The sequence below is a fragment of the Schistocerca nitens genome, chromosome 3 (genome assembly GCF_023898315.1).
Source record: "Schistocerca nitens isolate TAMUIC-IGC-003100 chromosome 3, iqSchNite1.1, whole genome shotgun sequence".
Lineage (NCBI taxonomy): Eukaryota > Metazoa > Arthropoda > Insecta > Orthoptera > Acrididae > Schistocerca > Schistocerca nitens.
The window spans coordinates 61,313,993-61,386,081 of record NC_064616.1 but is presented as its reverse complement, the minus strand read 5'-3'; the positions used below and the strand labels follow the sequence as shown (position 1 = coordinate 61,386,081).

Sequence of the window (72,089 nt, the reverse complement as noted above, 5' to 3'; positions counted from 1 at the left end):
ATTAAGGATGTACATTTCTGTTTTCAGAATGCTATTTTTCTCAGGTTCAGTAATTATAACAGTCTTATCTTCCCAAGAGAAGCTTACACCCACTTTTAAGACCCAATCCATGCCAAAAATGATATTTTCTTCTAATCTTGGGACCACAAGGCAACCCTGCTCAAATTCCACATTTTCAATTTCAAACGTTAACAATACTTGACTCTTAACTACCTTACTCTGCCTACCAGTGGCACCTCTGATTTTTACCCCTACAACCGGCATTTCTACAAAGCTCTTACCATCTCTAATTTTATCTCTAAATTTTTCTGATATTGCACATATGGGGCTTCCTGTATCAATAAGACAGTGCCCTTCCCACTGATTTACTCTTATTTTAATGTATGGACAGCCTAATTCCTTTTCATCTGCCTTCCCCTCGGGGACTTCATATAATAAATCTTTTTCAATTTCTTTATAATTTTCATCTACTTCCTCCCTTTCAGTCTTCATCAGGTTTACCTGATTTTCAGATTCTAAGTTACTAGTGTCAAGTTTACACTTTGGCTGCACACAAAATATCTCCCTACTGTTTATGTACCTTTCACTCAGACTCTTTCTTTTACTCTCCCACCAGCGTGGGCATAAAACTCTACTAATTATACTTAGACGATACCAAAACACTTTGCTACTACAACTCTCATTATACTGGTTCCACAGGATTTCTAAGAATTGGCTTCCTTTACTTTCAATAATATCACGCAAATCTAATTCTTTCACAATATTTTCACTTTTGTTATCACCACTTTGATTAACCATGAACTCATCAGGACAGACATGTAGCAATTGATTTTCAGCTGTCACTTCATTATTCTTATCATATTCCTGTGCTTCGTCACCACAACTATCATCAAGTTCCAACACTTCATTATTTATTTCAATAAAAACATTGTACTCACTTACTGGTTCGCTTACCATACTTTTCACATCAAAAATACTAACATCATTACTACTATGGTATACTTTACAGCCAGTTTCATTTATTTCTCTCTGTTTTTCACTCTCTATGGTTGATTCTTTTTCCTGTTGCTTAGGTTTATCATCAGCTGATTCACTATTACCTTCTTGTGTGAACAACCCCCCCAATTCTGAACTAAAACATTTATTACCCTCTTCATTATTAGCTTGCTCTCCCCTTTTTGCCCAGCTGTAAAAATCATTTAACATCTCCTCATCCAGAATTGAGTCAGAAGTTTGATCTTTCCTATTTTTATTTTGTGGTGGTCTACTGTGCCACATAGCATCCCAAAATTTTTTATCAAAATTTATATAATTCACTTGGTATTCCTGGTTTTTAACCTGTTTGTTAATGGTACAGTTATTTACAGTATTGGGTTTTGTGTGAAAGTTAGTGGTCCTATTATGTTTAAATCTGTTCGCCCCAAAGCTGTGGACCCTCATTGAGGCGGTCCGGAGTTTTCCGGATGTCTACCTCTATTGTCACTCCTCCAATTTGTATTCATTCTGTTGTTACCTTCCCATCTGTTGTTCCTAGTTACACCATTGCTTTCCCAGTTACTCCCTCTCCAATTAACATTGTACTCTCTTGTTCTATCATATTGGTGTTCATTCCGAAAATCTCTATCGTCCCTTCTAGGGTTCTCCCCACGGTAATCAGAATTCCACCTCCCACTGTAATGGTTTCCGTTACCAAACTGTTGCACATTTCTCTCCATTGCCCTGTCTAATTTGTCTATATATTTTAGAAACTGGTCTAAACAGTCGTCAGGTCCATGCACTAATTCCCACTGTATTCTTTCAGGTAACCTCCTTTTAAGGGCATCAATTTGCGTCATTTCGTCAAAGGGTTTATCTAGATGCACCAATTTCCTAAGTTGATCCCTGCAAAAGTCTTTCATTGAGTGGTTTCTGCCCCTGAAGCTAGGCCCATTTAAAAATTCACTTTTTATTCTACCCTGTTCAGTCTCAGACCAAAACTTTTTTAAGAAACTTTTCTTAAAATCAGCAAACGTTTTCCACTCATCAAAATGTTGGTTTGCCCAAGACAAAGCTTCTCCCTCAAGAAATTTTTTGACAAATTTAATCTTTAGATTATCAGACATGCCAGGAACAAGGTTGTCAGAGCAGTGTTGTAAAAAATCTACAGGGTGTAAATTATCACAAGGAAAACTTTTTACAGGTGAATTACTCCACACACTTCCACCATTCATACATAAATTTCTAGACACAAAATTATCTTGCATTTCAGTGAATCTCTTGTCTATTACACTTAAATTACATGTTACAGACTCTTGTATCTTATTTAATTCAGCATCTAAGGAGTTAACTTTTGATTCTGTATCTAGACTTAATTTGTCTACCCTCTCCTCCACAGTTCTTTGAGCTGCAGTTAACATTTCAATCTCTTTCCCTTGACTTGAGCTAACTGTGGCTAACTTATTTTCTAAGGTCACAAACTTATTTTCTATAGCTTCAATTTTGGAGTTCACGCCCTTCAAACTTTCTCCTAATTGGAGTTTTAAATTTGAGATCTCTTCTTTCAGTACATCCCCGTTGCTTTTCATTTTTGCTTCCAGCGATTCACTGGATGCATTTATTTTTGATTCTAGGAATTCACTATTTGAGTTCATTGCCCTTGTTAATTCGGACTGCATTTGTCCCATTCTGGCAAAAAGTAAACTTACCCAGTCCTGTTGATCCGGTTTTCTTTCGGTTTGTGAGTCATCTGGATCGTCACTTACACCACACACGTTCGAGTCTAACATTTCTCCAACTTCTTTTTTAATTTCTTCTGATAGCGTCATGATGACACCACGTGTTTGGACACAGTTTTGACGAAAAGTTTAAAACAAAGCAGAATTGTGATTATCTTTTCACACGACACCGTCGATCACAGGTCCACCTCTCCGATAAGCAAGCACTTTGTTGGTTCTCACACTACTTTTTCTGGTCCAGGAAACTTGTACAATGTTATTCACGTTTTACTAATTATAAAGTTTGTAATGTTCCGCAAACGAAACACAAATAGTCCCATCGCGTTTAACTGTAATATCCCGGACGAGCCCCCAAGTTTAACAGACCTCTTCCTTAGATTTCCACAGTTCTTTGAGTTGTCCTACTCCTTTGTCCACATGGTGACTTCAGGCACTACAGGAGATTCAAATTTATAGTCCGAGGTTGTTAACAAGTACGAACAGTTTGGTACTTAACTCATATCGATGGCTGCGTTGTTGTCTTCGTGAAGTCTAGAGGTGATTCCACTGCGATGTTCCCGCGGTTTTTCTTTGTGTTTGGATGAGACTAACTGGTTTGTAGGGCGACGTGGTATTTTGATTTTTAGAGAGCAAACGTTACATTAGTTTTGCACATCAGTATTTAATTCATTTATTCACATTTAACACTTCTACAAAAATATCAAATACGACATTGTTTTACACCACATCTGTATCATCACCTTCTCCAGCCCACGCTTCCTATAAAAGCCACTCAACCAACCTGCGTCTCGCGACCCGCTGGTCGCGATGCTGATTGGCTAACAGTTAAATTCATGACGTCATATACAGTAGCGAATCGGAAGCGCAGCATTGCGACCAGCGGGTCGCAAGACTCTTGTCGAGACGCAAGTAAATAACAGCCGCCATCTTAATTTCAAGGTTTCCGAAGTTGTTGACCTATTCTGTGTTTCCGTATTGAAGCCTGCAATTTTGCGTATTACGAAAGTAATGATCCACCGTATTAAAGATCTCTCCAAACAGTGCCATTTTTAATTCGGTCTTTCATTTGTGCATGAGGAAGCTAGTATTATTGAGTGATTACTGATAGATAAATTGTAGTTGCACATTCTACAAATGATTAAATTAATGCAGTGCTGGCGTTATATTCATATTCTCGTACTGCCACCTTCAGAGATCTTAAAAACAAAACACTTGCCAAGTGGTTTTCCGAAACGAAGTAACGAGGTTTCTAGTAACAGTATAATTCCAGTCTGACTGTATCCCTTAATAAAAGAGATCGAATATATTACAATGTCTTATAGTGTATTTGTACGAAACATAACTCCAATATCTGTAATTGAGTAACATTAACATTAAAGATCTCACACAACTTCACATTTTAAAAAACCAAGCCGTATTACGTTGGTTGTATTGATAGAGAACGGTATTATTGTTTTACGTGACAGTTTGTCATATAATTTCCGAACACAGATTGTATATGCGAGATTACTGCGTTATTAATAGATGAACCCCAGGCACATGTAACACAAACAAATACGATGTTTGATAAACCAACAAGAATAACGTTTACGTTTACATCTCCTTAGATCATCTGCATGATGCCAGGTATGACAGCTTGAAACAAGCAAGAAAAACAGAGTTTTACGTTACAGGACTGATAAGAATCGTACATATTTTTGGATACACATTATCAACATAATTTTCCCAGTTGTATCACCACACCCAAATACTTAAATATAACTACTTTTCTGTTGTATGTCTGTGTTCGCTGAATTGGGACTGCAAGTACATTGTGTGTGCACCAATTATGAACAAACTTACTACTGAAATACTGGTTTGCATTTTCTATGTTCAGAGCAAGTTTTTTCTCCATGTCATTGTAAGTGCTATCACTAGCTACAAAATATGTGTTATCTGGATTACAGAAGCGTCCGATTCCACTCGTCTGCTTTGACTCTCACTAATATGGTGGAAACGGCCATTCTCAATATCTCCAATATAGCGCCTATAACATCATTACATAAACACAAAAATAGATATAAAACCAACAAACACATCTATCTCCAAAAATATAATCAAACTAACGAGACGAGTGCGGGAAATTGAGGGTTTATGGGTGGGAACAAACTAAATATAAACACATACAGGCACACACCACGACCCAAACCACACAAAACGACTACATAAAAACACCACAAAATCACAAATTCCGGTACACTCACAATATCGACAGGCATCGGTTGCTTCCCTTCACCTACATAGCTCAACCGCAATTGTCGATGTTACTTAAAATCCGTCTTTATTGCAATTTTTTTTATTACTGACTTTTTTATCACTGATTGCTGTTATCCCATAAGACATTATGTCTGTTTTTGCAATTGTCGATACCACAAAATAAAAACCAACTACTCCAAAAATTATAATCACACCGCAACTATTAATACCACAAAACCAACACAAGAAACAACGGGAATCGCACACTTTCCTTGACCTATATAGGTCAACAGCAGCTTACGATACCAAAACAGCTATGACGACACATTGGAATCGGACACTTCGCTTGACCTATATAAGTCAACAGCTCACAATAGCAAAACTCACATAGCTATGATGACAAATTGGAATCGGACACTTCCCATGATCTATATGGCTCAAATACAACAGACGATACCAAAAAAATTGGAATTGAGTTCTTCCCCTAAGATACATAAATCAACCACGAGTGCCAATACCAAAACATCAACTACCAACACATGCAGTAAATAACACCAACCGAAGAACATATAAAAACTCCACCAAACATCATAACACGTGAACAATAGACCCAAAACAATGACTATTTACCCCAAAAAAGTTCCGGCACTACACACTAGGTCAGCCATCCCAATCTCTCTCTCTCTCTCTCTCACACAAAAAAAAAAAAAAAAAACCCACAAGCAAAATCAACTCCCAACTCACCTACAACCTACCAATGCTCCTCACCCAACCTTCACCCTCCCCCAAAAAACAAAAACCCACCAACAGTCCCTGGTCTGAGAAGCCAGAACTCTGGATAATCACATATTCAGCTTGCATACGCCACATTTCACTATCTCCACCACAAGCCCAAAAAGTTGCAGAATCTTAATAAAGGACAATATGTCGTCCCCCATTTTAGGCCGCAGACGCACACTATTAAACCTAGAAGTCATATCCATACCTAACAATAGAAGCCACAAATAATCATAAACACAACAGAAACTTAATTCTTAACTCACTGAAATCAATTTTCGTTCTTCTATAGAAGTCACGACTGATAAAAGCACACTTCTAGCACCGAGTCCCAAATGAACCCAGTGTACACCACATGACATGCGGACCATACACACACCACCAACCGCAACAAGACAGCATCTACAAACAAAACACACTCATAAACTAAACTCTGCACCATAATACATCACACACCACAACACCTTTACGTCATGGGCCACAGCTGACGGGTGGGATTGGCCACCTCCATTGACCCATGTCATCAGCATATATAATGACATTTGTACCCTTTATTGTACTCATATCGTTTATATAGAGAATGAAAAGCAGTTGACCCAATACTGTGTTGGCTTTGAGGCTCAGGGATTCTTCCCTACACTTGTTTATGAGAAACGTCAGTGGCTCGACTGGAAACTCTGAACAATAATTAACTGCTCTTGTACATATGCCATCGGGCCCTATAGCATTTTTTTCTTTATTTTCATTTTGCAGATTATTTTTTATATTTACAGATCACTTGTGAGAAACAGAAATAAACACTGTTACATTTACAATGCTTAAAGAAATATATTATTCTTTTTGTTTTGTTTTGTGGGATTTTGTCATATGAGATTGTCTACCACAGTTACAATTGTGTTCATAGAAAATGGAATCGATGAAATGTGGGTCCAAAAATTCATTTCCTTCTTTTTTTTGGGTATTATGTTTTCATTATTGTTGGCACGTATTTCTTTTCTGTCTGTGCTAATCAAAGCCCAGACAGTCTTTGCCATATTAAGTGGGTAATTGATTTCTTGAAGAACATTGTCTTTATTTCCTTTAGTGGTAATCTCTCTCTCTCTCTCTCTCTCTCTCTCTCTCTGTTCGTGCAGTCTTCGTTACTGGTTTGATTTTTAATATTTTTTGTGCCTCTCAGATGGATGTTTCAGGTCCCCTCCTACCCATGGAATGACTGGTGTGATCCATTTCTTTCTCATTATATTTTTGCTTTTCTTACAGCATGCAATATTTTTGCAGTAGCTTAGAGATGAATAGAAAGTTTCTCAATGTTTATCCATGGATTTTCTATAACCATGTTACTGTTATGCTATATTCTGGACTGTACTAAACTGGTAAATCAGAAGTGTATAAAGAATTGTATGGTAGAGATAAGTGTAAGTATAAGCAGGCAATCAATGAAGCAAAGAAACTACATGATATACTAAACATTGAAAAGTAAAAAAAATAAAAAAATAAATAAAATAATAACAGAAAAAAATGCAAAGAAGTCGGAAGTGAAATTAACTCTATTGTCTACCCTAACCAAAAAGATGATATTGCCATAACCCCAGACAAATGTAAGAAATTTTGTATCCAATCCATTGAAGAAATTGTTGTTGTGGTCTTCAGTCCAGAGACTGGTTTGATGCAGCTCTTCCTGATACTCTATCCTGTGCAAACTTCTTCATGTCCAAGTAACTACAGCAACCTACATCCTTCTGAATCTGCTCAGTGTATTCATGCCTTGGTCTCTCTCTGATTTTTACCCTCCACGCTGTCCTCCAATACGAAATTGGTGATCCCTTGATGCCTCAGAACATGTTCTACAAACCAATCCATTCTTCCAGTCAAGTTGTGCCACAAATTCCTCTTTCCCCCAATTCTATTCAGTACCTCCTGATTAGTTACATGATCTATGCAACTAATCTTCAGCATTCTTCTGTAGCACCACTTTTTGAAACTTTGTATTCTCATCTTGTCTAAACTATTTATCGTCCATGTTTCACATCCATACATGACTGCACTCCATACAAATACTTTCAGGAAAGACTTCATGACACTTAAACCTATACTCAATGTTAACAAATTTCTCTTCTTCAGAAACGTTTTCCTTGCTATAGCCAGTCTACATTTTATATTCTATCTACTTCAACCATCATCATTTATTTTGCTCCCCAAATAGCAAAACTCATCTACTACTTTAAGTGTCTATTTCCTAATCCAATTCCCTCAGCATCACCTGATTTAATTAGACTACATTCCATTATCCTCATTTTGCTATTGTAGATGTTCATCTTATATCCTCCATTCAAGACACTGTCCATTCAGTTCAATAGCTCTTCCAAGTCCTTTGCTGTCTCTGATAGAATTATAATGTCAACAGCATATGTCAAAGTTTTTATTTCTTCTCCATTGATTTTAATACCTACTCCAAATCTTACTGCTTGCTCAATATACAGATTTAGTAACATTGGGGAGAGGTTACAACCCTGTCTCACTCCCTTCCCAACCACTGCTTCCCTTTCATGTCCCTCGACTCTTATAACTACCATCTGGTTTCTGTACAAATTGTAAATAGCCTTTTGCTCCCTGTATTTTACCCCTGCCACCTTCAGAATTTGAAAGAGAGTATTCCAGTCAACATTGTCAAATGCTTTCTCTAAGTCTACCAATGCTAGAAACATAGTTTATCTTTCCTTAATCTAACTTCTAAGATAAGTCGTAGGCTCAGTATTGCCTCATGTGTTCCTTCATTTCTACGGAATCCAAACTGATCTCCCCCAAGGCTGGGTTCTTCCAGTTTTGCCATTCATCTGTAAATATTTCGTGTGAGTATTTTAGAGCCATGACTTATTAAACTGTTAGTTCAGTAATTGTCACACGTGTCAACACCTGCTTTCTTTGGGATTGGAATTACTATATTCTTCCTGAAATCTGAGGGTATTTCGTCTGTCTCGTACATCTTGCTCACCAGATGGTAGAGTTTTGTCCTGGCTGGCTCTTCCTAGGCTACCAGTAGTCCTAATGGAATGTTGTCTACTTCTGGGGCCTTTCACTGCTGTGTCAAATTCTTCACGCAGTATCATATCTCCCTTTCATTTTCATCTATATCCTCTTCCATTTCCATAATATTGCCCACAAGTACATCACCCTAGTATAGACCCTCTATATGCCCCTTCCACCTTTCTGCTTTCCCTTCTTTGCTTAGCTCTGGTTTTCTATCTGAGCACTTGATAATCATACAGGTCGTTCTCTTTTATCCAAAGGTCTCTCCAATTTTCCTGTAGGCAGTATCTGTCTTATCCCTGGTGATATAAGCCTCTACATCCTTACATTTGTCCTCTAGCCATCTATGCGTAGCCATTTTACACTTCCTGTCAATCTCATTTTTGAGACGTTTGTATTCCTGCTTCATTTACCGCATTTTTATATTTTCTCCTTTCATCAATTAAATTCAGTATCTTTTCTGTTACCCAAGGATTTCTACTAGCCCTTGTTTTTTTACCTACTTGATCCTCTGCTGCCTTCAGTATTTCATCTCTCAAACCCACCCATTCTTCTTCTACCATATTTCTTTCACCCATTCTTGTCAATTGTTCCCTAATGCTTTCTCGGAAACTCTCTACAACCTCAGGTTGTTTCAGTTTATCCAGGTCCCACCTTCTTACATTCCCACCTTTTTGCAGTTTCTTCAGTTTTAGTCTACAGTTCATGACCAAGAAGTTGTCGTCAGAGTCCACATTTGTCCCTGTAAATGTCTTACAATGTAAAACCTGACTCCTAAATCTCTGTCTTACCACTGTATAACATATCTGAAATCTTCCAGTGTCTTGACGCCTCTCCCACATATACAACCTTCTTTCATGGTTCTTAAACCAATTGTTAGCTATGATTAAGCTATGCTCCATGCATAATTCTACCGGGCAGCTTCCTCTCTCATTCCTTACCCCCATTCCATATTTACCTACTACTTTTCTTTCTCTTTATTTTCCTACTATCAAATTCCAGTCCCCCATGACTATAAAATTTTCAGCTCCCTTCACTATGTGAATAATTTTTTTAACAACATACATTTCTTCAATCTCTTCGTCATCTGTGGAGCTAGTTGGCATATAAACTTGTAATACTGTGGTAGGCCTGGGCTTCATGTCTACCTTGGCTACAATAATGCGTTCACTATGCTATTCGTAGTAGCTTATCTGTGCTCCTGTTTTTTATTCATTATTAAACCTACTCCTGCATTACCCCTGCTTGATTTTCTATTTATAATGCTGTGTTCACCTGACCAGAAGTCTTGTTTCCCGCTGCTACGGAACCTCACCAATTCCACTATATCTAGCTTTAACCTGACCATTTCCCTTTTTAAATTTTCTAACCTACCTGCCAATTTGACATTCCAAGCTCCAACCCATAGAACGCTAGTTTTCTTGAAGAAATTAGTAGTTAATAAACGACCTCCCGAAAGTGCAGTTAGTATCAGCGACAACTGCTTTGAAAAGCCCTTCCAAAGCACTTTCACAGGAGTGTGTCCAAGTACGATCCTGAAAATATGTAAAAATTTCAAACCTTCAGCTAGTGTTGATTACTATGATTTGTCATGTAATTTGTTTAAAGATGCTATTGACTGTGTAATTTATCCTTTAACTTATTGTGTAAATAAATCTCTAGATGAAAATAAGTTCAATGAGAAACTAAAAATTTCTAGAGTTGTGCCCATATATAAAAAAGTTGAAAAGAACTGTCCCACTAGCTATAGGCTCATATCCATAACTCCTTTTTTTTCTAAAATTTTTAAACAATAATGTATAAAAAAGTTAGTGTTTATTTGGACAAATCAATGATAAACAGTTTGGGTTCAGGGAAGGTAAATGTACAACTGACTCAGTGAATTCACAAGTAAAATTTGTCCTAGTTGTGTTCGAGGCTTGGGACTATGCTCCGGCTGTTTTGTGACCTGAGCAGAGCTTTTGATTGTGTAGAGCAGGGCTTCCCAACAAAATTTTCTCAAGGACCCCCTCATCGAACATGATTGGTACCTTGTCATATCACAGTATCAAGTACCTAGAAAGCCAAATTAAGAGTCTTTTTATAAGTTTTCTATTTTTAGTACTTAGAAAAAACATTGACATATTCATTATTGAAAAAATATTGAGCTTAAAACTTTTTCAATTTAGCCATCATCGTTATTGTTAAATTTTTGATTATTGCTCAAAATCTTTGCCTTCAAATCTGGGTGTTTAGCATAACAAAGTCCTTAAAAAAATTGAATATGAACTGAAAATGACAGGAAAAAATTTAAACTGAGTGTATTGGTCTTTCAAGTGTACTACACTTGAGATTGCATTGAGTAGACATGTGTGAAAAATAAGAAAACACTAATTTCATACAAGGTATTATTTATTTGAAAAAATACAGTTACAACAGAGTACTCCATCAGTATACAATTAGTTTTAATTTTCAGTTCTTAATGATGTGAGTTCAATCCGACCTCTGAGTCCATTATTTCTGAAATATTAGGTTCCAAACTTGAAACTTTCACTCTGAAATCCGAACGCACGTCGAGCCGATTCCTATATTTTGTTTTTCATGAACCACATGGAAGAAAATGCTTGCTCACACCAATATGTGGTGGCAAATGGAAGGATCTTTTTCATTGCCTTATCTCCAAGTTTCTTGTAGTCCTTGCGTGCTGTTGCCCAGAAGTCTGTAATTTTATCACCAATGAAAATGTTTATCATCATACCACAGCTGGACAGATCCACAAGTTGATCTTGCTCTTCTTCAGTGAGGCCTTAGATTTTGTCTATTTCTTCACAGCTGAAGGGATTTTGAATCTATCTGTCGTCAGGGTCAGGGTCAGGTTCAGGGAAATACTCTCTAAAAATGGTGGCTAGGCTGCGTAGATGCTCGGGTACATTGATCTTGATCTGGTCAGGCAAACTCTCCTCTGATGACTCCAAGAATTGTTTTAAAGTAGAAAAGTTAGTTAGTGACTCGTTTTCTATCCTTGACGCCCAGATCTGATGCTTTTTGACCATAGCACTAATCTTATCCTCAACTTTGAACATGTCTACATTTTTCCTTGGATTGCAGATGTCGAGTTTTAATGTAGTTGATGATTTGAACTACTTCGTTAAGTATCTTTTGCAAAGGTTCAGACAATCTTTTGGCTACTAAGCCTTCACGATGGATACAACAGTAAGTCCATTTCACCTCAGGGGCTACTGCTTTGATATGAGCTAGAAGTACTGTTTTTTTGCCAGCCATTGACTTTGCTCCATCCGTCAGCAAGCCTACACATTTTTTCCAGGTGTCATCATGTTCATTGAGATAATTATTTAATGCAGTAAAAATATTGCCTGCAGTTGTATGCAGTAGTTCGCATGAAAAAAGAAAATCTTCAAAAACTTGGCCCTCCCATAAGAATCATGCGAAAACCAACATTATGGCTTTTTTCAATATGTCTGTGCTTTCATACAAATGTAGAGCATACATGTCACTCATACAAAGTCTAGCCAGCAATGTTTCTTCCACGTTAACTGCCATATCAGTAATTTGTCTTTGAACAGTATTATTTGAGAGTGGGACAGTTCCTGTTATCTTAGCAGCAGCATCACCTAACATTCTCTTGCAAAGTATTATTGCTGATGGCAGTATAAGTTCCTCAGCAATTGTGTGGTTTTTCCCACATTTAGCAACAAGCTGAGCCACCTCGTAAGACGCAAGGGTTGCATTTTCATTTATATTTGCACCACAGTGTTTGGTAATTGTTTTACGAGATATTTTCAACTCTCTTAATTTATTTTTGAAAAAAATCTAATGACTTACTTTTGTACTCTGCGTGCTTTGTTTCAAGATGGCACCAGAGATTTGCTGGTTTCATACATTCATTCGAAAGGCTTTCATAGCAAATTACACATTGAGGTTTAGGGTGAGGTCAAGTGAAAGTAAAACCGATTTCCCAGTAATCAGAGTTATATTTTGTAATTTTTCCAGTAAGCTTAACAATGATCTTGGAAGGGTTAGGTTCAAGGGACGCCGACAATTTAGGTTCAATGGACACTGACAACTTCGGTTCGAGAGTCACTCACTTACTTGCTTGAACATCAGATGCATTATCTTCCTCTTCATCTGTAGACTTTTCTCGTTTTAATGAACCACTTTTTAACCAACGGTCCATTTTTAACTATGCGAACCATAGCTTCCACGAAAAACAATGTCAGTAGACAGGCAGTGGAACAGAAAAAGGAAGTAAGGCTGAAATGCTTTCAGCAGAATACTAGATCAAATCAGGCATTATATAATGAAAAGAGAATAGAGGCAGCAAGGGTATGCAGGAGGAGAAAAAGGGAAGCCATGAAGAGAGAAGAGCAGTACAAAAGGAATGAAAGCAGAAAATACAACAAAAAAGGAACTCGAGAACATAGACCAAAAATAACAGCTTGTAAGGACAAAGAGGGAAATTTGCTGACAGATAAACAAGATGTTTTGGATAGATGGAGAGAATAATACAAGGGAATTTTGGAGGTCAATCCTACCAGGAATGGGCAGCCACTCTATTATACCGTAGATCCAGAAATAGAGGAACCAACATTAGAGGAAGTACGGAAGGTAGTGCATTGTTTAAAAAATTATAAAGCACCAGGAACCAATGAAATAATTGCAGAACTGTTAAAAATGGGGGAACTGGTCTTCATAAGCGAATCCACAAACTTATTAAGTTGAAATGGAATCTGAAAAGAATGCCCGAAGAATGGACCTTAGGTGTAATCCAACCAATACATAAGAAGGGAGACAAGACCTGCTGTTCAAATTACCGTGGAATTACCTTGCTGAATGTAACCTATCAGATCTTCTCTAGTATTATCTACAACAGGTTAGTACCATATTCAAAAGATATTTTGGGGGAGTATCAGTATGGATTTCAGGCTAATAGATCAACAACAGACCAGATATTTGTGTTTAGGTAAATACATATGAGTATAACATTGAGTTTCATAACCTCTGTGTAGACTTCAAGCAGGCCTTTGATAGTCTAGATGGAGCACAAATGTTAAATGATTTGCTGCTACATGGTATACCATCGAAGTATGTCTCACTTATTCAAGCAATGTTGGCTGGTTCCAATGCTGCAGTGCGAGTGGATGGAGAACTGACCAATTGGTTTAGGATTAGTAAAGGTGTCAGACAAGGGGATGCACTCTCTACAATGCTTTTCAATCTGACTTGAAGCAGCCACGCGGAAGCTTCAGATATCTGGTTACATAGGCACAAAGTCGACTCAGATATGTGCTTATGCCAATGATCTAACAATTATTAGTAGAAGAAAGGTATCACTAGAGAGGACAATATGTGAGATGAAAGAAGCGACAGGACCTAGAGGCCTTTCTGTAAATGAAATCAAGACTAAGTACATGAATTTCACCAGGAAGGAGAATAATAACTTGGATAGATTATTAGCAGACGGTTTCAATTTTGAACATGTGCAGAACTTTGACTATTTGGGCTGATTAGATCATATAAGTCTCTTGAATGAGAACTGTCTTCCAGTGTTTTTATACTATCACCTACTACTATTATTTAAGGGAATTCTCTGGTATCCTTTTCTAGTAGTACATGCGGTTACTTGAGAAAATGTCTTACCTGACAACTTGGAGATCAGTACTGCCCCAGTATTAAGCTCTTCTTCCTTTCTCTGTATAGCCACTGCTTCAAGACAATTTCTGTATGTTCCTGTCTGTCCACAAAGTGGTATCCTTTACCTTTCTGTTTAAATATATAGCAACTCTGCCTCCCTTATGTCCCTGTCCACGGAAACATTGCAAGTCTCTTGTATCCAAAAATGTGGCTGGAATATTTACATTGTTTTGTGTATTATAAAAGCTATGTCTTGGTTTGTCTCAATCTTTGACATCAATGCCATCTGGTGCAAGTTAAAAACAATACAATCCTCAAGTCTGCTGTCTTCAGTCCGACATGAAGCTCCCAGATTATATCTTCTGTTCCAAATGTTGCCTACCGGCAATTGCGTACGAGACGGTGTGTTTTTCTTGTATTGCTAACTCATATGAACCTGCCTAAGCATGTTGTAGGTACTTGTACCCAGTATGTATTTTCATTCCTGATGTTACTTTTGCCTCATAATTATTATGTATTAGCTTTCATAATTTGTCTTTATTGTAAATTTGCCACAATTATCTGATGACTCAAAACCCATAAAGTTTTTAGCAATTAAAGCATTTCCATGGAAAGTCTGAATGGTCACATACCTTACAAAATAGAAGAACGTTGTACATCTTGATTACATTTTCTTCCAGTCCACTTTCACACAATCTCTGGTGTCTCAGAATCAATTATTACTTCTATTGCTCTCAATATCCTAGCAACGTAGTGTCCATTTTGAAGTAAAATTCTTACATTTGAAACATATGTTGAGAAATATGTGTAGCTAAAAAAAGGAAGAAAGTGACCACCATAGCAAATTCCACTTTCACTCTGAAAAATGTTCTAAAACTGCAATAACAGGAATGAGGTGTTCTCATCAGTGAAGAGTGAACAAAAACAGGTGAAACATCTTTACTGTAAGTACAGTTACTGCAGCTCAGACACATTTATTGTCTATTAAAAAAAAGCCACTGACAACTTGTAAAGAATATTCAGTGAAAGAAAGTGCACAATTAATATCCGTGAAAATAGGATTACCTTCATGCAGTAATGATGAAATTTTTCTCTACATTAATGTAAAGTCTCTTAAAGGCCAACTTATAACAACTGCTGTACTGACTAGAAAGAATCAGTTACAGCATCTTCTGTACCAATAAAAATTGGGCGAATGACACCAAAATAGTTTAAAGTTTTCCTCTTTGCTATCTACTGGTTGGTAAATTCTGCCAACCAAGCATTGCACAGTATCAATCTACATAAAAACTCCTATTCTGAAAGATGAATCTCAAAAGGTACTGAAGACAAGTAAAGGTATATAAATCTAAAAATATAATTGCTACATGTAAAGCACATGAGACTACAAACTAAAAATAATTCTAAAGCAGCTTGGAATGATACTGAAAACGAAATGATTAATTGTAGTAAAGAAAATAGTGTCGCACTTGTCTTTACAATTCTCAGTATTCTGTAAATCATACTAACCACACCACCCTGCTCAGTAATTGCACCTTGTTTCCTCGGACTGAACACTGTGTGAAATTCTTTACCACCAATTTCCTTGGTCAATTACTGTAGGAATGCACATACAAAAATTTTCAGGAAGTTGCTACATTCAGAGCCTTTAAATAAATATAAGGGAGCATCAGATACTTAGCTTAAGTGCACTGAATTTTATTCTGTTTAACTCTTAGTAATGAACCAAATTGAAATGTGATTCAGAAGTGAAAAATATCTTTTTAATTTTTATGCAATGTATTGTTACAACAGACTTCAGTACATCATGTGATAAGGAGCTTCAAATTCATGCCACACAAGCTCTGCAGACATCAATTTTCTACTCTAGTTACACAGCAATTCATTTTAATGTAATCAAGTAGTATTTCAAATAAAGGTTTTAATTGCACATGCAAATAAAAGGATAAAGGTATCAATTGAAAAATAACACTGCAAACGTTTTTATTTTCTTTATTAAAATCACTTGGGTTTCCACATCACCAACAGGGGTACCAAGCACAATGCGTTACTCTTTGTTTTACATGGCGAGTTTCCCCAGTAGGCCTACAAACCATGGAATGTACAGAAGCACATACACAGCTAAAACTTAGTACCGACAGTAATTATGGTCAGAATCTACGTGAACATTTAATATTTCACTTTCAGGCTGCCTCAGTGCTGAAACAATATTTTCTTTTTCAGCAAGAGTTGGTTTCTTCAAATTGCCCTTTGGCTGTTTGTTACATTTACCATGTCTTCGTTGCACTTTTACCTTCTCGTTGCTGGGGGGTCGTGAAGCTTCCCTGCAGTCTGATTGAAAAAGTGACAGCGAATGAGCTGCATCCTTCTGTAGTGACTTCAGGATTTCTGTGGACACTTTACCTGAACTGACACGGTTAATCAAAATTTGATATGTGGACACTAGATCTCGGGCCAGAGATGTGTTCTCGTGATCATCAGTATTTGTTTGCAGTGAACACAAAATGGCAGAAGCCTCTTCTGTCACCGTTGCTTCACTTGGTGTAAATGTGGCACTTGAATGTAATGCATACGTCATTGACACTGCATGAATGTGCTTGCATATGTTCAAATGAATTAAACTGTCCGCACAAGAACAACTGAAAGCATGTATACATATATTACATTTGGAGCACTTCAACTTGCACTCCAATTTACATTCAATGTTATTTAAAATCACAGTATGTGTTACACCACAATGTGTTTGGGATTTCACATGAAACTTTGTACCATCAGTATTGACTGTAATGTCGTTCTCCTTAATACTACATGAAGCTTTATGACGAGCCTCAATAAGATTTATTCTATATGAATGGCCACCCTTATACAATTTAACCATTCGGGCACACAGTTTGTCACGCACCAATTTCATCAACACAACAAGTAGTCTGTCAAGTCTATTGTTTGTTTTTCCCTCTAAATAACAATATTTTAAAACTCTATGCATTGCTTCAAGGTGCATATTTGTATTTATACCCAGATTGCGACGGTGACAGTATGCCCACTGCTGAGGCCGGAATAAGTAATTTGACGAGAAATATACACCAAAGTCTCTTGTACCTTCATCTGCTTGAAGCTGCCCGACGAACGATTCCAGCAGCTCATTAAAATTGTCTATGTCCACTTCTTCAAGCAATGTACGAAGAGCTTTGTACACAAGCGCTTTCTTTTCTTCATTGCCATGGACTTTCTTCAAATTATTCCGCCAGCTGCGGTCTATGTGCCAAGCACACAGTAGATTATTTTCTGCAGGTCCCATGACTCGTGACCATGCACTACGGAAAGTATTAGTGTCGTCGGACATGAATACAGACGTTTTTATAATGCCAGCTCTCTCTTTCACAGCACTAAAGAAATGAGTCATTATGGAAGTAGTCTCCCGATTTGAAACACAGAATGCTACAGGCATACCTGAACCAAAATCGTCTACCACTAACAATGTGGTCACCAACAGTTTGTAAACATTTGTACAATGTGTGGAGTCTACACATACAATATTTTGTCCAAATCTCTGTAATAACTGCTTCTGGTAGTCAGTCATTAACACTATCACCGAGTCAGTCCCATCAAAATCTTCCCTGGCCTCGCCTTCTTTCTTATAGAGGAGAACACAGTCTTTCATTTTCTCCAACCACATACCAACACTGACTTCATCAATGTTATGCTGTTGATCATCACCAATGGCGAAGTCTCTCTTAATGTTATGAAGGTCATGTCGAGTCAGGAGATGCAGCCTCTCCACTCCGCTGGAATGAACTGAGTCCCGCACATCATCCAGAATTCTCTGGAAAGTGACCCCCTCAGCAATTTTACCTGCAACATTTTAAAATTACTCCAACTACAAAGAGGCCAATTCTGAGTATGTATATGAAAACACTATTCAGAAAGGACACTGTAGTTAACCACCCCCAATAAAATAAATTCAAGCAATATAACACTTGCTAAGTACTTATAAACTAGATAGTTTAATAAATGGCTTAACAGTATATTCAGTGTACCCTTCCAACAGTACTGAAGATACTATTAAAACACTGGGGATGGGAGAATAAACAGGCCTGATTAAAGCACCTGTTGCAATGTGATATTTCCCAGTTTCAGCTACCAAGGCTATTTTCAAATGGTTACGAGGTCTACAAGTACACGTTTAACATGCTGGACAAGAAACAATAAATGTACTGCCTTTAGTCTATTAGATGCATTAATGATCTATTCTTAAATAGACTACTATGATGCAAGCAATAACACAGGGAAACAAGTATTTCAGAACTTATTTCCACACTTGTATTACTGTAATGCATTACACCTGCTCTCACACACACCTAAGTACATGGCATTACAGTCACCAATATTGTGGTCAATATGGATCACAACAACTGGTCTTTTACAACTGCTTTCAAGCTAACATCACAAATTGTATTCATATGAACTGCCAATCGATATATTCACACCTTTTACTCCAGATCACATATCCATAACAATATTAATTTCTCAGCAGTAAAAAAACAATGCTCCTTCACTGCAAAAATAATAGTCAACTACATATAACTACCAGCAAGCCTGACAATGGATTCTGAAACTTTCACATCATATTTACTTGGGGATCACTGAAAGGCCAGCAAAATTCTACAATTAAGGTAATACTCACCAGCGATGGCTTCTCTATCAGAACCACTGAGATGCAGAAAAGCAATGTTCTGGTCGTGGCCGAAATGTGTTCTGTAGTAAATGACACTACAGATTCCACTTTCTTCTTCGTGAAGCTCTATGGCAGCAACGCAATGGTTTCCCATCTTGCAAGTGCCCTGGGACTTACACAACCTTTTGCCACCTGACTTCGAAGAAAATGTGCCACTTCTGTGGCATACAAAGGTGGTTTTTGCAGTGCCATCCTTTAAACGCTTAGTGCCATAACTAGAGACAAAACTACTTTTTGTTTTTCTCTCCTCCTCAGACTTCCACTTCATAAAGTCTAAAACAAAAGCATCGATGAAAGACAATTGCATTCAGATTCAATAAGTGCAAAGTACACAGCGGGAATAAAAAAAAACGTGCACTGTTAAGATACCCTCACGAGTTACTGGTGTGATTTTAATCATTTAAATTTGCAATAATTTAACTTATACTTAATGTAGCAGACAGTAAGTTTACAGTTAATGTGAAATCCGTCTTTTCACGCTTTCAAATAAGCACATGTTCTATTGACCAACAAAAACAAGATCTAATGGCCACGGGTCAGGCTAGTATGTAATAATAATGGACGATATTAATTTAAGTAGGCAGTGTACACTTTACTTACCGTCCTTCGTTTGAAATTCACTAATTTCTTTTACCATCTCAACCATGTGCTCCTGCTCCACATGTAGGCGCAACTTGGCTAAGAAATTGCATTTAAAGCTACAGTCACTTTTTGAGCACTTTATCGTACCTTCTTCACCTGGCTGAATTTTATGCACATTTCTCAAATGAGCATTCAAATGCTTCCTTGCTGAATATTCTCTATCACATACATAACAAGCAACAGAACCAGCCATTCCAACGAAATAACTCACTCTCACAAGGTGCAAGGATATTCGCTCATCAACTGTGAATACGAGAATGTGTGTAGCAAAGATGTTGCATTCGCTCAGATGTCACCTATGCTTCTGATTGGCTACTGTATATGACGTCATGAATTTAACTGTCAGCCAATCAGCATCGCGACCAGCGGGTCGCGAGACGCAAGTCTCAACCACCTCTGCCAAAGATCGACCTCCTTTCCCCATGACCAAAGATAACTGTCTCTTAGTTGTTAAACTCGCAGTCAAAGGCTATATTTACATAAAACGTTACACGTAAAGAAATTACTGACATACACGATCTTATGTTCTGTTATACTATACAAGAGTCACTAGAGTTTAACTAAAATGGCTCAAATGGCTCTGAGCACTATGGGACTTAACATCTGAGGTCATCAGTCTCCTAGAACTTAGAACTACTTAAACCGAACTAACCTAAGGACATCACACACATCTATGCCCAATGCAGGATTCGAACCAGTGACTGTAGCAGTCGCGCGGTTCCAGACTAAGGCGCCTATAACCACTCGGCCACACCAGCCGGCCTAGAGCTTAATGTTAAGAAATTTGATGAGAAGACCATGAACCTTTTCAGTCCTGTCCTGACCTCCACATATTTTCTGTTTAATGGAGAATACAAAGAATAAATGGAAGGAGTCATAAGGAGCAGCCCACTCTCACCTGTGGTCCTGAATTTGTTTATGGAGTACTTTGAGGAGGAAGCCCTGGAGTTATCTGAATGAAAACCCATTTTTTTCCAGTTACATGGATGACACATTCATCATCTAGCCCAATGGAAGGTATAAACTCCTTGATAGCCGTACACATTTGACCTCCATACATCCCAACATCAAATTCAATATGGAGACCAAAGCAGAAGGAGGATTACCATTCCTAGATGTCATGGTCAAGACAAGAGCTGATGACACCCTGGGCTATGGTGTGTACCAGAAGAAAGAGCACACTGACCTGTATTTGTATGTAGACAGCTGCCAGCACCCTTTGCAGAGGAATGGGGTACTCAAAACACTAGTACATAGAGTGCACACCATTTCAGATGTAGAGAGTATGCCCTAGGAGGTGGAACACCTCAGAAATGTATTTTGAAAAAACAGTTACCTAGAATGACAGATTAGGTGAGTTCTCCACCTCACAACAACAGTAAAAACTGTGGAGATGAAAGAAGTCAGGGAGGAAGAAGCAGCCACTGCCTTCACACAATACACTGACCCAATATTGGAAAAAATTGGATGCATGTTAGTAGTAGTAGTAGTAGTAGTAGTAGTAGTAGTAGTTTATTCATCCAGAGACAATGTACACTGCATGGATTTCGTCAAAAAAAACATAGTATATATATACACACATATAGGGTGAACAATACTATACAAAATACAGATGTGCATAGTAGACTACATAACATCAGACTACATTGAAATAGCATGTACAACTTTGATTATTTACATTGATGTATGAGAAAGACTTTTTACATGGAATATACAGTTGATATTTAGATATAACACATACAATTCTAGCACTTTTGTACATATTATTTATTTAGATCATAGCAACAGTCAGATAAAAATTACTATTGGCACAGAGAACATAAATATAATTGTTTAGTATGAAGCTATTCCAGGTATTCTTTTACACTACAATAGCAGTTGATCATTAAAAATTTGAATACTGCTTCTTTAAATGAAGACAATTTTTTTATTTCTTTTATCTTTACCGGTAGTTTGTTATACACTCCTGGAAATGGAAAAAAGAACACATTGACACCGGTGTGTCAGACCCACCATACTTGCTCCGGACACTGCGAGAGGGCTGTACAAGCAATGATCACACGCACGGCACAGCGGACACACCAGGAACCGCGGTGTTGGCCGTCGAATGGCGCTAGCTGCGCAGCATTTGTGCACCGCCGCCGTCAGTGTCAGTCAGTTTGCCGTGGCATACGGAGCTCCATCGCAGTCTTTAACACTGGTAGCATGCCATACAGCGTGGACGTGAACCGTATGTGCAGTTGACGGACTTTGAGCGAGGGCGTATAGTGGGCATGCGGGAGGCCGGGTGGACGTACCGCCGAATTGCTCAACACGTGGGGCGTGAGGTCTCCACAGTACATCGATGTTGTCGCCAGTGGTCGGCGGAAGGTGCACGTGCCCGTCGACCTGGGACCGGACCGCAGCGACGCACGGATGCACGCCAAGACCGTAGGATCCTACGCAGTGCCGTAGGGGACCGCACCGCCACTTCCCAGCAAATTAGGGACACTGTTGCTCCTGGGGTATTGGCGAGGACCATTCGCAACCGTCTCCATGAAGCTGGGCTACGGTCCCGCACACCGTTAGGCCGTCTTCCGCTCACGCCCCAACATCGTGCAGCCCGCCTCCAGTGGTGTCGCGACATGCGTGAATGGAGGGACGAATGGAGACGTGTCGTCTTCAGCGATGAGAGTCGCTTCTGCCTTGGTGCCAATGATGGTCGTATGCGTGTTTGGCGCCGTGCAGGTGAGCGCCACAATCAGGACTGCATACGACCGAGGCACACAGGGCCAACACCCGGCATCATGGTGTGGGGAGCGATCTCCTACACTGGCCGTACACCACTGGTGATCGTCGAGGGGACACTGAATAGTGCACGGTACATCCAAACCGTCATCGAACCCATCGTTCTACCATTCCTAGACCGGCAAGGGAACTTGCTGTTCCAACAGGACAATGCACGTCCGCATGTATCCCGTGCCACCCAACATGCTCTAGAAGGTGTAAGTCAACTACCCTGGCCAGCAAGATCTCCGGATCTGTCCCCCATTGACCATGTTTGGGACTGGATGAAGCGTCGTCTCACGTGGTCTGCACGTCCAGCACGAACACTGGTCCAACTGAGGCGCGAGGTGGAAATGGCATGGCAAGCCGTTCCACAGGACTACATCCAGCATCTCTACGATCATCTCCATGGGAGAATAGCAGCCTGCATTGCTGCGAAAGGTGTATATACACTGTACTAGTGCCGACATTGTGCATGCTCTGTTGCCTGTGTCTATGTGTCTGTGGTTCTGTCAGTGTGATCATGTGATGTATCTGACCCCAGGAATGTGTCAATAAAGTTTCCCCTTCCTGGGACAATGAATTCACGGTGTTCTTATTTCAATTTCCAGGAGTGTACAATCTGCTTCCTTGTATGTTTGTTTGTTTCTGCGCCAAAGCCTTGTTAACTCTTTTTATATGAATGTCATTGCACTTTCTTGTGTTGTAAGTATGTAGATCCGAGTTGGATTGGAAATTGTTAATATTTCGTTTTACATTAATTACACTTTTCTGTATATAGAGGCATGGTAGGGGTAGAATATTCAGCTGTTTAAATAATTGCTTTGAAGGAGTTAGCCTTGAACTGTTGGTAATTATTCTAACAGCTCGTTTTTGTAGAGTGAAGATGGTTTTGAGATTTTTCTTACTATGACCCCAGAAGGTGAGGCCATAGGTAATAGCAGAATGTATATAAGCTAAGTAAACAGCTCTGCTACATTCCCTACTACATACAAAGCTAATAACACATAAAGCAAAGCAAGCAGAGCTTAACTTATGCGAGAGATACAGGATATGGGATTTCCAGTCTAAATTTTCGTCTATATGTACACCTAAGAATTTTGTGGTAGCAACTCTCACAATTTCTTTATTTTTTATTCTGAGATCTAGATCAGAGTGTGACTTTGCTTTCCTGTAATGGATATAATTAGTTTTGGAGATATTTATGGTTAATTTGTTCACTTCAAACCAATTTTGCAAATATTCTATAACTCTGGTTGCAGATGTTGGCAATACCCGGTTTATGTCAGTTACTACAATGTTTGTGTCATCCACAAACAGGGTTATATGAGTACCATTTACTGGAATCTTGATATCATTTATGTAAAGAAGAAATAGGAGAGGTCCTAGAACACTCCCCTGCGGTACCCCAATTGGCACAGTCTGAATATCCGATCTGTAAACAATACTTTGGTTTTTACTGTTTGTTGTTGCAATTTCTACTACCTGTTTCCTATTATGGAGATATGACTGAAACCACTTTTTAGCTACTCCTCGTATACGAACATATTCTAATTTGTCTAGCAGGATATCGTGTTGGACAGTATCAAATGCCTTTGAGAGGTCCAAATTTATTCCTATTGCACTATTGTTCTTATCTAACCCCGTTACAATATTTTCAATGAATTGGGTAATGGCTGACTCTGTACTCATTCCTTTGCGAAAGCCGTGTTGGTTTACAGACAATAGATTGAATTTCTCGAGGTAATTTGTAATTCTGTTTTTCATGACTGTCTCTATTACTTTTGAAAATACTGATAATAAAGCTATTGGTCTATAATTTCCCACTTCATGTATATTGCCCTTTTTATACAATGGTTTTACTTTTGCAATTTTTAATCGTTGTGGAAAGACACCTTCTGAAAATGATATGTTTATGATGTGTGAGAGTGGGTGTGATATGACACTAGCACATCTCATCATGACTGAGCAAGGTATCTCATCAACCCCTGAGGACATTTTATTCTTCATTGTTTTTATTATTCAATTAACTTCCAATTTGTTTGTGGGAGGTAGCAATAATGAATTAACACTTTGTTCTTCTGGGATTGATGTTCTACTAATCTTAGAACAATTTTTACTCAGATTGATTGGACTATTTATGAAGTAGTCATTAATGTAATTTGCTAAAGTAAGATTTCTGACTAGCACACCTTGATCATCTTTTAAAACAAAGTCATCTGGATTTCTAACATTTTTGCTTGGGCCTATTTCTTTTTTTACTACATTCCGTATAGCTTTCGATTTGTTTGCTGACCCAGCAATTACACTGTCATTGTGCATTGTCTTGGCTTTTTTGATCACCTTCCTGTAAATTTTCTTGTATGTCTTAACATAATCTGAGAAGTGTTCATCTTTGTTATCTTTTTTGAGTTGACTGATATGTTTTAGTGTTTGACTAGATACTCTAATAGCAGGTGTTATCCACTGGCTTGTGTTCCTAGGCATGACATTGATCTTTGTGAGCGTTTTTGGGAAACACATCTCAAATAGGGATATGAATGTACTAGAAAAAGCATTGAAAGATTCCTCGGTTGTTGTTTGTGCAAAGACATCTTCCCAGGTTTCATTAGCTAACAACTGGATAAAAGTATTCACTTTTTCTATATAGAAGTGCCTTTTGTATCCCCACTTATATTTTACTGCCTTGGGGATAGAGTAATTTATGTATGTTAATAGTGTATTGTGATCCGAAAGACCTAAGTTTACGTTTAGTGGCTCAGTGATACCATTCTCCATATTTGTGAAAATATTGTCTAAAAGAGAAGATGACAGTTCTGTTATTCTGGTGGCATCTGTAAAGAGTGGTTTCATGTGGAAGCTGCTGAGTATACTCAAAAGCTGTCTTTTTTCATCACTTTTAATTCACAGGTTAATATTAAAATATCCACATAAAAATAATTTCACTTCATTACTATAAAAAGAGTTTAATGCTGCTTCTATTTTTTTGAAGAATATGTTTTTGTCACCCAGTGGAGATATATATATTGTAATTACAACTAGTTTTTCACTCTTCTCCTCAGTTTTTAACTCTATGGCACATGATTCAAAATGTTTTTCTATATTTAGATGGTCCAATTCTGTTTTCACTTTGAACTGCAGCCCTACTCTAGAGTAAATGCATACCCTACCATTTTTAAAAACACTTCAGCAATAATGTGATGCTAAATTAAACTTGCTTATATTTATGACACTTAATTCACTAGCCTTGCACCAGTGTTCAGATAAACAAATACAAGAGACATCAGCAAGATTATTTAACTGTTTTGCAAGTATTTTTCTTTTGTCATTACCTGGTAATGTGCTGCTTTTTCCATAGTAGTTGTGACTTATATGTGCTGCTTTTCCATTGTAGTTGTGACTTATCTGTAAATTTTCTTGCTGATTTGTCACAATCTTTTCCTTTCCTTTGTCTGAAGCCATAAAAAATCCTTATTTAATGATGTAGATGTACCTTGTCTTTGACTCCTCCTTAGGCAGTGTTGTGTTGCTGCAACTGTTGTTGATGGTTTTGTTGCTGCTGCTACTGTTGTTGTTGGTTCAGTTGCTGCTGCTGTTGTTGCTGCTGCTGTTTCTGTGGCCGGAGGTGGTGGTGGTGGTAGTGGTAGTGGTTGTGGTGGTGGTGCTGACAGGATTCTTCGTGCTGTTGCTGCCTTTGATTCTTTTATTGGCACTATTTCTGTTGATGGTGGATCTGTTGTTGTAGTATCTGTTCGTTTTGCTGTTGTTTCCGCTGAAGGTTTAGTTGCAGTTACTGATTGTGGTTCGACCATTTGTGGTAATTTTACTGCTGCCAATGGTGATGATTTTGTTGTTGCTGTTGCTTCTGTTGTTGTTGCTACTTGTGATGAACCTGCTGTTATTGATTTTTGTGGTGTTACTGTTACTGTCGTTGATGGTGCTGCAGGTGTTTGCTGGTGCCTTTTTATTTCATCCAATACTTTTTGTGCTACAATTTTCTTCCCTAGGCCATTCAAGTGAAGGCCATGAGAAGTGTGGAATTTCCGACCAATGCCACTAATATCAACAACACAAACATTTTCGAATTGCCTGCATATACTGGAAAAACTCTCATTAGCAGCACTAATCTCTTTATTCACACAAGACCAGTGTGGCAGATCATACCGATGTGGAATGTTGACAAAGAGAATGTTTGTATGAGACAAAAGAGCCAGATGCTTTTTCAATTCTGAGCAGGCTTTAGAGGTTTCATTTTTATATACATCGTTAGAGCCACCAAACAAAGCTAAAAAGTCTTTTGAAGTCAACTTGATAATTGCATCAGTGTAAACATTCTTAATTACCTCCAAAAGGGAAGCCCCAGGCTTGACATAACTCGTAGATTTCACAGCTCATGCCTTATTAACAAGAGAGGCTATTCCGCGCCCGTGGCTATCAGCTAGAATGTGCAGTTTTCCCATGCAATTATGTACTTTTTGCTGTGACCTAGGCATATGTTGACATGAATTGTGAGCAGGCCTATTCAGGGGAGCAGCAATGGCTGCAACATGTACCTGCGTATTTTCAAAAATATTTTCTGAAGCACTATCATCACTTATTTCGCTTAGCACTTCGTATCTGTTTCGTAATTGAATAGGTGGGTTAAGTCTGGCCCTGTAGAAATTGGAATCATATTTCCTTTCTGACGATGAATTTTCGTGTGTTTTTGGCGATGGATCAACTTTTGCACACCAAGAACGGAACTTTGTTTCGCATACGCCATTACTGCCTACTCTCCCGTACTTTTTACACAAGTTATGACTTATATTTTTGCTACTATAGTTAATGGTTCCTGAGTGGAGTTCACTGTGTGATTTATTTACGCCCGTTGTGTTCAGCTGTGGGGATTTGCTGCACTCATGTTGTAAAACGCATATCTCTTCCACTAACACTGCAATGATATTGTTTGTGTAATCCACCTTATTAAGTTTTTGCACAGGATGTTCTCTGCTACATTTTGCGCAGAACCAAATCTTACATTTAGGATTTACGTTAACACATGAATAATGAAACACAGTTTTACATATCGTGCACGTTACACCTTTAACTGCACGTTTCTGGCAGTGGCAGGGATCCGAACTTAATATTACACTTGTTTCCCCGAAAGACGATGTAGATGCTCCACATGTGTAATTCTCCTTATTACTTCTTGTGGTTCCACAGTTTTTTTCTGCGACTTTCTTTATTATGTAGCATGGCATGCACAAGTTTTCACAATACACGCTGACTATACTGCACGATAAACACTTTTCCTTGTTATTTTTACACTTTTTTCCGGACTTTACACACTCGTGATCCTCACTCGGCGCCATATTTACAGTTTGTGTTGAGGAAGCACCGAGTAAAAACTGTCTTTTGCCCACCCAATAAAACACAAGCATTATTGGGAAGCATCAAACAGGATCTCCATTTGTGAAAGGCCAGCTTATACCAGATTTCATGTCAATGTGGAAAGACATATATTGGACAGACAGTATGAACCATCAAGGATCATTGCCAAGAAAATCAGAGGCACACTCCACTGATGTATCCCAACAATTCAGCGGTCACAGGGAGCTCTTTGTCTGAGAATCGTGCAATGGAGTATGAGTGCACCCAGGATCATGGCCCAGACTTCCAAATACTGGGACAGCATTGTTAGAGAGGCCATAGAAATTCACATCATGGATGATCTTGTCAAACGAGATTGTGCCTATAATCTTAGCAAGGCTTGGAAACTAGCACTGAATTTGATTAAGAAGACTCTCACCAAACAAAATGATCTGGCAACCAGGGTGAACAGAGCACTTACATCAACAATATCACAGACAATGACGCTAGTGTCTCCACAACTGCCCATGCACAGCCGTGAGTGCAGGCACAGATGGGGACCAGGGAAGGAACGGCTCACAGGGCAGGAATATTAGTCAGCCACGTGCCCTCAGAAGTTCAGTTTGTCAGCACACCTGATGATGCTGACATGTCTGATCACCAGACTATAGTGACAGTTGGACACTATGAACTGACATTACACCTGTGGACTGTTCAATAAACTCTGAAGTGTGGGAAATTGAAGAAAAAAAATAAACTTCTCCTTCTCCATGACAGTGCAAATCCTCACACAAGTCTGCACACCTGAGTGGAGCTCACAAAACTTCATTGGACTGTTCTTCCTCATCCTTCCTACAGCCTGGATCTCTCATCGAGTCTGACTGCTTAACTGAGTGGTAATGTCTTTGCCTACCATGCAGTGGGCCCAGGTTTGATTCCTGGCTGGGTTGGAGATTTTCTCCACTCATGGACTGGATGATGTGTTGTCCTCGTCACCACTTCATCATCACCAACATGCAAGTCATGCAGTGTGGCCTTACCTGAAATAAGACTTGCAACCTGGTGGCTGAACTCCTGGCCATCAATGCCAGATAATCATTTCATTTTTTTTTCACCATGTGACCATACAGGCCCTCTCATTGGATGGAGTTTATGTTGAAAATGGGGTTTTGTAGCCAAAAGAGTGGGGAGTAAAATGCTGCATTGAAATCTTGAATAAAACCAACCTTCCTTCAGAAAAAGTTTTGTTGCATCATTTATTGAATCCCTCTCATAATTTAGCAATGCAGAAACATCTTTCTTCTTTTATTTGCTAACAATATTTCATTTTGGTAGAAGGATCGATGTTAGTAATGTCGGATGGCATGGTTTCTTTCTTCTGAGGATGTCAACTTATACTTTATCTCCAAAGTGTGTAATAATTACTGACACATCAACAAATTTCTTTACATTCTTCAGTTAGATACACTGGCTGTTTATTTTGAATGGCAGCTTGGATTTTACTCCTTTCTGTGCACTGTCTTTTAGGTTTTTAACAGTACAATCTGTATGTAGAGTAACATGCATTTCCCAAAATATCATTATATTCTTTAGGGCATCTTTTCATCTGTAAGACTTTGCAGTTCAACAAACATTCAGTCTGGAGGCATGTAGCTAAAGCCATGGAAATGAAAGAAGTGATGAATACTCTTCCAAGAACACTGTAAACATTGTCATCATACAACTGTTTCTATTTTGGCTGCTGCAAGAATCTGAGAATAGATGGATAGTATTAGCACCATCATTTGGTTATTTCTTATCTCAGTCAGAAAGAAAGCCCAACAAAGCTCAAGCAACTTGATTGCATTCACTTGATAATTCTGTCTCCAGTAAGGTGTAGAAAATGATGCTTTCTGTTTTTTGTTCGTTGATACAGACCATGATGCACAGATTGTATAACCATGCTCTTCTAACATAAAAAATCTCACTGGTTGATAGTTTTGGAACAGGCTGGTTTTACTGCATGTCAAAGCAAATCTTAATTACAGTTGGATTATCTTCCTTCATTATATGAGCTGCTCGGGGGAACACAATGGTAAGCGCCATCGCCGTGTATTTTGCGGTAGATGGCTAATGACACCACCTGTGGGATGCACAATCCAGTGAACTTAGTAGTAGTTCCAAATTCATTCAACAGACGTCAGGGCCAAGCTTAATGGTAAGCGCCACTGTCCGTCAGGTGCAGAAACATAATGGTAAGTGACAGAGAGAATGGCGGCAAGTAAAAACATCTCCGAAGTTATGGCAACAGTGAACATGGCAGAAGATGAGAAATATACTTCCAATGATACTAATATCTTCGAGAGGGATCCAGAATACATTTCTAATGATTCAGATGAGTCAGAGGTATGTTATTTTGTAAATATACTGTCTTTAGTACGTTTCACGAACATAAAGGTAAGTGCATGTACATACCATTATGTTCCTGAAGTACATTAATTTTGAGGTAATTTTAGAATGGCTACATTTTTTTGGCTAAGTGGTGTGTGAATGCACATTTCTCATTCATATTGTTACATGTAATAATAATAATGGTAACGGTAGTAGTAGTTTTCGTTGTTATACAGGTTAATAGTGAATCAGATCATATTGCCCAAAACAATGAACAGTGTATCGCTCCTGCAGAAACCATTCAGGAACAGACAAAGAGGTTGTCTCGGAAAAGGTGCTGCTGTGGCCAAAATAAGAACTGGAAGATGGTACTGTTTTGGAAATGTCTAATTTCAACTGGTAGATTTCGTGTGATTAAACACCACTTCCCCGTGAGCAGGCACACAATGTTGTGGTCCGATAGAGATTTCGCGACAATTGAAAATTATGTTCGCCGACAAGTGCAAGATGTGTACAGTCCAGATCAGTGGTGCAAGATCATCAAGAAGTCAGCCAAGAAGAATCCATTGCTTGCATAAAATATGAAAAGAGAGGATTACTATGAAATACGATACTCTAAAGAAGACAGTTGATGGTCAAGATGTCAACCTAAGGAAAGTATGTAGGTGGAAGGTGACCTGCGAATATCCATCATCTTTATTCATCAGCGAGGCATTTTGTCATGACATTTGGCATGAAAGAAGCTTCAGGAAACTTGGAAGGCAAGGACCAGTTCCTATGCTTCGACTTAAATACAATGGGCAAAGGCTTATTGAAAAGAAGAAAGTTGCTGTCGTCCTGTCGCTCCTAAATTACATACCTCCTGTCCACCATGGATTTATCCTGTCACTAAAGCCAACAGTTTTGGATGAAAAAGACATTAGTAATGAAAGTGATGAATGATTTTGCAGTTTCAGTAAAGTGTTGAGGACTTACTGTAAAATTTAATATGTAATGTTCTATCACTACGTGGTGTTAATGGTGTATGGTAATGTAATAATTTTTGTATATTTCATTTGTTTTAGTCAGTTCTGAGTTTCATTTCTGTCTATATAGTAGAAGATAGATGTTAGAATCACTACAGAATAAAAGGACTGTTCAAAAAAAATTATTCAGGTTTGCAGATCAATTGAAACTTTAGATGCGCTGTATCTCGAAACTGTGATTTTGGCGCTTACCATTTTGTTCCCCCGAGCAGCTCATATCATAAAACCAGTTTGCACAAATTTTATGTATTCTGTAGTTCATAGTTTGTTCTTCTTCCCCAAACATGTTTCTGTTTTTATTTGCATTAAACCATCATTTCAAGTGGAGTAGGTATTGGTATGAGGAGTCCTAAGAGATAGACTGAAATGTTTTGAAAATACATGCTCGTATTTTGGCAAGGAGCACTACTTCAATCCTATTCTTTATCTGTCTTCACAGACTCTCTTGAACATATTATTGTCCATGAGATCTGAAGGCAAATAACCTCTTATAGACTTCCCCCGTCTTGATGGCTCTCTCTGAATTTATATTTCTTTATATCTCTCTTAATGGCAATAGTTAGGTCCTTATGAGCCATTCCCATTATGTCATCTCTTCTCCTTTCCTTTGGAAACCTTCCTCCTTCATGGAACCTGGTTACCAGCTAGGATAACTTATTCTTCAACCTGTCATAAACTCCTTGGAAGTGGCAGCACAAACAGGCACTACTTCACCATTTCTTTTTCTAATGATATACTTCATTGTTACTGCTTTCTTCCTTTTTGCATTCTGGATGTACACTGCTGAAATGAAGAAATATTCCATAACTTTAACACGGACTTATCTTGTACTGTTTGATTTAATGATGTCACATGATGATGAAACTGGGTAATATCTTCATAGCAGTGTTCAGTGGCTCTGCATTATTTCATTCCTTTTCATTTTGAAGCTTTGAGTGTATTTAATAATAGATTCCTTTTTACATGTTTTCCTTTGCATTACAGAGCAATGTAACCTCTTCTTCAATTGGGATTTTTCTCCGCTATAACATTCTTTGACCTGCACGCTGTCTTCAGGATCACAAGAATCCTCACCTATTCTGCTTTAGCTTGCAATACTTTTTTGTAGACTGATGAGCATCAGATGAATATTTGTCTGAAAGTAAGCTGCAAGTGTTCTGACAACAACAAAGCCTGGTTTTGGCACTATTCCCATCAGTAAATATTGTTACAGTAATGGTAACATGGCATACAGCAACCTGGCAAACCAATCTACTCCATTATTGCCATCTTCTTGCTATGGAAAGAGAGTTAAGACACTTGAGAGTAATTTTATTGCATTTGTCAACTTTTGCTTTAACCCTAAGAATGCATGTATTGGGTTTTCGTAAAACCTTGTGATTTGGAGTGCTTATACATACAGCAATATTAAACTTTTGCTAAATTTTGGTTCAGAGATTGCTGCAAAAGGTGAACTTTATGCCATTACTATGCATAATTCAATTTTTAAATTTTTTGCATTTATCATGTTTTGAAAAAGAACTCCTCAATTACTCAAGTACACTGAATGCCCTTTGGAACTGTTCCTTGTGTTGTTCAGGTGAAGAAGAAAAAAATCGATATATCATCTAGATATGGAAAACAGAACAGAAGGTGAGTGATAGCCCTATCAATAAAACACAGCCAAGTTTGGGCAGAATCTTTTAATCCAAATACTGTGTACAGGAATTCTAATAAACTGGAAGGAGTGATGATGGTAGTCTTGGGAATGTGTTTCTTCACCACTGGAATCAGGAGGTAGGCCTTTTCAGAGTCAACAAGACTGAGTATTGAAGTGCCATCCAACAAGTGAGAAAAGTTCTGTAAATTAGGGATTGGATATCTATTTGGTACCATTCTGGTATTCAATGCCGTATAGTCCCCACACATCCTATTCATCCTATATGTGCCACCCTTCTTAGGTACCTACAGGATGGGTGAGGCTCATGTGCTATCTGATGTTCACATGATACCCTTATTTTATAGTTCTGCAACAGCTGCTTCCATGGCATATAACTTAGATGGAGTTAAACATCATGCTTTCTGGAAGACCGGAGGTCCTTCAGAAGTGTTTATTCTGTAGATGGTTCTGACCCTAATGCCACATCGTGTTAAGAGTGTAGGAACACTAAACAAAACATAAGTAACGTTGGGAGAGTGAAAAGTTCACCGAATCTCCCAGTCACTGCCCTGTATGTGCCCCGTGTCCACTGGGTGAAGTCTGTTGTTAGGAAGAACAGGTGTTGTCAGCAATGACTGTCATCTACCACTTTTTTATGTAACTGCTTTATGTCCTCATCACCTCCAATGTTCACAGCATCCTACACCAACAAGGTTTGAGTGACTTTCTCATTCAGGTACTTATATTCTTTATCTTCCTCAGAGGATCCGCTAAAACTGTTTGTCATAATCTTTAATTTCTCTATGGTCTGTAAGATAGCATGAAGATGAGGACTGGGAGGTGACAGATGCTTTTTTTTGGGAACTGCATCAGTCCTTAATAGTGATTTCTGATGCTTGACCTCAGCTAGCTCGCTATGTTTGTCACACAAAGATAAGTGTAAAACCAAATTTTCATCCCCTAATTTTGAGCATTCCATTTTCATGTCTATGTACATTTGCTCCATCAAAGCCAGCTGTTTAGTTAGCAAATGGTATTAGTCTCTAAGTTCTTTAGTTGATGATGAGGAAAATCTGTCAACATCAACAGAGTAGGAACTAGTGGTTTGCTGAAAGAAATGGAAATGGAATCACCAGTATCTCTGTTGTGAAGTACTCCCTCCATTAAATCAGGGCAAAGGTGGAAATGACAGAGAAAACATGTGCTCAACAATGGTTCATTGACATCTGCTACCATGAATGTCCATATAAATGGTGTGCCCAGGCCTAAGTCAACAGTGCAAGTGGTGGTACAACACATTTTAATAGTGTGTCATTTGTCAACCAAATATGTAGAAGACATCTTGAAGTTGGAGGCCTGGCAGCTGTTTCTGGTATTGTGTTTGTTTCAAAGCCCAAGTCTATGAGAAAATATTCTCTGCTATGCTTGTACCCATGATGCAACCTGGTTTGGCTTACACACTTAAGGTTTAGTCATACTTGCTTATTTGAATGACCTGTGACATCTACTGGAGGTTGCAATCAGTGTTTATATGTGAACATGGCATGGTGCATTTGTGAGTGGTTACTCCAAAATGCATATGAAATTGACACCAATGTGCACCCTGTCAGCTGTTGTGGAACTCTGAATGGCATTAGTAGTGGGCTGGCCTGCTACACGAAGTTGATTGTGAGGCACCTGTTGAACATGTCATGTTTCGCCAGATGTATTTGGCTTGGATCAGCTTCTCACTGCTGTGTAATATGTTTGCTGCTGTTATATACTACCAGTGTCCCCTGGGTAATAATGGTTTCCATCTCACAGTGCAAAAATTTGGTTTCTGATGTGAAATTTGTTATCACATGTGTTGCCCTCAGCAGTAATCAAAGAAATTTGAACTTGAGGGGGCAACTTGCTTATCCATATCACCCAAAATGCATCATCAGGCATACGATTAGTGTCCACTAACTCCCTTAAATGACACCAGGAGTGGGAAGGTGTCCTGCTGCTCAATTATTATATGAAGAATTTGCTGTTCCAGTGAGCTGTACTCTCACTTCAATAAAGCTGTCTTTGCTTTATCAAACTTGTAGGTGGTCAGGAATGACAGAATGATGCCACATGATAGATGCTTAGTCCCCAATATTGCACAGCAAAGCAGAATATTTTGCCTCATCAGTGAGAATGTTACTGGGAGACAGAACAGTTTCTATTATGCAAACCAAGTCTGCATGTATTCATGTTGAAATAATGGTAATGCATGCCATGAAGTACAAAAATAATTGAAATTCTCTCTGTAAGAAACAAAATAATGTGATCTGGGGGTGTCATCATATGGAACCACATTGATCATGCATGCTTGGTAGATAAAACATAATTCTTCATACGTGAACCATTTGGCTCATTTCCACAAGGGGAAAGGAAAGTGTTTGCTTTGATACTGGCATGGAAGCATGATGGTAAGGGTATGGAACAGGGTCAGAATGGATGACTTTCACACAGAAATCTGATTAAGGTCTATGAACATGTTTTTCATGATGTGTTTTGATGTCCATATGTAATAAAGTCAGTAAGGTCCAAAGGAGGTGGCACATTACTTTGTTGTACATGGTCCACATGGTCTTCCATTTGAGTGGGAGACCCATAACCACTGTCACTCTTCATTTCACAATTAAACTGCCCCACATTGTTCACTGCACATTGTAATCCACCACAAACAGTATTTGGTTGGGTGAAAGGTCCCAGTAAGCTTTGTGCAGTACCATTGTCCATTGCTTGGTGAGAACACAGTGTTGCACATTTCTGAAGTGCTAATAAAGTGCTATACTTGTCACAGGTCACTGTTCTGGTAGATTCTGAGTAGGTGAGTAAGCAAATTGCACTCACTTACAGATACAATGAAACTGTTCTCTTTATCTTCATCAATGAAAGACACCAAAATACACATTAATTACAGTTACCATCAATGAACTGGTCAAAGAGCTACAAAGACAAAGGCTTTAAACACACACATACATTGTGTTCCTTGGTCCCAATTTTGGTCACTGAATCAACCTTTGCAGGTCACTTTCCTCACATAGTGTTTTGAGTTGTATTTTCCAGACATGGCTCAACCTGAATTACTTCAACCAAACATGGTACAACTTTTGCTGCAGCAACTCTGCCACTCAAGAGTTGTTTGTGATGTGCCTGGCCAAACTTGAAAAAGACAATGAAAATTCCCAAGGAAATTTTAAGATGTAAGTACCACTCTTTTTGGTGTTCAACTGGAAAATTGAATCTTGGCCAAATGACATTTCAAGGCTGGAACAGCATTTCATTATAAATCATGTTTCAGGTGATGGTGAGCATATAGTTTTTCTCAATGCAAATGCAAGGCTGTAAATTATACAGTGAATCCAGAAGTTGTATCCTGAAATAGATCCAGCACCTCTCTCCTGTTCTGCAATTAAAGATATATTAGAATCATATTTGAGTCAAAAGTTCATGTTGTTGCAGGTAGGCACAAATTGTTTTTGGTATTTTAATAAACCAAATCAGAGTTATAAAGAGTCAACAGCACAACTAGAGGGCTTAAATGGAGATTGTAAATTTCAGTGTGGAAATTATGAGTGTAAAATGTCTTATGAAGATTCTCTCATTCAATGTACACATGTACACTTATCATGCTCTTGGCAGCACTAGCACTCCATCTTCAGGCCACAAGTGGCCCATCGGGACCATCTGACCTCCGTGTCATCCTCAGTTGAGGATGCGGATAGGAGGGGCGTGTGGTCAGCACACCACTCTCCCAGTCGTTATGATGGGTTTCTGTGACCGGAGCCGCTACTATTCAGTCGAGTAGCTCCTCAATAGGCATCACGAGGCTGAGTGCACCCCAAAAAATTGTAACAGTGCATGGCAGCCTGGATGGTCTCCCATCCAAGTGCTGGCCTTGCCTGACAGCACTAAACTTCAGTGATCTCAGAGGAACCAGTGTACCCACTGCGACAAGGCCATTGCCCTATCATGCTCTTGACAGGTAGTAAATAAAGAAAGCTCTGGTTAGTTTAACAGTTGAGTCTTTATGAGACTGTCTGCCATTAACTTGGGCACCGATGCATCAGGAACCAGGGCATCCAAGAAATTGAATATATGCAGAAGTCATAGTGCATGCAAAGACCACCACAGAACCTCCTGTCCATGAACAACTTCACTAATGGTAAATAAAAATATTTTGCACACTATAGTTAGTCACAGATGGGAAAATTGTTTCTTTCAAAATGCACATTACAATTACTGCAAAAAGGGTGCCAAGCAAAAGTGTGCGATATGAAGCACATCAAACAAAGGAATAAGAGTGACATACAAAAGTGATTAATAATAAAAATTCAAATGTTCACAACAAACATGAACAAATCAATAAACTTTCATAGACAAAACACCATGTAGATGCATCTTATTTAGTAAATGATAGGGCATTACCAAAGAGTTAACAAAGTGCTATCAAATTTTCAAATTGACACAGGCTCATCAATTTCGTTACTCAATCTACAGGCCCCCAAGAAATTAAGATTGCCAAGATTAACAGAATTTCAGAATTTGCTATTAAGCTGCAGCAACCAACATATTACAGTTAAAGGTCAATTTTTTACAAAACTTGCATATGATAAATTTACCAAACACAACAGATTCATAGTTTTCAATTCATGTAATGCAACAAATTTGCTGGGCCTCGATTTATTTAATACACTAGGCTTTACAAATCAGGTTCAGACTGACTGTCTGACAGAAAAGTTACAAAAATATGGTAACATTTTTTTTTCCAGAAACAACAAAAACGAGAATGGGGAATAGTTGTAGATTAAGCAGTAATTACTATATTACTGTTTGAGATTACCCCATATCAAAAGTTACACTCTTGAAATTGAGCTATGTGTATACACATCAATATTTTCAATTATAAACTAATTCTGAACAATGAGACCAACTACATGTACCTAACTACATGTACCCATGGGGGTAAAGCAGGTATATTTGGCCCCTTGGAGCAAACATATTTTAATATATTTTTATGGGAACATGAAATTATTGCAAATTTTGAAGGAGGTTAAAGACAATTATTCTTTTTCATAAACAAACATCGCAAAACAAGTTTTACTTTTAAAAATTACTCAAAAGAATAACATAATTGAAAATTAACAATATAAGTAAAAGATAGATTCCTACTCTTCATAAAGATGACATGCTGAGTTGCAGATAGACAATGAAAAGACACTTACACATTAGCTTTCAGCCAAAGTCTTCTTCAGAAAAGGAAGCACACACACATATTCACTCACACAAGCAAGTACATCTCACACAAAATTCGCAAATGACCATCTCCAGCAGCTTGGTCTAAACAGACAATGAATCAATGTTGCACAGTGGTTCATCAAAACTATTTCTCCCCATCCTGTGAAACAGATATTTTCATTTTTCAAAGTTGTCAAATCATCCATCTCATCATCATCATCATCATCTCATAACTGATTTTCATCAATGGAATTATCTTCATTACAGTCTGAAGACATTTTCGTTTTGTTGTTACATGTCGACACTGCTTTCTTCTTTTTAACACTTTCTTCCCTCACTTTTTTTCAAGCCACACTTGGTTGTGTCTTTGATAGTTGCTTTAAACTTGTTTCAGTAACACACTTTCTTTTTTTAGGTTCTTCACTGATTTGTTTTCAACAGCCAATTGAAGTTCAACTTTTTTTTCAGATGTTGAGGTCAGAATCTCTGACTTTTACTTTCCTCATTGTTTTCTGGCCTTTGCCTTCATGTCAGTGGTAGGAGAAAGTGATATCAGGTCCTTAAAAATCTCTGAGTTATTGGGTTTTTGGTTTCTTTTAATCCTCCAGCTTCTAGGGTTTCTTCTACATTGGACCTCGTACCTGGTGAATATGAGGGTGTAAGCCCTGTATCACCATTCTCAATGACTGAAATAGACACCTCTAATCTGTCTGCAAATACATCTGCAGCTCAAAAGTTATCATCAGTAAAGACATTCGAACTGAATGGATATGGTCATATACTGTTGAATCTATCTACATCTACATACATACTCAGCAAACCACCATACACTGCATGGCAGAGGGTTCCTTGTATCACTACTAGTCATTTCCTTTCCTGTTCCACTCACAAATAGAGCAAGGGAAAAATGACTGTCTAAAAGACTCCATACAAGCCCTAATTTTCCAAGTCTTATTTTCATGATCCTTACCCGACTGTACACAGGCTGCAGTAGAAGCATTCTGCAGTTAGCCTCAAATGCCAGTTCTATAAATTTCTGCAATAGTGCCTTGTGAAAAGAGTGTCATCATCCCTCAAGGGATTCCAGTTTGAGTTCACAAACCATCTCTGTAATATGTGTGTGCTGATTCAACCTACCAGTAACAAATCTAGCAGCATGCTTCTGAATTTCTTCGATGTCTTCTTTTAATCTAACTTGGTGTGAATCCCAGACACTCAGACAGTACTCAAGAATGGGTCTCATTAGCATTCTACATACTGTGTCCTTTATGGATGAACTACACTTTCCCATAGTTCTCCCAGTAAAACAAAGTTGAGCACTTGCCTTCCCTACTACCAACCTGATGCATTCAGTCTATTTCATATTGCTTTGCAACATTACACCTAGCTATTTAATAAATAAGACTGTCAAACTGCACCCTGCTAATGCTGTATTCAAATGTTACAGGATTGTTTCTCCTACTCATTCACATTAACTTACATATTTTTACATTTGGAGCAAGCTGCCTTGCATCGCACCTGTTCTGACGTAACATCAAGCGCCGGCACATCTGCCTGGAACAATACAGCAGAGAGGGCTGTGAGATGATGTCAGCTAATAGTACGCTGACTAGGACTGAACCACACCAGGAATGGCCCCTATACAAAGAGAATATAAACACCACTCCACACAAGCTGCAGCTTCACTAGAAAATGAGCCATGACTTGTGAACAGTATTATTTGCTTGCATGGAACTTGTATATATTGGAGCACACTGATTATTTGCATGTCACCATTTGCTTGCAACACCTCATTGTGAATCTACTAAGTTAAGTAATGTCAATTCAATTTACTGTAATAAACTCCATTAATATGATTTGCTTGAATTACTGTCTAACTATCTGAGAAAACAGTTTCCTAGGCACCCTATAGCAGATGTGTGGGCTGGACATGACAATTTGATGACAAGAATTCACAAACCAACCCCGTGTCTTGTGGCAATGGAATTTTCTTTTGTGTTTTGCTGGCACCTTAATTCTCTCTTATCTTTTCTTTGCAGGGGCGTTTACTTTCTTTAACAGTCTCTTATCATGTTTTTCAGGTGGGCGTTGCAGAAATTTTCTTTGCTTTTGTACTTATTTTCTTGCTTGCCTTGTCTGTTTCTTGCCTTTGTCTCCTTGAACATGGCCACCCCACCTATCCCAAGTCCTGCTCAAGTGGCACAGCTACCAGTATTAAATGCAACACAGTTATTGCAAATGTTTCAGTTCCAGACTCAGCAAATATCTACACTGCTCAACACAGTGCAGCAGCTACTGGCCAACAATGCACGCCTGATGGAACAAGCATCACCTAAAGCTATACCACCTCTTTGCTAGTTTCATGAACAAGAAAAGGAATGGCTTGAGTGGTTGCAACAGTTTGAACCCCACGTAATAGCTCACAACATACCAGGTACTGTGAAAAGCCATTACTTTTTGTCAACAGTAGAAAGTGCAGTGTTCAGACTAATATAGAAACTGTTCCCTAATGCCACTCTGAGTGAACTTTCATATTAACAGGTTGTAGATTCGCTAACTAACTATTATAACCAACAAGTGAATGTGGCAGCAGTTTGGTGTCAATTCTTTAATTGTAAAAAATGGTCAGAACAATCTTATTGTGAGTAGGTAACAGATTTTCAGTGTATGATGAGGAAATGTCAATTCAACTATGCTTATGGTGCTTTATGTTCAGATGTTATGTTGCGTGATGTGATCATGTATAGTGTACATGATGTCAAACTCAGAGAATAGATACTGAAGCAGTCTGATCCATCATTTCAGCAGGTCCTGCAAATACTAGATCAGTATGATTCAGGTGCCCTGTCCACCGGTAAATTTGAGCACCTAGTAAATTGCCCGCTTGAGTCCCTTGTTTGCAAGTGGCCCATTCCACAGCAGCATTTTGCACTTGCCATGCCGAGTAAACAACATTCCATGCAGCATAAGCAGCTCACTAAACAAGTGGCTACACAGGCGTTACTCACAGTGCAAACGCCAAGTCTGCCCCTCCTGACAAGCTCAGTGTTACACTTGTGTCAATGAAGAACATGTACAATGCGTATGTTTGCAACAGAACAAACATAATAATTCGGTCTGCTCACACAAATCTATTCTCAAGGCCCATGTCATTAATGCAGTATTAATGCAGTATTCAAAGTCCGCAATAGGTATTAGCAAAAGTAGCAAGTGTGCAGTTTCTTCAGTGATACGCCAGTCCAACAAACTCTCTGTTCATTTGCTTCTTTGTTGAAAATGTGGGAAATTTCAATTGGACACAGGTGCCTCTGTCACACTGCTAAATCATCACACATATGAACTGTTAGGCTCCCCATGCCTGTCTAAAACTAGCACCAACTGATGGCTTATAATGGACAAGATATTCCCATTCTCGGAAAATGTACTTTGCCTGCCATGTATCACTCACATACACAAACAGTGACTTTTACAGTGCTACAACCAAGCGATTGTGAGAACATATGTGGTCTTTATTAATTTGATTTGTTCGGCTTTATCATTCAGAACAATGTGTTGTCAGTGTCTGCATTCCATGCAAACAACAAAAAAATGGTTCAAATGGCTCTGAGCACTATGGGACTCAACTGCTGTGGTCATAAGTCCCCTAGAACTTAGAACTACTTAAACCTAACTAACCTAAGGACAGCACACAACACCCATCCATCACGAGGCAGAGAAAATCCCTGACCCCGCCGGGAATCGAACCCGGGAACCCGGGCGTGGGAAGCGAGAACGCTACCGCACGACCACGAGATGCGGGCAGCAAACAACAGAGTAGCTAGCTTGCTAAAAGAATTCCTGGCACTCTTTTCTGAAGGTTTAAGCACAGCTAATAATTTTGTTGCACATATTACCATGAAAGAAAATGCTGAGCCAAAATTTTACCAGACCAGAACAATTCCCATTGCATTACGGGACAAAGTCGCTGCTGAACTTAAAGAATTGCAAGGAAGCGGAGCTACTGCACCCGTACAAGCTAGTCATTGGGCAAGTCAACTGGTTTGCTCCCTAAGCCTTGTGGTTGTATTCACTTCTGTGTTGACTTTAAGTCTACAGTCAACCCACAAATGATCATTGATAATTACCATTGCCATGCCCAGAGGATCTCATGGACAGATTAGGTGCTGGTTGTTACTTTTCAAAAATTTATTTGCGCGACGCATATCTTCAAATACCACTCCATGAAGAATCTCAAAAAGTGTGTTTAGTAAATACTCATTTGGGCTTGTTTAAATATTTGCATTTGCCTTTTGGCAGTGCTTCCACACCCGCCATTTTCCAACAATACTTGGAACAGCTGACAGCTCAGGTGCCAAACTGTACAAACTATTTGGATGACGTTGTCGCAGCATGTTGTACACCTGAAGAACATATTGCAAATTTAATGCTTTGTTTCATGTGTTGTCTGAAGCAGGACTAAAGTGTAGATTGGACAAGTGTGATTATTTAAACCTGAGTTACAGTATCTTGGTCAGGACATAAACAGTGAAGATGCACATCTTCTTCAGTCGCATTTGTTAGCCATACGAGATTTGCCAGTTCCTCACAATGTCACAGAATTGCAGTCAGTCTTAGGGAAAATGAACTATAATATTCAATTCATAACAAATGCTGCACAAATTGCCACTCCATTGCATCACTGGTGTTGCAAGAATGTCCCATTTGTTTCAGCAGATGGGTGCCAAGTAGCTTTTCAAAAACTAAAAGATGCATTGTTCAATGATTGATGCTTATTTCGCTTTGATTCTGACAGACCAGATGTATTTCAATTTCTGTTGGTCCATTATGGCCAGGGCCATCAGCTGGTATGTACTTTTCAATGTCAACAAACTTTACCAGCAGCCATACACTTTAAGATATTTTATTTTATGCTGTCACACTTTTCTATGAAGCAGCTGCACAATGATTGGAATTCACGATATCCAGTTTTATGGTGCTATATGATAAGTTTGTTGATTTGAAAAAAGCATATGGGGCCTGAAGGTGGCAAAATGAATTGCCAAAACTGGTTTCTTTCAGAATAAAATAAAATATCTTAAAGTGTATGGCTATTGGTAAAGTTTATTGGCATTTAAAAGGTTGTATTGCAAGATGACACTTCATATTACAGAATCAATGCATTGATTTTGCATAGAATTGGTGATAAAGACAGGTCTATCACTTTCACATCAAAAGTGTTGTCCAGAGGTCAGTGTAGCTATTCACAAATTGAGAGAGGGTTTGGCTGTTGTGTATGGTGTCATCAAATTCCACCACTATTTGCATGGCGGAAAATTCTTCTTATTAATGGATCACAAGCCTTTGCAGTCTTTGTTTCATCTGATGAAACTGGTTCCTATACAAACTACCCAAAAATTGCAAAGATGGGCTTTGTTGTTGTCTCAATACCAGTATGAGATTGTGTACCGTTCGAAAGCTCAGCATGGTAATGCAGACACACTATCATGTCTTCTGATTGGCCCTGATACAGACTTTGACACTTCTGCTGCATCTTATTGTCACATAAATGCTCATGATTCTGAATTGCTTCAAGCTTTTCCACTGAACTATCGGAAAATCGTACAGGCCACGGAAGCTGATTCACATTTCAACATTTTGCTAAAATACATTTGCACATCTTGACCATGCTCATTGCATAGCATCAGGAACTCTGTACTGCACTGATACTTTGCATGGTGACATAGCCTTGCTATACAGCTAGGTGTGATTCTTGTTCAGAATGACGGTGGACAGTCACATGTGTTGCTCCCTAAAGCCTTGCAAAAAGAAGTGCTCTTCACCAAGGACACGGAGGGATTATTCATATGAAACAGTTAGCATATTGACACTGTACCTGATACGGAATGGACACCCAAATAGAACAGATGATGTCACAGTGTCATGCATGTGCAGAAAATCAGTCTGCTCCACCACAAAAATTCTCTGCTTGGCCTAAGTTGCAATCACCATGGCAACATGTGCACATAGTCTTTGCAAGACCTTTTTGGAACACTCGTTGATTGGTTGTGGTTGACTCATATAGCAAGTTTCCTTTCACTATTCCAGTCACCTCAACAATGTCATGTAGCACAATTCAGGTGTTGTCCTCTATTTTTTGCCATGAGGGTTTACCTGAAGTCATAGTGTCAGACAACAGCTATCAGTTCACGTCCAATGCACTAGTGCACCATTCTATCCACAGTCAAATGGCAAAGTGGAACGTTTTGTCAGAACCTTCAAGCAGCTGATGGTTAAACTTCGCTCAGCACACACCAGGGATCAAGCATGGCAAACGTTCCTCTCCTTCTATTATTTGCACCCACAAGATGGACTGTCACTGGCAGAATTGCTTCATGGCTGCCGCCATCAGATACTGCTCCACCCTCCTTAGCATCCAGCGCCAAAGGAAGGCGGCAAGTATTACTTCATGTCACATTATAATGTCTTTTACAGTGCTTTTAGTGGTCACAGATGGTGAGCGCAAGGCGAAATCATCAGTTGACTTGGCGCTTGAATGTTTCTCCTTTCAGGTCCAGACAGCTTGCAGTGCTGACATTACAATCAGATTCATCACTGTCATGTGCGCAATGATCTTTCTGTGTCTCGTCCCACAGATTCATGGGTCCCGAGTACAGTGCAGCCACAGCAGCTGCCAGAGGGTGTCATAACGACACCGCGGGACGACCCCATGGAGATGGAACCTTCACCTCCTCTGCCTCCTCTCGTCCTACCAATGGAGCTGGAACTGCCCACACTGTAATAGAATTCCATGTCTGGTTATTGTCCCCCAGAGGTGGATGCATACCCTTCTGGTTGCCTTCTGGGGGGTGTTTCCAGCAGAGCGGAGGCTGGATGGTGGGGTATGACCGGGAGCTTGATGTCCCCTGCAGCCACAGCTTCCGGTACAGCGCAGCATCCACCGTGAGGCCTCCCCCACCATTTTTGTGCTCCCTACATGATGATGGTCTGTTTCTTTGGGGGGAGGGGGGAGGAAAGTTCCGGCGCAACATCAGGTGCCGGCACGTCTGCCTGGAACAGTACAGCAGAATGGGCTGTGAGACATCGACAGCCAGTAGTGTGTTGACTAGGACCGCACCACAACACGAGTGGCCCCTATACAAAAAGAATATAAGTGCCACTCCCCGCTAGCCACAGCCTCATTAGAAGACTAGGTGACAATTTGTGAACAGTGTTATTGCTTACATGGAAACTGTATATATCGAAGGACATTGATTATTTGCATGTCGCCATTTGCTTGCGACACCTCATTGTAAATCAGCTAACTTAAGTATTGTCAATTCAGTTTACTGTAATAAACTCCATTAATATGATTTGTTTGAATTGTTGTCTAGCTGTCTGAGAAAACAGCTTCCTAGGCACCCTGTATTAGACAAGTGAGGCAGACACGATAGCACCAACTAGAAATTTTCTCTAAGTCATCTTGTATACTCTTGCACTCACTCACTGATGACACCTTCGCATATACCACAATGTCATCAACAAACAGCCTCTAACTGCTGCTCACTCTGTCTGTAGGTTTTTATGTGTATAGAGAATAAAAGCAGTCCTATTACACTTCCCTGGGGCACTCCAAACAATACTCTTGTCTCTGATGAACACTTGCTGACAAGGACAACTTACTTGGTTCTATTACTTAAAAAGACTTTGAGCTACTCATCTGTCTGGGAACCTAAACTGTATGCTTGGACCCTTGTGAACAATCTGCAGTAGGGCATCACATCAAATGCTTTCCAGAAAACTAGGACTATGGAATCTGCCTGTTGCCCTTTATTCATGGTTCACAGGATATCGTGTGATGAAAGAACAAGCTGAGTTATGTGCAAGTGATGCTTTCTAAAACCATGCCACTTCTGTGGCAGAATCTTTTCTGTCTCAAGGAAATTTATTATATTTGAACTGAGAATATGTTAAAGAATTCTGTAGCAAACCAGTGTTAAGGATTTCAGTCTGTATTTATGTGGGTCAGTTCTTTTACCTTTCTTGTATACAGAAGTCATGTGCACTTTTTCAGCCACTTCAGACTTCTCGTTGGGCAAGAGTTCGCAATAAGTGCAGGGTAAGTAAGGGGCCAGTACCATAGAGTACTCTCTGTAAAACAGAACTGTAATTTCATCTGGACCTAGTGACTTATGTGTCTTGAAATCTTTCAGTTGCTTCTGTATGCCACGTATGTCAGTTTCTATGTCCTCCATGTGGGAGTCTCTAAGACAGTCAAATGACAGTATGTTTATATGATTCTCCTGCATGAATGATATCTTAGATGTGAAATTTAAAACTTCAGGTTTCCTTTTGCTGTCTTATATTGCCACCTCAGTCTGGTTGATGAGTGACTGGATAGAAGTCTTTGACCCACATATTGATTTTATGCATGACCAAAATTTTCTCGGGTTCTCCCAGATACAGCCACTGTGGTTGTTCTACTTTTGAATATGCCTGTTTAGAAGACCTGCTAAATCATAAGGAGTGAGCTTTATAGCTGCACATTTTCATTTATACATCACATTCCTTGTTAAAAACTCGTTTCAAAGTAGAACATAGAGCTACATCCAGAGGTTGCAGTCTGTGTGAACAGTGGGGTGATAAGGAGACCCTAGTAACCTCACTACTTTTACTTAATGTATAGGACTGCAAAGTTGTGTGGCACTTATGACTGTCCAGTATCAACAGTACAGTACTTCCTAGGCTTGCTTTAGAGGGATGGTTAAACTGCTTCAGCCAAGCAAATAACAACTCTTCATTGTTGGTGAGTATTTGTACAGAGCACAAAGTGGACCATCTTTTTTTAGCATGGGGCTTATCCTTTTTCAGGGGTAAATAAACACTGGAGGAATAAAACTTCCTGGCACACTCATAGCACATATTACAGTCACTAACTTTCCCCTCCCCCAGCTTTTCACTGAGCTGACTGTTCTCCTGCTTTTTGTGGCAACTATTGTCCTGGGGTCTCGTACTGTTGTGCTACCAGCTTCATCAGTACTGCATTTGTGTTTTGGCATTTAATTGGATACAGAAAAAAACTTTTTTCAAGTTTTCAAAATATGTCTTCAGATCATCTCAGTTGAACACAGTGATTCTGTTAACACTAGTGGATTCGAGTTTCCTAATGCTTATGGTTGAATTTCATCTCAAAAAGCCATCAAGGCAATCCTTTTCTACTAAATGCTCATTTTGAGAAAATCTATGAGCTATGTTCTTTCTACAAGCAAACTCAAAGGCTACTCTTCATACTTCCTGTGCTCACAAAACATAACAAATGTCCAATAACAACTTTATTCTATCGGCAAGTGCTTCTTTCAGTTCGTCAGTCAAAGTGGCATTATGTCCCAGATGAGATTTAGTTACTTTGTTTTTCTTCTTGTGTTCTTGTAGAGTGCTAAATGGGATGTTGAATAATTTGCTTGCTGCACTAAAGGAATTACCACTGACACTTAACTTCAATGCCTTTTTAAGGGCTTCTTCAGACACCAGTTTCCCCAATTTGTGGTTCTTTTCCATGTTCTCAACATCTGTAACAGGGCGCAGCATGTAATTAAAATAAGGCATGTTTTAAGTTCTAGAGAAAATGAGTATTTAATTACATGTGGAGGAAAGCTGGTAGCCTGCTGCCATTACCCTATTGATACCTACTATGGCTACACATTGTGGTTGGTTTGAAAAAATCGTTCTCAAGGATTAGAAATGATTATCTAAAATACTTGCACAATATAGTAAATTAAACCTTAGGATACACTAGCATTCATGCAATATGATGTAGTGGAAAAATGCTAAGGCAAGTGGAAATTACAGTGGCTAGAAGCACATTCAAAAATTATCCAAACACAACTCTACAACAGATCATTCAGTAATAATGTCACTGCAGATGGTAGTTCACCATACTACTATAAATAGCACAGCTCCAACCAGAGCCCCTCCAGATGAAAAAGAATAGCTGAAAATCAACCAGCCAGGGCTACTTCCCTACTGCAGCTGCCTCATTCTCCCCTACAAGGTATACATCGCACAGAAGATGAATGGTGTGCCAAAATTTTTCAGTGCATACAACATTCCCTTTGCATTGAAGAATGAAACCAACAAGACTTTGACCACTTAGAAAAACAAAACAGTATTATAGAATCAATTACCAGTAGCCAACGGCCAATGCTAAATGTGTTAGTACAGGTGATGAATGGCACATAATATGTCTTCAGGGACTTCAAAGCAAAATTCAATGAACAATCCATGATTGATTCTTATCCAGCTCCAAAACTGGAAGACAATATGTAAATCAGTCAGTGGTGCATACTTTTCAAAACTTGATCTCAAAGAGATTTATTTGCAAATCAGATGGAGAAACACAGAAATTTATGGTTATAAATACTCCATTTGCTGCAGACTGTGAAAGGATGAAGTTCTAAGGAAGTCTTCAGCAGAAGGGCATCAAGACAAAACCAGGGCACTACAAGACAATTGCTAGCGGATGTGATACATGATCAGCAACTTCACAAAACTACAGTGGCAAAAAGTGACACTTGCTGCAAATGTGTGACACAGCCTGCAGGAATATTGCAATCCAGTTGTGACAGCTGGAAGGTCACTGACACATTCCAGGTGGTTTGGTGTGGAACATTAACCACAGTAAACAGCAGAAATCAGAATGGAAAAGCAGCATTTAAGGCAGCTCAAACTAGCCTGTCATTGTTGAACAGCTGGGCAGTGCTGTGATCTTGAGCCTGCACTATTCCATGCGATGCTGATGACACAGACACTTCTGCTTCACTTGGGACATGAGCTGCTTCCCACTGCCTAAGCTTCTGGGCACCAGGGGGTAACTCCATGGTCTGTCACCATCTGGATAATACCATGTCTGGGTCCAGACATCTCCACCTCATCCAGGGCACCAATGGAAGACTGCCATGCTCTGTGATGCAGCCAAACATCCCTGTGGTTGGCACCAAGAACTGCACTAACTATGACCAAAAAATATGAGAACCTGGCAATGCACCATCAGCTGTCTAGCAACAGAACATGCAGTCAGCAGCCAGAGGATGTCATCTCTGGGGAGACACCATCATATTCTCCATGACACCATATAATGATTGTGATCAAGCCTCAATCAATAAATTATTGTAACTATCACCATACCTTCATCAGCTGCCTGACATTCTCTCTCAGCAGAGAATCTTAGTCCACACTAGGCTGTCAGAGCATCCTGTTATAATTAGTGTCAGCATGGCTGCTGAGGATAAACAGAAAGAAGAAGATGGTCAGCCAAAAGACAGTAGCCACAACCTGAGATCATCTGCAGCAGGAGCATCCTGCTGAATGCAGAGTTCATTTTGAGAATGTATGATTGCTTTCCTATCCTTTTTTTGTCCTTTCATTATTTGGGTATACTTATACTTGGGTTGGGTGTAAGTAGGCAAGATGAAGGATCAAGTTTTGGCTCAGGGCGCTGTTCAACAGTTAATAAATCAAATAGCTCAGTTTTAGGCAGAATTAGGGTAACTAAAGAAGGAAAGTAGGAAACAAACACTTCTTAGTTCTCCTATCCTGGACACCAACACCACTGCATTGGTTATACCATTTTCAGATAAATCAGGGGACAATATCTTTGTATTTTTTGATTATTTGGACATAACCACTAGGTTGTGAAATTGGAGTAATGAGCAATTGTTGAGTGTAGCAAAGGTAAAACTAGCAGAGGATGCTAGAATGTATGTGATGTGCCATGAAAAGTTATGGGAAACACAGTCTTCTGATGTCTTCAGGGAAGGGTTGATAGACAGATATAGGCAGAAGACTACATCAAATTACTTATATGGCAAGTTAACAGTTCATTTCAAAAGCATGGGGAATCAGTAGAGAGATTTGTAGGCCATATTCTCAAAATTGGTATCAATACATTGTGTTGCAGGAAGCTGAGGGCAGAGAGCACTTGACATGTTTTTATAGAGGTTACAGCCAGAAATGTGACAAACTATTCAGATGGGATTTCCAGACTAAATGAAGCAGTAGAAACAGCACTGGTGTTAGCCAAAACTGATGTTGTCACCAAGCCTTGGGAAAAGGAGGTTGTATTTAATACACACATTAAATGTTTGGATCTGGAAATACAGGGCATATGAGGTGTCAATGCAGAGGACAGCAGTGCTGGATATGCAGACACTTTGGATATTCTGAGCAGAACTGTAGGGACAGAAATTCCCTGAGGCATGGAAGACAGCCATAGGGCAGACCGCGCTCCTCACAGTTTAAGAAGCAGGGGTGGAGGAGAGGGGATTCCATTTGAAAATACAAAGTTGACCCCACCATCATAGGAAGGGTGGTTAGGAGGTGGCCAGTTGTAGCACAGGCAGATGTTCCCCTTTCTAATGTTAAGTTTTCACCTACAACATTTTTCCATACAATGTGTTATTTTCAAGATATTTAGTTGCCTCGAGTTAAAACAAACACACTGCATACAGGAGTCACCTGTGCTTTTTTCCAATGACTTGCTCAGGGCAAGAGGTTCATGATAAATGCAACTAAGTAAAGGACCAATGCCGCAGGAGGAAAATCGAAATGGGATTTCATGCAGATCTGGCAACTTATTTGTTTTCAATACTTCTAATTGCTTCTCTATGCCAATGATGCCTGTTGCTATGTCCTCCATATGTTAGTCTGTGTAACAGTCAAACAACAATATGTTAATATAATTCTCTTCTGTGAATGACTTCTTAAATGTGAAATTTAAAATTTCAGATTTCCCTGCAACCCTTAAAAAGAAATCGAATACAATAAGAAACCATTAGTGTGGCAGAGTATATGAGCAGACAGTGAGCAAAAGTTCACCCTGTGAGTCACAAATTTTATGTACCATCTTTAAGAGAAAATAGAATTAGAAACTAGCATTAGAAAGTAAACTAGAATTAGAACAACACCTCTAAAATCAAAGACAATATTTTTTTGTTTTTATTCTAGTATCATGTCATTGTGTACTGGCTAACATTATGTTTGATATAACTAAAATTGGAGGATGTGTACTGAATTCACAATCTTTGCTAAATATTTACTATCTTGTTTGGTTCCTTGTCAGGGATGCACACAACAATAACATTAGAGGATGCAACTGAATAAAATTTGGTCTAGTTACCTTCAATGACAGTTTGATGTTAATGCTTGATGTTCAGCTGCAGGTTCTATCCATTATTTACATTAATTCATGGTACAAGATGAGAGCATCATTTTGGGCTCACAGAAGCAATGAAAAATTAGGACTGGCAAATACTTTAAGAAAAAAGTTCTAGTATCTCAATAAATCCTACACAGAAAATTTCAAGACTGTATTTTTAAAAAATGATCTGGGAATACCCCATAGTCTCTTGTATATTACCTGTGATGATAGACTTACGCTACTTCTGGATTGTGTATGGGATAGCAATTTTAGTACCTGCACAGGGATAACAGTGCCAGTACACTACACTATCTCATGCGTACATCACTGGCTGAGAGTCGTTTGATAATAACTGAGGAACAGAACCCCACGAGAGGAAACAATAACCCATTGTGCAAGTCAATCCATGGAAAGCATCAAGTTTGAAATCATCTAGAGACATGCACGGGGACAAACTCAGCACACAGCTGGCGTGGGTGGCTGACGACTGAGCACTCGGTAACAACATTCAGTACGAAGCGCAAGGCAAGGTACGTGGCAGTTGAAGTTTGTGTGAGCACTGGTGCACCTGGCTTACTGTCACCCAGAGGTAAACACTCCCATTAATGGGTCTCCCCAGAGTACGGGTTATGTGCATCGTCCGTGCCAGATTTCCTCACTATTTTGCTGCGCTGCACACAACAGTTCATCTGTCTCCATCACAATATCTGCCAGTGGGCATACTAAGTACTAAACTCATGAAAAGGCCACATAGGGTCAAAAACGGTCAGGTTTGAGCTGCAAACTCTAATGCAGAACAGGAGAGGTAACCAGAGAACATGGCAGTGGATTGACCACTGAAGGAGGCAGCACTGATTGCGCTGGCTCTGCTGGAATGGTAGAACGGCAAAGCTGAGGTGATGAGGGGGCCACTGGCAGCAGTGGAGGCATGGCCACCTCCACTGGCCAGGGGACAAGGAGGCAGAAGGGGAGGAAGATGGATCAAAATTCATGAGCTCCACATTGGCAGACGCAGGTGTAAGTCTCACTTGGGCCCAAGGCTGCAGGCAGCAGGAGGACAACAAAGGGTGTGGCAATGGGAAGGCACACTGCTGCAAAAAGGAGCCCACCCCTGGAACATAGCCATGACAAACCCTGCATCTGACTGACCAGAATGCTCCAACAGGGCAGCAGCACATGACTGGTCAGCTGCTCCCTACTGACATCCACCACAAACAACTGCCCACCTTTGTGACCCACCACGATACCTGGCAGTGATCCCTGGTGTCAGCCAAAGGACCAGGCACAAATGGCAGTCCCAGAAGGAAAATGTTGTGTGCCACAGTGGTTCACAGCATCTGCCCTGGAGTATAACCAATCCAGGAGACTCTGTGGTTGGCAACCATGGAAGTGTTCCACTGGATTGCATCCATTGACTGATGTTGCCAGGTATGTAGCCAGAAAAGTCAACAATGCATCATTGTTCAATGAGGCAGACATGTACTCCTTCATTTGGCTCTTGAACTTACGCACTTTCAAGTTACAAGCTGGGTGAAACGATTTGGCAGTCAAATGCCGGATAGCAGTGTGAATGCAAAAGTCTTCAAAACTCCTGTGACACAAATGGCTTACAACTATTGGACATGAGGGTCATGTGGGATCCCTCAATGGCAAAAATAACTGACATCATGCAAACAGTGGCAGACGACAATGTGGAGGATGGCTTGGCTAGTTACGGGAAGCTGTACAGTGTATCAATCATATGAAACCACATGCTGCCTAAAACAGACCTGCAAAATCAACATGCACCCTCTTCCAAGAGTGCTCCAGGAGCAGCCAAGGAAAAGACTGGCATGGTGGTGCAGCCTGACTTTGTGAACAGGGCCCACAAGCCCACACCAGATGTCTGATGTCACAATCGAGTACCAGCTATTAGATGTAATGTCACACCAGTGCCTTCATATGAGCCATACTCAAGTGTGGTGCATGTAGCAACAGGAATATGCTAGGGCACAATGCGAAGGTGATGAACACTTAGAATTTCTCTTCTATGACAAACGTGCGGGCCCCCTAGACAATGATGAGTCAATGGATCCGTCAGCGTATCAGAATTGTCATGCTGGGCATCGGATTGGTAAGAAATGTCATAGCAATAGTTATTGAGAAAGTAGGCCCACTTCTGGAACTGGTGGCAGTCCTATCAGGCAGCTTGGAATGAGGGCCAAATAAGGAAACCAGCAGCTTGTGGAAAGCAGCTTGTCTTGTGACAGCCAGAGCGAGAGCACCAGCAGCAGGGAGTACTGTTTGTATAAAGCGTTTATTTTGCATTTTGTTTACAACCTTCCACTAAGGAAGGGATTCTATTTGTGTTTATCTGCTCTGCATAGAAACTAACAGTTCTTGATCGTTAGGAGAGAAATTTATTTTGTACTTAATTGCTGCGCTTAGCTTTTAAATAGTTTTTCTGGGAAAACCTAGCATAGTTTTCGCGTCTCGTATTTCAGTGAGTGTCTCTTGATTATCAGAGTAGCTCATCAGAAGATTATCTTGGGAATTTGTCACCATATAGAGTAGGGTAAACATAGTCATGTGTAGGGACTGTGGTTGTTGTGATCGGACGCAAGGAGAATTGGCCACTCTTCGGGGGCAGGTGGAGGCTTTGTCTGTTAGGCTCATTGAGCTCGAGGCGCAGGCGTCGGCTCGTAGTGGCGTTGGGGCAACTGTGGTGAGACCTATGCCTACTTCGGTGGCCTTGGAATCACATGGAACCCCTGATGTCGCTGCGTCTTCCGGCAGTGAGCATCTTACCGGTCAGCCATCACTCCAGGGTGAATGGCGGACAGTGGTGGGCTCGCGCGAGCCTGGCCGAAAGGCGAAGGTGGGATCTGGCCGCGTGGCAGCTGCCTTACCCCTTTCCAACAGGTACGGGGTGCTTCCTAGTGGTGATGACATCGTTTCCGAGCCACCACAGGATGCCTCGCCTGTTGGGCCAGTGGCCGATTCTCCGGCAAGGTCCCGACAGTCACAGAGGGCGGGCCTATTAGTTATAGGGAGCTCCAACGTTAGGCGGGTTATGGAGCCCCTCAGGAAAATAGCGGGTAGGTCGGGGAAGAATGCCAGTGTGCACTTGGTGTGCTTGCCAGGGGGTCTCGTCCGTAATGTGGAGGAGGCCCTTCCGGCAGCTATTGAACGCACTGGGTGTGACCGGCTGCAGATAGTAGCACATGTCGGAACGAATGACGCCTGCCGCTTGGGTTCTGAGGCCATCCTTGGTTCCTTCCGGCGTCTGGCTGATTTGGTGAAGACAACCAGCATCGCACGCGGAGTGCAAGCTGAGCTTAATATCTGCAGCATAGTGCCCAGAGTCGATCGCGGTCCTCTGGTTTGGAGCTGTGTGGAGGGTCTAAACCAGAGGCTCAGACGACTCTGCGACCATAATGGTTGCAAATTCATCGACCTCCGTTATTGGGTGGAGAACTGTAGGGCCCCCCTAGACAGGTCAGGCGTGCACTACACACCGGAAGCAGCTACTAGGGTAGCAGAGTACGTGTGGCGTGCACACGGGGGTTTTTTAGGTTAGGGGGACCCCCCCTTGGGCGAAACGATAAAATACCTGACGGCTTACCAGAGAGAACATCATCATCGTTGATAAAGAACGTCCGTCCTCAGAGACCAAAAACAGGAAAAGTTAACGTAATATTGGTAAACTGCAGGAGTATCCAGGGCAAGGTTCCCGAATTAGTATCTCTTATTGAAGGAAATAGTGCGCATATAGTATTAGGAACGGAAAGTTGGTTAAAACCGGATGTGAACAGTAATGAAATCCTAGACACAGAATGGAATATATACCGCAAGGATAGGATAAACGCCAATGGTGGAGGAGTATTTATAGCAGTAAAGAATTCAATAATATCCAGTGAAGTTATTAGCGAATGCGAATGTGAAATAATCTGGGTTAAGTTAAGTATCAAAGGTGGGTCAGATATGATAGTCGGATGCTTCTATAGACCACCTGCATCAGCAACCGTAGTAGTTGAGCGCCTCAGAGAGAACCTGCAGAACGTCGTGAAGAAGTTTCGTGATCATACTATTGTAATAGGGGGAGACTTCAATCTACCAGGTATAGAATGGGATAGTCACACAATCAGAACTGGAGCCAGGGACAGAGACTCTTGTGACATTATCCTGACTGCCTTGTCCGAGAATTACTTCGAGCAGATAGTTAGAGAACCAACTCGTGAAGCTAACGTTTTAGACCTCATAGCAACAAATAGACCGGAACTTTTCGACTTCGTGAATGTAGAAGAGGGTATCAGTGATCATAAGTCAGTGGTTGCATCAATGACTACAAGTGTAATAAGAAATGCCAAGAAAGGAAGGAAAATATATTTGCTTAACAAGAGTGATAGGGCACAAATCGCAGAATATCTGAGTGACCACCATCAAACGTTCATTTCTGAGGAAGAGGATGTGGAACAAAAATGGAAAAAATTCAGAAACATCGTCCAGTACGCCTTAGATAAGTTCGTACCGACTAAGGTCCAAAGCGAGGGGAAAGATCCACCATGGTATAACAATCATGTACGAAAGGTACTACGGAAACAAAGAAAGCTTCATCATAGGTTTAAGAGTAGTTGAATCATAGCTGATAAGGAAAAGCTGAACGAAGCGAAAAAGAGCGTAAAGAGAGCAATGAGAGAAGCATTCAACGAATTCGAACATAAAACATTGGCAAACAATCTAAACAAGAACCCTAAAAAGTTTTGGTCATATGTAAAATCGGTAAGCGGATCTAAATCCCCTATTCAGTCACTCGTTGACCACGATGGCACCGAAACAGAGGACGACCGAAGAAAGGCAGAAATACTGAATTCAGTGTTCCGAAACTGTTTCACTGCGGAAAATCGTAACACGCCAAAATGGAAAATATTGAAATAAACGATATCGGAATTGAAAAACAACTGCTATCACTTAGTAGCGGAAAAGCATCCGGACCAGACGAGATACCCGTAAGATTCTACAGTGATTATGCTAAAGAACTTGCCCCCTTTCTATCAGCAATTTATCGTAGATCTCTGGAAGAACGTAAAGTACCTAGCGACTGGAAGAAAGCGCAGGTCGTTCCCATTTTCAAGAAGGGTCATAAATCAGATGCGAATAATTATAGGCCTATTTCGCTTACGTCAATCTGTTGTAGAATAATGGAACATGTTTTATGTTCTCGTATTATGATGTTCTTAGATAATACAAATCTCCTTCATCATAACCAACATGGATTCCGCAAACAGAGATCATGTGAAACTCAGCTCGCCCTATTTGTCCAAGAAATTCACAGTGCCGTAGACACTGGCGAGCAGATTGATGCCGTATTCCTGGACTTCAGGAAGGCATTTGATACGGTTCCGCACTTACGTTTAGTGAAAAAAAATACGAGCTTACGGAATATCGGACCAGGTTTGTGATTGGATTCAGGATTTCCTAGAAGAAAGAACACAACATGTCATTCTTAACGTTTCAAAATCTGCAGATGTAGAGGTAATTTCGGGAGTACCGCAAGGAAGCGTGATAGGACCTTTATTGTTTACAATATACATAAATGACTTAGTTGACAACATCGGTAGCTCCGTGAGGCTATTTGCACATGACACGGTTGTCTACAAGAAAGTAGCAACATCAGAAGACTCGTACGTACTCCAGGAAGACCTGCAGAGGATTAATGAATGGTGCGACAGCTGGCAGCTTTCCCTAAACGTAGATAAATGTAATATAATGCACATACATAGGGGCAGAAATCCATTCCAGTACGATTATGCCATAGGTGGTAAATCATTGGAAGCGGTAACGACCGTAAAATACTTAGGAGTTACTATCCGGAGCGATCTGAAGTGGAATGATCACATAAAACAAATAGTGGGAAAAGCAGGCGCCAGGTTGAGATTCATAGGAAGAATTCTAAGAAAATGTGACTCATCGACGAAAGAAGTAGCTTACAAAACGCTTGTTCGTCCGATTCTTGAGTATTGCTCATCAGTATGGGACCCTTACCAGGTTGGATTAATAGAAGAGATAGACATGATCCAGCGAAAAGCAGCGCGATTCGTCATGGGGACATTTAGTCAACGCGAGAGCGTTACGGAGATGCTGAACAAGCTCCAGTGGCGGACACTTCAAGAAAGGCGTTACGCAATACGGAGAGGTTTATTATCGAAATTACGAGAGAGCACATTCCGGGAAGAGATGGGCAACATATTACTACCGCCCACATATATCTCGCGTAATGATCACAACGAAAAGATCCTAGAAATTAGAGCAAATACGGAGACTTACAAGCAGTCGTTCTTCCCACGCACAATTCGTGAATGGAACAGGGAAGGGGGGATCAGATAGTGGTACAACAAGTACCCTCCGCCACACACCGTAAGGTGGCTCGCGGAGTATAGATGTAGATGTAGATGTAGATGCATAAGCAATGGGCTGTTCAATGGCATCTGGGTTCCGATGGGACAAGACTGCACCAATGGCATACTAGGATGTGTCACAGGCCAGAGTTAAAAGTTTGCCCGGTGTAAAAGAAGCCTGACAGGGAGCAGAGCACACACATTACTTAAGAGACTGAAAACCCCCTCTGCCATCCACAGACTGGACAAACTTAACACGCTTATGGGAAAGTCAATTAAGTGGATGATGTATATGTGTGTCCCAAGGAATGAACTGAGCATAATAGAAAATCTTACCCAAAGAAGACTGGAGCTCCTCCAGGTTCCTGGGCATTGGCAGGTCAATAATGGTTTTGATGTGGTCATCTGTAGGGATGATGATAACTTTGCTAAGCACATGTCCCACAAATGCATCTTTAGGGAGAAAAAAAGCAATTTTCCAGCTTGCTATGACGGTCATTCTCCAGGACCTTTGGAAAACTGACTTAAGGTTCAAAATTGCTCCTCTCAAGTAGGGTCCACTACACATACATCATCAAGGTAATTGACACAACAGGGAATGTCCTAAATCAACTGCTCCAAATACTTTTGATAAATTCCTGGCACAGACAAGATTCCAAAAGGCAAGCATTTAAAATGGGTAAGGCTCAAAGGGAGCATTGAAAATGAAGAAGGTCCAAAAAAACTGCATCAAACAGCAACTGCAGGTAGACCTCATGCAAGTCAATGCATGAAAAATACTGATCCCCTGACAAATTCACCAACTGCTCCGCTGGCTGTGGAATTGAATAAGAATCCATGATACATTGTGCATTCACTGTCTGTTTAAAATTACTGCAAAGGCACATGGTACTGCCAAGCTTCTGAATCACCACCAAAAGGGTGCCCCAGTGACTTCACAAAATAGGAACAATGACACCTTAATACCGCAAACACCGCAACTTCACTTTCACCTTGTCATGCATGGGCAAGATAAATGGCTTCTCAAACAGTGGGCTGTATGACCATGGTAAAGAGTCCAGAACATAAAAAGGAATGGACCGAGACACTAAATGCACTTTGTCAACTGTGTGGAAGCCAAAAACAGAAAGAGTTTCTAGCTCAAAAATATTTTATGTCAACATTGAATTGACCACTAACAAAATAATTTGCAGTTACATGTTCTTTTTACTGTGGAGATGGAGAATTGCCCCCACGAAGGAATGGACTGTTTGCTATGAGACACAAACAAACATAGTGTCCATTGTAACTTCAGGCACCCCAAGAGCTCATACGTCTCCAAATTAATGAGACTGACAGTTGCTCCCATGTCTACTTGCAATTCAACCATCCATCAATCCACAACCAATGTCACCAAAATATGCCAGGTCGCTGTGCATCAGGGATGGCCCCAGAGTCCAGCAAAAATACAGACATATCCAACAACTGACTCACAATTTGCCAACTGTCACAAACAGTTGCCAAATGGCCTATCTGATGGCAGACCTCACACATGGCTTCCATGCATGTGCACTCTTGTCAAACATGCAGCAAATTAATGTTGAGGCAGGACCAATGGCCCACCCAGTTGGTGGAAGGAGACTAATGCTGATGACCTGAAAACAGAAATGGGTGGCCATCATAAACCTGCTGAGCTTGTCACAGGCAAAGGTGGGCAGTGCCGAAACATCACTGTACGGAATCATCAACAGCATCAACACATGGTGACTCAACAGGAGAGAAGGCTGCTGAGGGTACCCTGTGGGGCAGCTGAGGCTTTTTACAATGGATACCTAACTGTCAATTTAAGAAAAGATGTCCCGTGCCACCACTGTCAGCTCAAGTGATTCCACAGTCTGGGCAACATCAGGTAATGAAGGGTTTAACAAGATCAATGCCCTAGTCTGAACCTTGGGATCACACACGAACTGGACAATCATATCACAAATTAGTGAGACTGCTTAAGAGGTAGTACATTTGGTGACAACCGAAATGACACTTGCATGAGGGACCCTGCAAATTGGGGTTCCAGGGCACATATGAATATCCAACGTGCTTGCAGTGTTGCTTAAATTACAACAACGCCACCACCACACTGGTTTGATGTTCAAAATGCCACATCAGCAAACAACAAAACTCATCAGTGGGGAGTTTCTCTTACTCAGTGGAGGGCTTCAAATTCTGGACATATTCATATAAACCAATGCTCCTGGAAAACAACAATGTGACATTATCACTTGGCAGTGATGCGAGAACTGGCACAAGTAATTCTCCCACCTCTGTGAACTCATTAAATCTGGCAAATGGCATTGGGAGTGGTGGGGATGGGGATGAAAACAGACACCTGACCTGCCTCTGCCACTGCTGCTGCTGTTGCTACTGTTCCTTCTGTACACAAAACTGTTCCTGGCAGCAGTGTGGAAATGCTAGGTCGATGGTGGCCCAAAATTAACAATAGGAAAACAGAAACATACAATAAGGGCATTATATGCATAAGAATGTCCTGCTTCACTATACTTCAGTATATGCACAGTCATGACAACATCACTACTGTACACTCTTAGCACAAGAAATTCATGTGCCAACACTGGCTTGATAATAATCAGGGAACAGACCACCATGAGAGGAAATGAAAACTCGCTATGCAAGTCAGTCTATGGGAAGCAGAAAGTCCAAAACCACATAGGGATATGCACAGAGATAAAGTCAGTATGCAGCTAGTGTGGGTGGCTGAGTAGTCGGCAGCAATGCTCAGCATGAAGTGCAAGGTGAGGTCTCCAGTGGAGTAATTCAGCATAAGCACTGGCACACCCAACTTACTGTCACCCACAGGTAAACAATTCCATCAGTGGGTCTGCCCATACTACTCATCACATGCACCCTCCACGGAAGGTATGTGCACTATTCCGCTGTAATACATGTGCCAGTTCATCTACCTTCACTGGGATGTCCACAAGGGAGTTACACTAAGCCAATACAAAGTACTTCCAGCTGCACATCTCAAAGTGATACAGATGTAACTGCAATATAAAAGGTGTACAACTTTGCTTCCGCCATTTGCTGATAGGTGGCAACGACAGTAAGTAACGGTCAAAAGAAACAGTTCACAGACATCAGGCAGTTAGCTTGGACCTTGGTCACCATAACCTCATTCAAACATTAGTCGATTTGTGTCTGTGAGGTGTTACTATTTTGTTTCAGTATGAAGAAAACAGTGGCTGAGTCTCTCAAGTACATATGGTAAGGACGCTATTAGTGAAAGAACATGCCGTGAGTTGTTTCAATGCTTCAAGAACAGTGAGTTTAACATCGTATACTGGCATAGTGGTGGAAAAGAGAACGTTTTCGAAGATGGAGAACTGGAGACATTGCTGAGTGAATACTCATGTCAAACTCGAGAATAATTGGCATGATTAGTGGGAGTGACACATCAAGCCATTTTAAAACATCTCAAGGCTGTGGGCATGATTCAGAAAGAAGGAACTTGAGCCCCATGTGAGCTGAAGCCAAGAGACGTTGAACGGCGTTTGTGTGTTTGTGAACAGTTGCTTCAGAGGCAAAAATGGAAGGATTTCTGCATCGTATTGTGACTGGGGATGAAAAATTGGTTCATTATGATAATCCTAAATGCAAAAAATCATGGGGATATCCCAGCCATGCTTCCACGTTGATGACCAAACTGAATATTCACGGCTCCAAGATCACGCTCTGCATTTGGTAGGACCAGCTCAGCATCGTGTACTATGAAGTATTAAAAGCAAGTGAAACAATCACAGGTGCTCATTATTGAATGCAATTAATGCATTTGAGTAGAGCATTAAAAGAAAAACAACCAACATACAGCAAGAGGCATGATAAAGTGATTTTGCAGCATGATAGCGGTCAACCCCACATTGCAAAAGAGGTCAAAATATACTTGGAAATGTTAAAATGGGAAGTCCTACCTCACCCGCCGTATTCTCCAGACATTGCTCCCTCCATCACCTGTTTAGATCAGTAGCGCATGGCCTGGCTGACCATCACTTCCAATCTCATTAAGAAGTCACAGATTGGATTGATTCGTCGATCTCTTCAAAAGATCAACAATTTTTTCGACACGGGATTTGTACACTGTCCAAAAGATGGGAGAAAGTAGTGTCCAGCGATGAAAAATACTTTGAATGATATATGTGTAACCATATTTTTTTCTTTTTTCATTAAAGCCTCAAATGTTGGGGAAAACACAGCGGAAGAGAAGTTGTACAACTTGTACATTTTTGAGATGTGAACTTTCTGACAGAAAAATATCATTTAAATGAAGAAGACACAAATATGAAATCTTATAGTAACCCATTTCAGCCTAAGGGGTTTATTTGCGACTGTCATTAATGCCAGTGTTACTTCCTTCTTGCTGCTGATGGTATCTTAACCACATGAAAATTTATTAAGTAGTAATGTGTGTAATCATACATATACTTACAATATTCTTACCTTCCAATAATGGAAAATTCATCATGAATGAAAAGACAGGATGTTTGGAAATTCCCACTACAGACTTCTAAGACTTGTATCGGGGAGTGAGTATATTATATTTTGAACTGGAATGCGCATCTCAAAATGTATCACTTTTGTGCTACAACTATTTGAAAACATGTTGGTAATGCGAACATGTTTACAAGTAGTTTTTTAGGCATGATGCAGTATGTTGTGGCTGTGCCCTCTAGTGAGGTTTAGTGTTGTAGTGAGAGGAAACCGACCATCTCCCTATCGTACCACCCTCTCTTCATCCAGCCAGTAACCACAAAACGTTACAAGAGGGCACAGCCACAACAAGTGGCAATGAATCTGATCAACAAATTTTGCTTGCTTTTCATGTGATCTAGGTTGCTGCAGGGGAGCTGCTGTTACAGTGCTGCTATCTGCTCATTTGTTCTTGTTGTTGCATGTATTACAGGAGGGGAGCTGCACAACTCCTCTATTTGTCTTTTCAGAGTCTTTGCACATTGCTTTCCTATTTGTCTTCTCATGTTTTGCTGTAATTTGTTAGTGTTAGAATTGCTACACCACCCCCTCCTTCCCCTGCCCCACCACCGCAGCCACAGACTGCTCCTGTTCGGGAACTAAATCAGATTTTTCAGTTTCAGAACCAGCAAATTGCCACATTGCTTGCTGCACAAGCTGTGTCAGCTGCTCAACCAAACAAGTGACTGATCCAACAAGTGCCACCAAACAGCATTCCACCATTTCAGTACTTTGATGACAAAGAAGAGGAATGGTACATATACCTCACCCAGTTCCAGGCCCACTTCACGTCCATCAAATTCAAGGTACTGTGAAATCTCATTATTCCTGTCCATCATGGGAACCCCTGTGTGTCTCTTACTTCAAAAACTCTTCCCTACATCGTCTCCCAACGCACTCTCCTGTGATGAAGTAGGTATATTAAGTCAGCTTTACAAACAGCAGGTTCAGGTCTTGGCAGCCAGGTTTCAGTTCTTTCGCCTTAAGAAAAAACCAGAATAGACATACTATAATAATAATAGTAATAATAATAATTTTATTGTCTTTAAGCCATTACAGCAATAGACAGTCATACACATAATACAATACAGTACATGCTATAAAAGAACAGAATTGTTATTAATGTTACAGTTTAATATCACAGGTCATGAAATCCTTTATATTGTAGAATGGGTTTACAACTAACCAGTCATAAAGTGTTTGTTTGTATTGTTGCTCTGGTAAATTTTGCATAGCTTGTGGAAGTTTGTTAAATATTTTGTGGCCAATAAGTTCATAACTGTTAACTGATTTTGACAGTCTGTGGTAGGGTGTATAGATACAGCTGTTTGTCCTAGGTTTGTAACAATGTATATTTGCCCCGCATTTTACTTTAGGTAAGTTCTTTTTTGTGTAGATTAAAACATAATAAATATATAGGTTTATTACTGTCATGATTTTTTGTTGAGTACACGAAGGTTTACAATGAGCCTTGTATGGTGAGCCTGTAATTATCCTAATAGCTTTCTTTTGCAGCAATAGTATATCATGCACACAAGTGGAGTTTCCCCATAACATAATACCATAGGATATGATGCTTTGGAAAAATGAGTAGTAAGATACTCTAACATAATTTTTAGGTACACAGTGCAATAATCACCTTAACAAATAGATTACCCTAGACAATTTACCACTAATATACTTAATATGTGGATTCCAATAAAGTTTATCATCCAAATATACCCCCAAAAATTTAACACAACTAGAATCATCTGATGGAAACTTGTCTTTTAAACTAAATACCATCTGCTGGATTTTGCTTTCATTAAGCAAGAACCCATTTGCTTTAAACCAGAGTGAAGGTTGCTCAATTTTCTCTGTAACACATGTTTTAAGGCTATTAAGAACATTACTGCTGTTCAGAAACGTTGTATCATCAGCATAGAGTACTGTTCTGGATTTAATAAATGATGGCAGGTAATTTATCATTATTAGGAAAAGGAAAGGGCCAGCACGGATCCCTGCGGAACACCTACCTTAACTTGTTCTATACTGGACATTTCTTTCCCAACACAGACAGCTTGCTTACAGTTTTGTAAATATGATCTTAATACCTGTTACCTTTTAACACCATAAAAGTCCATTTTTTTAGTAGTAGTGTATGTTCCACACAGTCAAAGGCTTTGCTTAGGTCACAAAAATTCGCTTGAGCAAAGCATTTATCTTCAAATACTTGATGGATGTATTTAACAACATTGTCTATGGCATCAATGGTTGACAGGTTTTTCCTAAAGCCGTACTGTGATCCACTTATTAATCCTATGTTATCAAAGTAAACGGATAATTGTTGGTAAATTATGCATTCTAGAACTTTTGAAAAAACTGGACTATGGACATTGGCCTGTAACTTGAGACAGAATTTTTATCTCCTTTTTTATGTACTGGAACTACCCTAGACAGTTTAAGCTCATCAGGAAAAAAAAACCTCCAGTATACACTTGTTTATACAATATGTTAGGGGGTACACTATACAGTCTTTTACTTTCTTCAGCATATTACAAGACAGGTCATATGTGTCTACACTGTTTGATGATTTTAACTGCTTCACTATTCTTAACACAAAACCAGGTGAGACCTCAGAAAAATTTAAAGTACTTGTGTTTGTTGATGACCTAGCAACATTTTTTGACAGTAACTGTGATGAGCTGATTTCAGGTTTAATTATAGCACTTCCTACTTCCTCAACTGATTTAATAAAAAACGTCATTAAATTCCTGGGGAGTGTTACTAATTTTGTCACTTCTTTTATCTTTGGTGACACTATTTATTAGTGTCCATGATGCTTTGCACTTATTGGTGGATTTCTCAATACTTTTGAGATTGTGTGCTTGTTTGGCTTCCACAATTGCTTTTTTGTACTCATTCCTAGATCTAACATATGCTGATTTAGCATGGTTGGTTTTCAGATTTCTATAAATATTGTACAATAACATAACTTGGTTTTTCATAGGTTTAGAATTTCGGCCTTCTGTTTATCATCATCAGTTACATTACCCATAATGTCAGCAAGAGAAGGTATTGAATTATTCGTAGCAGTCATAGATTTTATGTACTACCAAAATTTTTTGGGGCTATTTTTAGAATCTGCAGATAAAACATTGCAGAATATTTTGCATAATTTCTGTTTGTCAGCAGAGCAGTGACTATGTTTAAAATGACTGTGCAAAATTCTTTGCTTTCTCAGCAGCTTCCTAATATGTTTGTTGTACCAAGGTGGATCATTTCCCTCCCCTATACTTCTGCTAGGTACATACTTCTCTAGCACATGGTGGACAAGACCTTTAAATTCCGACCAAGAATGCTCAATATATTTGTGTCCCATGGTGAATGCTTGGAGCTGACAATGAAGATATTCATTAATGACACTTTTATTTGCTTTCCCAAACAAGAAAACTCTACGCTGTACAGTGTACCATGCTCTATTTCAGCCATACCTACAATATGGAATTACTGTTTGGGGAAGTTCCAGCAGCAAAAATACATAAACAATATTTACATGGCAAATAAGAGCTGTTAGGACCATCCTGAACAAGAAACAAAGAGACTCATGCAGAACTTTTTTCCATAGTCTAGTAATACTGACATTTCCATCTCTATACATTCACAAAACAATAATATCATTAATAAAAGGAAATGCAGTACTAGAAAGAAATGCCTACGTTTATACATATGAAAAAAGAAATAAAGGCCAGCTGAGAAGTATATAACACCAACTGAGAGTTTCTGAAAAAGGTCCTCGATACTTGGGTGTCAAACTCATAAAGTGCCTTCCAAAGAGTTTACAGGACAATGTGAACAAAAAGACATTCCAAAAACTTTTAAGGGATTATTTATTGGAAAAAGAATTTTATAGTGTAGAAGAGTATATGTATCAATAAGTGAGAAATGGTAGTATTACTATTATAGAGGTACTGTAACTATTTAAACATGTTATGACATGTAAATAACTTGAGAACATGAATACTGAGAGAAAAATGTAAATATGTGTATAATGTAGTATGTAAATAATTTTCAGGACCTGAAAAATGGATGAAAAAAGTATGCATCATTATTATAAGTATTGCCACTTTGATGAATTAAATTGTAATGAATAGGTTAAATATTGTAAGAAAATAGGCTTACGTTGACTTGTCCTATATTATAAGTACACACTTTGTACAAAATGTAATCAAATGGGACCAAATAAAAATCAATCAATCAATCAGTCAAAGAATATAGCATTTTCAGTTGTTAAACCACTTATAAAGCTGAACTGTACATTTGACAGCAAATTATGTTATATAAAATGATCAATTGTCCTTAGATACAAAGCTTTTTCAATAACTGTAAAATCCTGCCTAGTCATCAAAATATGAGGTGCCTAGGAAACCTGCTTTCTCGGATCACTAGACAACATTCAAACAAATCGTATTAATGAGTTTTATTACAAAAAAGTAAATGACAATACTTAACTTTGAGAATTAATTACATAGATGTTGTGCAAGCAAAGGGTGACAGACAAACTAAGCAAGCTTCTTCAGTATATACAAACCCTAACACACGCAAAGTAATACAATTGATGCTTCAGTTCAGGTCATTAGTCTTGAATCTCCTCTTTGACTGGGTATGACCAGTCAGGCACAGAGCTTTTGTCCTCTTTGCATAGAGGCCACTGCTGTTGCATTGTCATCCTAGAGAGGGGTCGGCCAGCATGTGATTGGCTGACACCATCTCACAGCCCTCTCTGTTCTATTGTTCACGATTAGCATGGCGGTGCTTGACTTTATGCCATACCAATAACTTTATCAAACACTGATGGCATAGAAATAGGTCTAAAATTGTCTACATTATCTCTTTGTCTCTTTTTATACAGTGGCTTTACTATTGAGGACTTCAATCATTCAGGAAACTGACGATTCTTAAAGGAAAAATTACAAATATGGCTAAGTACAGGGCTAAGATGTGCAGCACAGTACTTTAATATTCTACTAGATACTCCATCATATCCATGAGAGTCATTAGTCTTCAGTTATTTAATTATTGACTCAATCTTCCCTTTGTCAGTATCACAGAGGAGTATTTCATACATCAATCTCAGAAAGGCATTTTCAAAGAGAGTCATATGATTCCCTATAGAAACTAAGTTTTTATTTAATTCACCAGCAATGCTCAGAAAATGATTGTGAAATACTGCACATACATCTGACTTATCAGTAACAGAAATATTTTTACTATGAACTGACTTTCTATCAGTGACCTTGTGCTGTTGACCAGACACTGCCTGCACAACTGACCATATGGTTTTAATTTTATCCTGTGAATTAGCTATTCTATTTGCATACCACATACTCTTTGCCTTCCTAATAACATTTTTAAGCTCTTAAAATACTGTTTGCAATGAGATACTGTAGTTTGGCTGTGACTACTTCCAACATTTTGATATAATTCCCACTTTGTTCTACATGATATCCTTATCCCACTAGTCAGCCACCCAGGCTGACTTTTACTGCTAGTACCTGTTTAGAATGTTCTAATGGTAATCAGCTCTCAAAGAGCATGAGAAGTGTGTTAAGAAAATCATTATATTTGTCATCTATGTTATCACTACTATAAACATCCTACCACTCTTGTTCCTTAACAAGGTGTAAAAAATTCTCTGTTGCCATTGGATTAGCCTGGATTAGCTTGTGTAATTATACACAACATCTGTTTGAGTACAGAAGTCTTTTAGTGTTAAAAATTGTACATCATGGCCTGAAAAGCCATTCACCCTTTTACTAACAGAATGCCCATCTAGTAATGAAGAATAAATAAAAGTATTGTCTATGGCTGTGCTACTGTTCCCCTGCACCCTGGTTGGAAAAAACACAGTCTGTACCAGATCATAGGAGTTTAGGAGATCTACCAACACCTTTTTCGTGCACAATCATATAGAAAATTAATATTGTAGTCACCCATATAACTAATTTTTGGTACTTCCTTTAAAGTGAACCATGAACCCTCTCTAGCTTGAGCAGATATGCTCATAAGTCAGAGAGGGGACCTATAAACAACAACACTTAGAAGTTTAGTTTCACTACATTCAACTGCCCCTGCATAACATTCAAATACCTGAATGACATTTGCACTCTGCAGTGGAATGGGCGCTGATATGAAACTTCCAGGCAGATTAAAACTGTGTGCCGGACCGAGACTCGAACTCGGGACCTTTGCCTTTCGCAGGCAAGTGGAGATGAGGTACTGGCAGAAGTAAAGCTGTGAGGACGGGGCATGAGTTGTGCTTGGGTAGCTCAGTTGGTAGAGCACTTGCCCGTGAAGGGCAAAGGTCCCGAGTTCAAGTCTCGGTCCGGCACACAGTTTTAATCTACCAGGAAGTTTCATTCAAATACCTGTTCAGTGCAGTGCCATACTATATCTACAGACTCAAATGGAAGACTGTTTTTACATACATGGCCACTCCCCCACTCTGCAAAGAACTCCTTGAAAAACAGCCAGCTAATTTGTATCTTGGTGAAAGAAGCGTCTGAATTGTCAAATTATTTGGGGGTGCTCCGATATACCAATAATGTCAGAGTCAACATCTGTAAGCAGTTCACTAACTTTATCTCTAATACCTCTTATATTTTGATTAAATATGCTAATTGCTTCTCTACTTGGCTACCTGACCTCCTCTGAAGGTGATTCTTTCATTAGAGGGACTTCCTTTAAGCAGGTATACCTATCAACTAACTTCAAGCTAAAAAAGGTGCAGCTCTACTACAGGCATTTTTCCACGAGTGATACCATCACCACCAACTATACTGTCACCTATAAGCTATGCCAGCCTCCCCTTCCCATGCCTATTGAGGTGCAGGCCACTCCTAGTGAAACCCGATCTATTGATAGATTCAACTGGCACCGCTGCAATGTGACCCATGCCCTCAGTCATCAGTGCCTACTCAAGCCCATGTTAACTTGTCTAACAGCAGCATTAAGATGAGGCCAATCATGAAGCTGAAACAGTTACACAAAGTGCACATTAGTGCCACCAGTTTGAGTTTGAGTAGCTATCTTAACCAGGTCATCATCTACATCATATTCCCCATCCCCGTCAAAACCATTCCTCACTCCAGCCACAATCAATAACTGATTCTCTTTTGTAAAATAGCTACATAACTCCCCTATGGTGTCAGTCATCTGAGCCAACCCTGTACTAGGCTTCACAATGGTGGTGATGTTGTACTCATACCCCAACACTTCCTGAAATTGCTGGTCCACACCTCTACTGTGCTAACTACCTAGCAGCAGAACCTTCTTCTTTCTGTTAGAATTTGCAACTGACTTACACTGCCTAACTGCTGAGGACTGCTGCATGTTTCTTACACCTACAGCTACAAGAGGATCCTCTCTACTAAACTTTGACAGTTGGTCAAATCTATTGCATATACACAAAGTACAACTGTCTGAATATCTCCTCCTCCAAGCTGCCTTTTTACCAACTGCCAGATCCCATTCTCCAGCACCCTTCACCCTCCTCATCCTATCTAGTTCCTCCTTTGTGTCTTGTAACTGCACCTGAAGGGCAGAGATCTTACTCTGTCAACTTATTTCTGCTACAGATTCTGCATTCCCAGGAGAGGGTCTCACTAGAATGCCTACTGGCTTCCCCACTGCATGCTCCCAATTAAAATACTTTGAACAGATCCCATACCATAACCTGCTTCTCACAAACCTAGGACAAAGCCCACACTTCTCACTCACAGTAAAATTTTAACATTTACTGGAAAAACTAAATGTCCACATTCCTGAATTCAATTACAACAGCAGAACTATTTAAATAACTAACAATAGTGATCTCAAAATTCTCTCTCTACTAAGAAAGCAACAACTTTTATTAATACTACTAAACCACAACTAATATCAAAACCACCAAAATTTCACACTATTTCTGAGCTAAAACCAAACATTGAAGCAGCCACTGTAACACTCAATGAAATTAAAACAGTGAATGAAAACTTTACTGAAATATTTCACTAGAAACAATAAGAAACATCAGCTGAAATCTACTGCACGAAATTTACTAAACAACTTCAATGCACAGACAGCTCTAAAAAATACAATGGGTGAACATTTCCAAAAAGTTTATTAAACAGTCATTTTACCACAAACAGCAGAGAGACTCTAGATAACTACTACATTTAATAATTGTATAACTGTGCACAAACAGTTTTGTCAGAAATTAACTTAGGAATCACTGCAGCTGCAACTGCATGACGTGAAACATACAGACACTGCTAATATTTGGATGAACAATTGAAAACTATTAAATTCAGTATTAAAATACAGTGCACAAACAACATTGAAAGTACTTAGCTTTATAACCACTACAGCTGCAACTGCATGCCGTGAAATGTAAACACATTACTGAGGCCTGAGACCTATTTGTTATCAAAGTGCAGTTAAAGTGTCTGGACTGCAAACTTAGCATGGACCACAAAAGGAATGGAGGCCACCTCTCAGGAAGGCACCAGTCAAATTTTTAATGGTCCAGTTTGCATTTTTGTGGTGGGTTTGGATATTACAGAATTCATTCTCACTACAATGACCTTGTGGTCAGCAATCCCTGTGTCCACGATAATGCTCCCTATTTGCTGGGGATTAACTGTTGCTTAGACGTGAAGTATGTGTTTGTAACCACGTGCACTTTGAGTGGGATCCTGAATTTATTGTTTAAAATAATTTTTGGAGAACATATTTAGTACAATTTCAGTTGAAGTTTTAAGCCTACCACTGACTTTGAACTTGAATTTTATGGGTAGATTTATGTCACTACCAACTACAATTGTATGAATGCGATACCTATTTGAAATGAAACTCAATTCTTCTTCGAACCTTTCAGCATCAGCAAAAGGAACCAATTATTAATTTATTCCAATTGTCAAGTATAACCTCTACTCATAATAACTTACAGGAGTTATCCAATTCAATTTTGCTTCAAGACAGTACAAGACAGACTACTTCTAAAGGCAGTAAATATGCCACCAACAGCTGTATTTCATCTATCTTTTCTGAACACCATTGTCATTTATGAAAATCTGGCTGAACTTATTTATAGCTTTAGACAGCTCACAGTCCGTATAACAGTTTGTGCTTCAGTGCTTTTATTAATGCCTGGAGTTCTGGTTCTTTCCAAAAACAGCTACAACAGTTTACTACTATAATACCTATGATCACTAGGTCAAACCTTGTCCTGTGTTTGACCTGCACCCTTTGAGACTGAAACCGTTTTTGTTCTTTCCCAATACCCTCTAGTTTTAAGAAACTGCCCCTGCTACCCATGTAGCCACCTCCTGTTTGTAGTTAAGCCCTGACCTATTTAGCACGACCCAATACCCCCTATGGCACAAATTAAGGATTCTGCAGCCTACATGGTTGCAGAACCATCTGAGCCTCTGCTTCAGATCCTCCACTTGGCTCCATAGCAAAGGTCAGCAGTTGGTCCTGTCATCAGTGCTACAGATGGTGAGCAATGCCTTCATCTCACGAACAAGTGTGACTGTCTTTACCAATTCAGGCAGCCACCTGAAACCAGAGAGAATCTCTTCTGATAGAATGCGGCACACATTATTAGTACCAACATAAGTCAACACAACCAAAGATGGCAGACAGTGCAGTGAATCGTATTGAGAATGCTCTTATGATGATCATAAAAGTGGCAGAAGAAGGAGGATATATGAAGAAGGAAATGAAGAGCGAATTACTAGAGGCAGTGAGTGAAATAAGAAAATGCTTAGAATCTTTGAAAAATGAAACAAAAGCAAAGAAGAAGGAGAATAGTAATCCTACGAGAGAGGTTAGGAACA

General features: G+C 39.6%; 2 protein-coding genes across 2 annotated transcripts; both read right to left on the bottom strand.

Annotated features, from left to right (window-relative positions):
- Positions 1 to 16,512: 16,512 nt before the first annotated feature.
- On the bottom strand, positions 16,513 to 19,780 carry LOC126249072 (uncharacterized). The gene is made up of 4 exons (XM_049950724.1): positions 19,720 to 19,780; positions 19,069 to 19,392; positions 17,484 to 18,236; positions 16,513 to 16,967 (listed from the first exon to the last, which is right to left on the bottom strand). The coding sequence occupies exons 1-4, from the start codon at positions 19,763 to 19,765 to the stop codon at positions 16,513 to 16,515; spliced, it is 1,578 nt and encodes a 525-aa protein (XP_049806681.1). The 5' UTR covers positions 19,766 to 19,780.
- Positions 19,781 to 25,955: 6,175 nt separating this feature from the next.
- Positions 25,956 to 47,745, bottom strand: LOC126249071 (uncharacterized). The gene is made up of 2 exons (XM_049950723.1): positions 47,622 to 47,745; positions 25,956 to 26,530 (listed from the first exon to the last, which is right to left on the bottom strand). Exons 1-2 carry the CDS (start codon positions 47,743 to 47,745, stop codon positions 25,956 to 25,958), a joined length of 699 nt encoding a protein of 232 aa, XP_049806680.1.
- Between the last annotated feature and the right edge of the window lie 24,344 nt (positions 47,746 to 72,089).

Bases quoted from the DNA above. Each gene is read 5' to 3' on its own strand.
- LOC126249072 (XM_049950724.1), bottom strand. From the start codon at position 19,765: ATGGTTGAGATGGTAAAAGAAATTAGTGAATTTCAAACGAAGGACG. The intron at 18,237-19,068 runs GTGAGTATTACC...AAAATGTTGCAG, and splicing joins TGATAGAGAAGCCATCGCTG to GTAAAATTGCTGAGGGGGTC. The intron at 16,968-17,483 runs GTACAAGAGACT...ACATTCATGCAG, and splicing joins GCAGCTTCAAGCAGATGAAG to TGTCAATGACGTATGCATTA.
- LOC126249071 (XM_049950723.1), bottom strand. From the start codon at position 47,745: ATGCCTTATTTTAATTACATGCTGCGCCCTGTTACAGATGTTGAGAAC. The intron at 26,531-47,621 runs GTAATTCCTTTA...TGAATGGCCTAG, and splicing joins ATTGAAGTTAAGTGTCAGTG to GGAAGAAAATTGTAGCACAA.